Source organism: Oncorhynchus nerka, linkage group LG9b (genome assembly GCF_034236695.1).
Source record: "Oncorhynchus nerka isolate Pitt River linkage group LG9b, Oner_Uvic_2.0, whole genome shotgun sequence".
NCBI classification, from domain to species: domain Eukaryota; kingdom Metazoa; phylum Chordata; class Actinopteri; order Salmoniformes; family Salmonidae; genus Oncorhynchus; species Oncorhynchus nerka.
The window spans coordinates 21,263,488-21,335,576 of record NC_088424.1 but is presented as its reverse complement, the minus strand read 5'-3'; positions in this window follow the sequence as shown (position 1 = coordinate 21,335,576).

Below are 72,089 nucleotides of genomic sequence, written 5' to 3'. Positions count from 1 at the left end.
ACCTATGCATAGTCACTTTGCCCCCACCTACATGTACAGACAGATTACCTCAACTGGCCTGTACCTCTGTACACTGACTCGGTACCGGTGCCCCCTGTATATAGCCTCGTTATTGTTATTCTTATTGTGTTACTTTTTATTATTACTTTTTATTTTAGCCTACTTGGTAAATATGTTCTTCTTGAACTGCACTGTTGGTTAAGATCTTGTAAGTAAGCATTTCACTGTAAAGTCTACACTTGTTGTATTTGGCGCATGTGGCAAATAAAGTTTGACTTGATTTTGATATGTTGTGTGGTCCTCCCACTACTACCCAGGACACCGTGTTGTTCATTGGGCTACAGATGAAACAAGTTATGATGAACTTCACATAGTGGTGAAAGTGCACAGTGATGAGCTTGATGCTCCTTTCCATATTGAAGGTCTTATTCTGGTGACATGATGAATGATGCTTGACTGCCATTTGACAAATACAAATATTCTCTCTAGTGGTCCAAACCCGGGGCCCACCCTGGGTACACGTTTTGGTTTTTGCACGGCTGATTCATATAATCAAAGCTTGATGATCCGTTGGTTATTTGAATCAGCTGTGTAGTGCAAGGGCAAAAACCAAAACGTGCCCCCAGGAGGGAAACCCTGTTCTAGGGCAACATATCATGAATGAACAGAAGCTCCATGTATCTAATTATAGACAAGTTGACAAACAAATATCTTGCCAAATTGTTGTAAATTATATGCAGAAACATATCTAAATTAGGCCCCCCAAAAATCCTGCACCGCTTGTCAAAACATAATTCCACCGTCTCTGACTGTAGCCTACAGCGCACTTAGGGTCGCTGTTTAGAGTCGGGTGCAGGGCTCAGGTTTTCACTTTCTCACATATAGTCGGGCGGATGAGGATGGGTTATTAGCGAATGCTGGAGGGTGCGGGTGAACAAAAAGCTGACCTGTGCAACACTAACTCCCGCCCATGTAAACTTGCTGATTAGAAGCACCTGTGTAGATAGTTTCTGGTTGATAATACAATCAGGAAATAACATTGACCAAATTTGTTCACACTTTTTCAGTGATAGTTTCATCAGCTGTTGTACAATATGTTATAAAACACAGAAAAAACTGCATTTTGACTGCACTTGGCCTTTAAAAGGCAGAATCCTTCATTGAAATAACAAAGTGGTCGTGCCACTTGTGTTTTGGAGAAATGTAACCACGCTCAAATTCATAGACAGAGCTAACGAAGCATGGACTGAACTGTAGTTAAACGTTTTATTGCGGCTGTAGTGTTTGTTTATATTTACATTGTTTAAAGCATTGGAGTAAAAAAGGCTTGTATTTTGGATTCTGAATGGGGTATGACAGTTGAACTAAGCTCATGAGGCATTTCTAAGTTATATTCTTCAATAATTAACGGGTTTACAAAACATTAGGAACATTTCCATGACATGCTGTAGGCTACTGACCAGGTGAATCCCCCTGTTAAATCCACTTCAATCAGTGTAGATGAAGGGGAGGAGACAGGTTCATTCTTAAGAGTCTAAGTCGTTGGAGGGGTTCGAAGCTGACAAATGGAATTGTTTTAATTTGGTCATACCATGGATCATTTAGCTATTTGATTTAGAATTTTAGGACCCCTTGAGTTATCAAAAATATACTGTATATAAACAAATTATTTGACAGAAACAAAGAACTTTCTTTTGAAACTCACCAGTCTCTTCTTGTTCTGAGAAATGAAGGCATTTCCATGTGAGAAATTGCCAAGAAACTGAAGATCTCGTATAATGCTGTGTTAAGTACTACTCTCTTCACAAAACAGCACAAACGGGCACTAACCAGAATAGAAAGAGGAGTAGGAGGCCCCGGTGCACAAATGAGCAAGAGGACAAGTACATTAGTGTGTCTAGTTTGTAATTGTAATTGAACCCACAAATGCTGATGCTCCAGATACTCAAGTCGACGAATTGAGGCTGTTCTGACGGCAAAAGGGGGTGCAACTCAATATTAGGAAAGGGTTTGTAATGTTTTGTACACTCAGTGTATATCATTATGTCCAAAAATGGATGTATCAACTAAGGTTTCCACCATGTCATGTATTCTTTGTGTATTAATTCGTAGGCACAGTACTGTATTATATTCCCCCAGCTGTGTGATAGAGATGAAACGTTTGAGGAAGTCAAAGTTGGTCTTCCTCTCTTTGCATTCTTCACATCTTTACTATTCAAGTAGTGTGCATTATAAAGAAGATGCCTATTATTAGAGCGACATCAAAAAGGAATGAACAAGGCTCGCGGGGAAACCAACCTGTTGGACTGGTTTAGTCAACCTCTGCCTGTCTCTTGTTGAGCACTTGACTTTGAACACCACGAGACAAGTGAGAATATCTCACGTTGTGCCATATGCACATTGCTTTCTCTCATTTGTCTCCATGCACGTTGCCCCGATTGTCATTGAATCATATCGAGGGAAAAAGAGCTTCGTAAAATTCTTGGGAAATCTAAAATGTTTTCACAATTTTAAGGAGCACACATTGAAATGTGTTTAGAATATTTGAGGAAATTGAATGGATGTGAGAATGAGGATTCTGCAGATGAAGCATCCAGTTGGTGGACTCTGTAGAGTTTGGCCTGGAGTCTCTGGTAGACTTCATCAGGCCAAGGTTGCTATACTGTTGCTTAACAACAGTATAGCTTCCTCGCTCACAAACCCTCCTTGGTATTTAATCTGGCATCCAGAAGGGTCTCGTTCAAAGTATAGACGTGATGCATCACTGACCACAGATCAGATTCACTGTCACCACTTCTCCCCGTATCCTCTAGGTCGGCCGTGCTCTCTTTGATCAGGGACATGTTGTCCAAGCCTTGTCTACGAGGGGCGAGGGGAGGCGCCACAGGTCCAACCTGACCCCCGTGGAAGACTGAGCTTTCTGCAGGTCATCTACAAAGCCTCTCCTTCTTTAGCACATGGAGCTTTACCTGCAACCTGATCCTATCAAGCGGATGAATGTGTCTGACTGAAATGTTGTGATCATACGTAGTGGTAATGATAGATTATGAAAGATTAGACATCCGAATCCCAGGGTTACTGAGTCTGATCTTGGGAGGATATAATGAGTTCTCTGAACCTCACCAGGATCAACTGTGTGTGTCTGTAAATGGTTCAAAACTTCTTCACGGTCCACATGATCATGTGACACACTAATGCAGTTGGCCTGTCCAGGTTTTGTGGGTTGACACAGCAGCAGTCAGGTAATACCACACACACACACACACACACACACACACACACACACACACACACACACACACACACACACACACACACACACACACACACACACGACTATATCTGGATCTGTAAAAAAGCTGTGACTTTTCATTATAACAACTTGGATATCAAACAGTTCTCAACAGTAAGTCATTCTAGCACAGGAGGCTAGTGAGGGGAGGATGGCCCATAATGTCTGGAATGGAGTGGTATCAAACACATGAAAACCAAGTGTTTCAAACATTCCATTCAATGGCCTTCCAGCCATTATTATGAGCCCGTCCTCCCCAATTAAGGTGCCACTAGCCACCTGTGAGTTACAGTAATATTTTTTTATCTGTAGCTGGCTCATTTCTGCGAGAGAGAATGTGAGCAGTAAGTTATTTGGTATAAATGATTGGCACGCACAGCACACAGCTAATTACCTGCCAGAGGAACAGTGTTGCTTCCGTCCCTCTCCTTGACCCAACCTGGGCTCGAACCAGGGACCCTCTGAACACATCAACAGTGCCTCCCACAAAGCATCGTTAGCTATTGCTCCACGAAAGGGAAACAACTACTTCAAAGTCTCCGAGCAAGTGACATCACCAATTGAAACTCGTCTTAATTTGATCACCCTGTTGTTACAGCACAAAATGCAAACTTGTCACGTATTCATGGTTTAAAATGGCTTCTAAAGTTTGTAATTTCCACTTAAAGCTGTCAGACTTGATTTGCCTTAACTAAAAAGGGTATCAACCCCTACAAAAAAAATGTATTAACTATAATCCACCTTTCTTGTTGCTGCAGGATAATTTTTCTGCTGTGAAAAGATGATCAAATTTAGATCCTAGGCCTGTATAGCTTGTACAATCTATTCTACCGGTGTGACCTACAACTCAGCCATGCACCTGATGACTTCCACAACACTTTGTGATGAGTGAATGAAAGGTTGTGGGGTGAAGAGGTTTGACTGTTGACAAAGAGAGGGACAGGTGAACCACTTGACAGTAATCCTCCCATAGCAGAGCTCATCTATATGTGGAGTGATTAATGCATGTAGTTCTCTGCTGAACACTACAGAGGACCTACTGTACCTCATCAGTGACATCAATCTTAAAACACATGTACATAGGTGCTATTTTAAATTGACCAGCTTCTCGCAGCTGGAAAATAAGGGTGGGTTTAATTTGTGGAACGTTCCAACAGGAATCTGTTTCAATAACTTCGTAAATAATAAGGTTGCCAACAAACAACGCGTACAAAGTTGTATAGCAACATAATAAAATACAGGGTAGGGAGTGATCTATTTAATTATGTTTTTCACTCATGTTTATTCCGAAAAATGTCTACTCTGGTAGGCTATTGACAAACATTCAAAATAAGTTACGTGGTGAGTTGATGCCTATTCGGCAGCTAGTTAGCTAGGTGGCTTGATCGTGTTACTTTGTATGTGTCGTTTGTTGGCAACCTTGTACTTCAAAGGTTTTGGAACAGATTCCTGTTGGAACGTTCCACAAATTATACCCACCCGGAAAATAATCCTGCAGCAACAGGAAATGTGAATCATTATTTGGATTATAATTTATGAACATTTCAGTAGGAGTTGATACTGAAGTTTGGACATTACAAACTTCAGAAGACTTTTAAAACCATGCATTCACTACAATTTGCATTTCCTGCTGCACAGGAAAACTGTCTGTGACAACAGATTGATCAAATTAAAATAGCGCTCACATACATGGCCCCACTTATACAAAAAAGGTGCCATCTAGAACATAAATGGGTATTTTGGCTGTCCCCATAGGAGAACCATTTGAAAAACCTCTTTTGGTTCCAGGTAGATCCCATATGAGTTCCATATATAACCCTTTTCACAGAGGAACCTACATGGAACTCAAAAGAGTTCTACCTGGAACCAAAAAGTGTTCTCCTATGGGGACAGCCGAAGAACCATTTTGGAATATTTTTTTCTAAGAATGTATCATTACTTAATTGACATACCATCTCTATTCATGATCCTCTTCTCACAAGATGTTACATATTCTCCTGCCACGACCTCTACTTCTCATCCTGTGTCTCTCCTAACCTGCCCCCACTCCCCCAGTGCTCTCTCTCTCTCTCTCTCTGTATGTGGGTGTATGTGATTGTGTGAGTGGAGACAGGTGTGCTGGAGGCAGAGCGGATCCCCACCAGCTGCAACCTGTTCCATAATCAAGACCGACAAATACTCAGCTCTGCCACTTCCATGCTGCCAGATCGTAGCCTCTGTTCAGTCTGCATTTCAAGCCGTTTGTTCCTGCATAGAGCTTGTTATCCAGTTTTTCTCTAGCCTGACGCTGCTTTTCTCTATGCTACAGTTCCATCCACTCTCGTCTCTGTCTCCAGTCCCTCGTCTCATCCGTCCTGCTTCCTTGACCTGGACCCCTGCTCAACTGCTTCCTTGGATTCTGCTCTGGACCTGCTTACCTTGCCCCAGCCTCAGTTCCTGGTTCCCTGCTACCTACCCGAGCTTCCCCTGGCCTGCACCCCATCCCCCACTCCCCTGCATTTCAATAAATACCTTAGTTACCTCATCCCTGTCTCCTCGTCTGCAGTTGGGTTCACCTGCTCCGTCACCGCGTAACAGACACTGCGTATATGTACATGTCAGACCAGCCTGTATGTCAGACTACCAAGCTCTATAGAATGCATTTGTTACTTTGGTGCAGGGATGCATGAGAGTTAAGGTATCACATCCTGTTTGACTTTGGGAGAATGAAAAGATCAGAGTGAACCTTTGATACAAGCTGTTAGGTAAACAGTGTTATCTTCACAAACAGTTTTTGCATGCTTCTCAGGAAGTATGTTCTAACCTGAAAGAGCCAACCACTCAATGAGCTGTACTTTGTACAACTACAGACAGAGAATTGGTTGCACTTCAACATAGCTCGACATCACAAAGCATTTAATAAATAGTATAATCATTGATCCATTCTCCCACATTTGAAAATTTTAGTAACATTTCACACATTTTATTAGGATCCCCATTAGCTGTTGCAAAAGCAGCAGCTACTCTTCCTGGGGTCCACACATGAAACATAACACAGAACATCAATAGACAAGAACAGCTCAAAGACAGAACTTAAGGCACACGTTTCCTACATCAATGCATACACAAACTAGGTCCAATAGGGGAGAGGCGTTGTGCCACAAGGTGTTTGTTTTTTAAAATCAGGTTTGCTGTTTATTTGAGCAATATGAGATGGATGTTCCATGCAATTAGGGCTCTATATAATACTGTATGCTTTCTTGAATTTGTTCTGGATTTGGGAACTGTGAAAATATGTCTGGTGGGATAAGTGTATCAGAGCTGTGTAAATTGACTGAACAATTTGGGATTTTCAACACAATATTTATAAATAGTGATACAGTCAGTCAACTATTAGCCAAGAGAGACTGGCAAGCATAGTATTTATATCAGCCCTATGATTACAATTAAGAGCAAAACGTGCCGTTCTGTTCTGGGCCAGCTGCAGCTTAACTAGGTATTTCCTTGCAGCACTGGACCACACGACTGGACAATAATCAAGATTAGACAAAACTAGAGCCTGCAGAACGTGCTATTTGGAGTGTGGTGTCAAAAAAGCAGAGCATCTCTTTATTACGGACAGACTTTCCCCATCTTTACCACCATTGAATCTATATGTTTTGACCATGACAGTTTACAGTCTAAAGTAATGTCTAAAGTATTTTAGTCTCCTCAAATTGTTTGACAAAAGACCATTCATTACCAGATTCAGATGAGGTCTAGAACTCAGGGAATGATTTCTACCAAATACAATGCTCTTAGTTTTAGAAATGTTCAGGACCAGTTTATTACTGGCCACCCATTCCAAAACGGACTGCAACTCTTTAAGGGTTTCAGTGACTTTATTAGCTGTGGTTGCTGATGCATATATGGTTGAGTCATCAGCATACATGGACACACGTGCTTTGTTTAATGCCAGTGGCAGGTCATTGGTAAAAATAGAAAAGAGTAGAGGACCTAGTATGCTGCCCTGCGGTACACCACACTTTACATGGTTGACATTAGAGAAGCTTCCATTAAAGATAACCCTTTGAGTTCTATTAGATAGATTGCCATATGATGGATTCAGAGCTGAGGTTGAAAAGCCATAACACATTTTTTCAACAACAGGTTATGGTCAATAATATCAGACTGCACTGAAATCTAAAAGTACAGCTCCCACAATCTTCTTCTTATTTCTTTCAATCAATCATCAGGCATTTGTGCCAGTGCAGTACATGTTGAGTGCCCTTCTCTATAAGCATGCTGAAAGTCTGTTGTTAATTTGTTTACAGAGAAATAACATTGTATTTGGTCAAACACAATCTTTTGCAACAGTTTGCTAAGTGATGGCAGCTAGCTTATAGGTCTGCTGTTAGAACCAGTAAAGGCTGCTTTACAACTCTTGGGTAGCGAAAATACTTTAGCTTCGGTCCAGGCCTGAGGACAAAGACTTTCCTCTAGGCTCAGATTAAAGATATGACACATAGGAGTGGCTATAGATTCAGCTACCATCCTCAGTAGCTTTCCATCTAAGTTGTCAATGCCATGAGGTTTGTCATTATTGATCAATAGCAATACTTTTTCCACCTCTCCCACACTAACTTTACAAAATTCAAACTTGCACTGCTTTTCTTTCATTATGTTTTTTTATGCACGAATACAATTGCTCACTGTTCGTTGTTAGCATTTCCTGCCTAAGTTTTCCCACTTTGCCAAATAAATAATAATTGGCAACATCAAATGGTTTCATGGTGAATAAGCTATCTAATTCGATGAAATATGGAGTTTGAATTTGTCTTTCTGCCCATAATTTCATATAAAGTACTCAAGTTTTTCCCCATCATTCTTTATCTCATTGATCTTGGCTTCATAATACAGTTTCTTCATCTTATTGTTGAGTTTAGTCACATCATTTCTCAATTTGCAATAAGTTAGCCAGTCAGATGTGCAGCCAGACTTATTTGCCACTCATTTTGCCCCATCTCTTTCAACCATACACTTTTTCAATTCCTCATCAACCCATGGCGCCTTAACAGTTCTAACAGTCAGTTTCTTAACAGGTGCATGTTTATCAATAATTGGAAGAAGCAATTTAATAAATGAATCAAGTGCAGCGTCTGGATGCTCCTCATTAAACACATCAGACCAACAAATATTTGTAACATCATCCACATAAGAGTCACAGCAAAATCTTTTGTATTATCTGTTATACACAATTTTAGGCCCAGCTGTTGGAACTTTGGCTCTCCTGGATATAGCAGCTATATTGTGATCACTGCATCCAATAGGTACGGCTACAGCTCTAGAACATTTGTATGATGTTGTTCCTGTATGGTTTGTAAACACCCTGGTAAATTGATTAATAACCTGAACCAGATTACAGGCACTGGTTACTGTAAGAAGCTTCCTCTTCAGAGGACAGCTTGATGAAAACCAATCAATATTCAGGTCTCCAAGAAAGTAGACCTCTCTGTTTACATCATATACACTATCAAGCAGTTCACACATATTATTTAGATACTGACTGTTAGCACTTGGTGGCCTACAGCAACACCCGGTAAGAAAAGGCTTTAGATGTGCCAAAGATGTACCAACACTTAACATAAGATCTTCTCTAAGCATTAGATCATTCATAAGATGTTTAATATAGGTCCTTATAAACCATTTACTAATCATTAGGAACATTTTTTGGTGTGGGGTATTTATACTTTATAAATGTTTTGAGTGACCAATGTAATTACCCACAAAACTATGGACATGGTAGACATTCCAGCAGTACCTGATGCTCCTTAAGTTCTCAAAATGGCCTAGAACATATGTTTATATTATATTATTATACATATACTTATTTGAACAAAAAGCACACAATACAGGGGATGTTTAAGAAAATGTATTGAACATTTTATTCCAAAACAGTCACAATGCTGTAATAGCGTGATGTGTAACTTCAGACACTCTATGCTGAGTCAAATGTTTGTCTGAAAATGCTAACTTTAGCCTTTCTTGGCCGTGACTCTTCAACCAAAACCAAAGTGTGGATTGTGGTGTAATCTCGAGTTAACCCAGAACTAACATATTGCCTAATGTGGTCAGCTGCGTGATTCAATTCTGTTAGAAATTGTAGTAGTCCATATAACACATCCTGTGCTGTGTGCTCATTATTTTATCATTGACATGTTCTAGGCCAGTTGTTCCCAAACTTTTTATAGTCCCGTACCCCTTCAAACATTCAACCTCAAGCTGCGTACCCCCTCTAGCACCAGGGTCAGACCACTGTCAAATGTTGTTTTTGGCCATCATTGAAAGCCTGCCACACTATACAATATATTTATTAAAAATAAGAATCAGTGTGAGTTTGTCTCAATCAGACTTGTGGAAAGTGACAAAGAGCTCTTATAGGACCAGGGCACAAATAATATAATAATAATCAATAATTTTGCTCTTTATTTTGCCATCTTACATATAACACTTTATTAGTTCATCGAAAATTGTGAATAACTCACCACAGGTTAATGATAAGGGTGTGCTTGAAAGGATGCACATGACTCTGCAATGTTGGGTTTTATTGGAGAGAGTCTCAGCCTTAAAATCATTTTCCACACAGTTGTGCCTGTATTTAGTTTTCATGCTAGTGAGGGCCGAGAATCTACTCTTACTTAGGTACGTGGTTATAAAGGGCATCAGTGTTTTAACAGTATGATTTGCCAAGGCAGGATACTCTGACCACAGTCCAATCCAGAAATCTGGTAGTGGCTTCTGATTAAATTACATTTTCACAGATCCGCTTGTTGCAATTTCGATGAGGCTCACTTGTTCAGCTAAGTGGACTGGTGGCAGGGCATGAAAGGGATAACGAATCCTGTTGTTTGTGTCATCCGTTTCGGGAAAGTACCTGCGTAATTGCTCACCTAGCTCCCTCAGGTGCTTCGCTATATCACATTTGACATTGTCCGTATGCTTGAGTTAATTCGCACACAAAAAAATCATACAATGATGGAAAGACCTGTGTGTTGTCCTTGTTAATACAGACAGAGAAGAGCGCCAACTTCTTAATCATAGCCTCAATTTTGTTCCGCACATTGGATATAGTTGCAGAGTCCCTGTAATCCTATATTCAGATAATTCAGGTGAGAAAATACATCACCCAGATAGGCCAGTCGTATGAAAAACTCATCATCATGCAAGAGGTCAGACAAGTGAAAATTATTGTCAGTAAAGAAAACTTTAAGCTAGTCTCTCAAATAAAAAAAACGTGTGAATAGTTTGCCCCTTGATAACTAACGCACTTCTGTGTGTTGTAAAACCATTACATGGTCGCTGCCCATATAATTTCATAGTGCAGAAAATACACGAGAGTTCAGGGGCCTTGCTTTAACAAAGCTAACAATTTTCACTGTAGTGTCCAAAACGTCTTTCAAGCTGTCAGGCATTCCCTTGGCAGCAAGAGCCTCTTGGTGGAAGCTGTCCAATACTTTAAAAATATATGTCCTGCTTTCCAGAAGAGGACATCTTCTTTAATTGACCCCCCATAAACATAAAGGACATATAACAGGAGCTGTGCCAGGCCCGCCACATTTGTTGACTCATCCAGCTGTAACGCATAGAATTCACTGGCTTGTATGCGAAACAGTAATTGTTTCAAAACATCTCCTGCCATCACTGATGCGTCATGAAACAGTGCTTTTTGATGAAGCCATTGTCTGTATAGTTTTTTTTGGCCTTTTCCCCAAGCATTGTCCCAGCCATGTCCGCCACAGCAGGAAGAATGAAGTCCTCCACAATAGTATGGGGCTTGCCTGTCCTAGCCACTCAGTAGCTCACCATATAAGACGCTTCTATCCCCTTCTAATGAATGGTATCTGTTGCTTTTATACATGTCCTACTACTCGAAAGTTGTCTTAATTCTCGCTCAAAAAACTGATTATTTTTCAAATTGGCATGTTTTGTTTCTGAAAGTCTGCGGAAGAGTGAAGGTTTCATCGAGTTATGAGATAGTACTTTTGCACATATAACACACTGTGGCTGAGGAAAGGCACTACTCCCAATATAAGTGAACCCCAAATCAATGTAGTTCCCATCATATTTGCACCTCTTCGATGGTTCAACATCCCTGTCTGTTGTTCTGTGCTTTCCTGTGTAAGGGGGCAGTAGCTCTTCGGCTGCATCAGATTCACAACTGTCAGTGTCCATGCCAGTTGGGCAAACAACAAATGTAGAATTACTAATGCTAGCACTGGATGTGCTTATGGAAGCAGAACAACTTGTGTCATCGACAGGTGTAGTACTGCTGGTAGTAGCAGTACTACCAGTAGAGGCTGGTACGTGTCTCTACGGACGCGGGCCTTACTTTTTTTGAACCATTTATCCATTTTCGAGCAAACGGAATGAGCAGCAGCTACGTTTGGCTACATACGGACCGTTAGTGGAATTCCCGCAAGAGAGAGTAACAGTTAATGTGATTGGATGTTAATTATTTGACTAGGCTACCTGTATTTGACATTGTGTTGCTATTTCGCTGAACACTAGATGGTTTATATTTTTTGGGGCAGTGAAACGAGGCTGCTCATGTTTTAAATGTGAATAACAGTTTTATTTGGCGTAGCCCGACAGTATTGCGTACCCCAGTTTGGGAATACCTGTTCCATGCTTTTTGTGTGACCTTAAGGAGCATCAGGTACTGCTGGAATGTCTACCAATGATGTGGATCTTTTTGTGAGAAATCACACTGGTTACTATATTGTGTTGTCATCCTATCATAATCAAACAGTCCTGGTAATATCCTTGTAAAACCACCTCAAAAAGATAGGAAGAAAAAAACAAGTCAGACCGGTAACCAAATGGTCTTGTCTAGTTATATGGTAATGATTTAATGCCTCTGGTGCCCAGAACTCTTTTGTTGTTTTCATTATCCTTCTGGCTACCATCACATCTGTGGCATTGGAGAATAATGTTTGCTGAAGACAACCACTGAAGGGCCTCAAGGAAAACATTTGTCGGTGTAGGGGCCTCAAGGAAAGAAATGAGCCAATGTGTTAGAAATGCCCGAGCTGATTTCTGGTCCCAGTCCGTCCCTGGTGTCTCCCCCATCTGTTTACTATGGACTGTTGGAATTAATCAGTAGGCTTGATGTCTGACGGTAAATCAGGTTGCTATAGAAATGTTACCTTGAAGGCTGTCAAAATAAATTGGCAGTTCCCCAGGTTTGTGTAAACAAGACTTCACTAAATTCACTTTGAGTTTGTAGTAATTATGTGGTATTTTACTCTACCAAACCCATGAGAAGTACACAGTGCTTGGTGCTGCCTCTGATGGTTGTTGTCCTTTGTTTTCCCTCTTCCAGAGAAAAGGCATGTGCTAGGCAGGTATATGTCAACGTTCCGTGATTGATTTACCTCCAGAGGAAGTAGTTACTGTCACGGATATTTATCCTGTATCTCTATATCTACAAGTTAACTCTTGATTAAACAACTGACTGAAGAAAAAAAAAAGTGTTCCTTCCTCATATAATATTTTTTATCACTCTCTTATCCAGAGCGACTTACAGTAAAGTGCACATACATTTTCATTCGCACTCGACGGAATGGAGCAAGTGGCGCAGCGATCTAAGGCACTGCATCTCAGTGCAAGAGGCGTCACTACAGTCCCTGGTTCGAATCCAGGCTGTATCACATTCGGCCGTGATTGGGAGTCCCATAGAGCGGTGCACAATTGGCCCAGCTTCGTCCGGGTTTGGCCATCATTGTAAAGAATATTTTTTTCTAAACTGACTTGCCTAGTTAAATAAAGGTTAAATAAAAAATAAATAAGAAAAAATGAAAACCCTGGCATTACAGGTGCCATGCTCTACCAACTGAGCCACACAGGACCATGCTCTACCAACTGAGCCACACAGGACCACGCTCTACCTACCAACTGAGCCACACAGGACCACGCTCTACCAACTGAGCCACACAGGACCATGCTCTACCAACTGAGCCACACAGGACCACGCTCTACCAACTGAGCCACACAGGACCAGGACCAGGACCATGCTCTACCTACCAACTGAGCCACACAGGACCACGCTCTACCAACTGAGCCACACAGGACCACGCTCTACCAACTGAGCCACACAGGACCACGCTCTACCTACCAACTGAGCCACACAGGACCACGCTACCTACCAACTGAGCCACACAGGACCATGCTCTACCAACTGAGCCACACAGGACCACGCTCTACCAACTGAGCCACACAGGACCACGCTCTACCTACCAACTGAGCCACACAGGACCACGCTCTACCAACTGAGCCACACAGGACCACGCTCTACCAACTGAGCCACACAGGACCATGCTCTACCAACTGAGCCACACAGGACCATGCTCTACCAACTGAGCCACACAGGACCATGCTCTACCAACTGAGCCACACAGGACCATGCTCTACCAACTGAGCCACACAGGACCATGCTCTACCAACTGAGCCACACAGGACCATGCTCTACCAACTGAGCCACACCAGGACCACCATGCTCTACCAACTGCCACACAGGCCACACAGGCCACACAGGACCATGCTACCTACCAACTGAGCCACACAGGACCATGCCTACCAACTGAGCCACACAGGACCATGCTCTACCAACTGAGCCACACAGGACCATGCTCTACCAACTGAGCCAACTGGGACCATGCCAACTGACAGGACCATGCTCTACCAACTGAGCCACACAGGACCATGCTACCAACTGAGCCACCAGGACCATGCTCTACCAACTGAGCCACACAGGACCATGCTCTACCAACTGAGCCACACAGGACCATGCTCTACCAACTGAGCCACACAGGACCATGCTCTACCAACTGAGCCCGTGGGACCATGCTCTACCAACTGAGCCAGGACCATGCTCTACCAACTGAGCCACACAGGACCCTACCAACTGAGCCACACAGGACCAGCCACACAGGACCATGCTCTACCTACCAACTGAGCCACACAGGACCATGCTCTACCAACTGAGCCACACAGGACCATGCTCTACCAACTGAGGGACCATGCTCTACCAACTGAGCCACATGCTCTACCAACTGGGACCATGCTCTACCAACTGAGCCACGTGGGACCATGCTCTACCAACTGAGGGACCATGCTCTACCAACTGAGCCACACAGGACCATGCTCTACCAACTGAGCCACACAGGACCATGCTCTACCAACTGAGCCACACAGGACCATGCTCTACCAACTGAGCCACACAGGACCATGCTCTACCTACCAACTGAGCCACACAGGACCATGCTCTACCTACCAACTGAGCCACACAGGACCATGCTCTACCAACTGAGCCACACAGGACCATGCTCTACCAACTGAGCCACGTGGGACCATGCTCTACCAACTGAGCCACGTGGGACCATGCTCTACCAACTGAGCCACGTGGGACCATGCTCTACCAACTGAGCCACGTGGGACCATGCTCTACCAACTGAGCCACACAGGACCATGCTCTACCAACTGAGCCACACAGGACCATGCTCTACCAACTGAGCCACACAGGACCATGCTCTACCAACTGAGCCACACAGGACCATGCTCTACCAACTGAGCCACACAGGACCATGCTCTACCAACTCACAGGACCATGCTCTACCAACTGAGCCACACAGGACCATGCTCTACCAACTGAGCCACACAGGACCATGCTCTACCTACCAACTGAGCCACACAGGACCATGCTCTACCAACTGAGCCACACAGGACCATGCTCTACCAACTGAGCCACGTGGGACCATGCTCTACCAACTGAGCCACACAGGACCAGCCTACCAACTGAGGGCCATGCTCTACCAACTGAGCACACAGGACCAGCCAGACAGGACCAACTGAGCCACACAGGACCATGCTCTACCAATCTACCAACTGAGCCAGACAGGACCATGCTCTACCAATTGAGTCACACAGGACCATGCTCTACCAACAGCCACACAGGACCATGCTCTACCTACCAACTGAGCCACACAGGACCATGCTCTACCTACCAACTGAGCCACACAGGACCATGCTCTACCAACTGAGCCACACAGGACCATGCTCTACCAACCAACCATGCTCTACCAACTGAGCCACGTGGGACCATGCTCTACCAACCAACCTGAGCCACGTGGGACCATGCTCTACCAACTGACCAGCCACCAACTGGGACCATGCTCTACCAACTGAGCCACGTGGGACCATGCTCTACCAACTGAGCCCACAGGACCATGCTCTACCAACTGAGCCACGTGGGACCATGCTCTACCAACTGAGCCACGTGGGACCATGCTCTACCAACTGAGCCACGTGGGACCATGCTCTACCAACTGAGCCACGTGGGACCATGCTCTACCAACTGAGCCACACAGGACCATGCTCTACCCAACTGACCATGCTCTACCACACAGGCCACACAGGACCATGCTCTACCAACTGAGCCACACAGGACCATGCTCTACCAACTGAGCCACACAGGACCATGCTCTACCAACTGAGCCACGTGGGACCATGCTCTACCAACTGAGCCACGTGGGACCATGCTCTACCAACTGAGCCACACAGGACCATGCTCTACCAACTGAGCCACACAGGACCATGCTCTACCAACTGAGCCACACAGGACCATGCTCTACCAACTGAGCCACGTGGGACCATGCTCTACCAACTGAGCCACGTGGGACCATGCTCTACCAACTGAGCCACGTGGGGCCATGCTCTACCAACTGAGCCACACAGGACCATGCTCTACCTACCAACTGAGCCACACAGGACCATGCTCTACCTACCAACTGAGCCACACAGGACCATGCTCTACCTACCAACTGAGCCACACAGGACCATGCTCTGAGCCACGTGGGGCCATGCTCTACCAACTGACACAGGACCATGCCACATGCTCTACCAGGACCATGCTCTACCAACTGAGCCACACAGGACCATGCTCTACCAACTGAGCCACGTGGGACCATGCTCTACCAACTGAGCCACACAGGACCATGCTCTACCAACTGAGCCACACAGGACCATGCTCTACCTACCAACTGAGCCACGTGGGACCAGTCAAACTCACTATGTTCTCTATCCCCTCCTCATATTCCTAGATGTCCTTATCGCCTGATGTTGGCAGGTATGTCCCATCCACAAATTGAATGACAGTGACAGCGAGATGCAAGAGTAATGTCGGCAGTTTGTTAGAAATTATTTATTATGTTTTGTCCCTGGGGACGTGTCGTCACGTCTGCAGGTTCTTATCACCATCATGTTGTTTATGAGATATTGGATAAGTCAGGGGCAATAATGACAGAATGGTATCCACTGCAGCCGCCACCGAGACTCCTTCTGACGGAATCCACACACATAGAACCGTGCAGAGAGAGTGAGAGCGAGAAAGAGAGAGAGAACAGCAGGACAAAAAACATGGGGCGTACGTTGAAAAAGAACCATAGATGGATATCAAAGCTTAACGCAAACAAATGTACTTATCAGAATCTCTGAGTCATACACACTGTTTGTATCGTTTTCATTTTGATGTGTATAGTCATTTGTCAGGCATGCGTGTATTATGTACCATTCTTTGCCTAGCTGAATATAACTTTCAAGGGTCAGTGGCGACAGGAAGAATAAATGTTAGTATTTTGCAGAGAGAGAGAGAGAGAGAGAGAGAGAGAGAGAGAGAGACTTAGATATTAGATACAATGGTGCCACTGTTGCAATGGCATCTAAATAGAAAATCACCAATGTAAATTGCCATCCCATCTCAGTGCTTTGAAGTTGTGCAATAGCGAAACCTTGAATTTCCTCTTGATTTTGGAAGCAGCCCGTTGTTTTGTAGTGTCCCAGGAGGCCTTCTGATACGTGCCGTGGCCCATGCCCCAGCCACTCTGGAGAGACGCTATATTCCTCCTGGCCCTCTTGCTCTCTCATTCTTTCTTCTTCCTCATTTCTCTCCTTCTCAAACTTACAGTATTCACTACTAAGTATGCACACGCACACACATACACACACAAGCTGTCGTGCACCAAATATAGCTTGACTTGTTTGCCGAACTCGGTAAGGGAGTCAAGTAAATGAGTAACATGGTGATAACATGTCATTACAATTTCTGTCAATAGAGAGTAATTCCAACTCACAAAGCACATTGGGTCAACCTTTACATGACAGTGTGCTTATTACTATGTAACTATTTCTGTAAAGATTTCAGGTTGAACCAGGATGTGGACATGAAGCTAGGGTTAGGGTTATGTCTAGGGTTTGGGTTGAGCCAGGGTGTAGAAACGTTTGTGTGTCATACGCACATCCTAAGGTGCTGGGCAAATTAATTGTTTCAAATTGTTTCCACACCCACCATGCGTCATGTGGGGATGTGAGCACTCACTCTGTTTGACCTGAGGAAGATCCTTGTGGATAGAAACATTGTCAATAAAGGTGGTATTTGGAGCATATTCAGTGTGCGGCTTTTCTGTTCTTTTTGACACGTGGTGTGGACATGAAGCTAGGGTTAGGGTCATAGCTAGGGTTATAGCTAGGGTTAGGGTCATAGCTAGGGTTAGGGTCATAGCTAGGGTTAGGTTTATAGCTAGGGTTAGGGTTGAGCTGGAATGTGGACATGAAGCTAGGATTAGGACTAACACTACCATAGTCAGTATTTTTCAAACTGCGAGTCACTTGTCTAATGCCAGATCAGTGGCTTAGCCAATTAGACGGTGCAAACTTTTGTCAGATTTAGAGCATATCTGTCTCTATGTTTTAGTGTGTATACGTTAGGGTTGCTAATAATCAGGTTTCATCTACTGTATGTCTTGAGGGCAAAGGTTTACAGTACAGTGTAATCCAAAACTATCAGTCTGAAAGGAGAAACGCCCACTTCTATCAATCAATGTTGATGTTTGTTACTGCAGATTAGATTGGAAATTGCATAATAACTACATCCTGGGCCAATTTAATATTATTTAATTGGTTCTTCCCCTGGTCACAGCCCATTATGTAAGACCAGGTGATTTGTTGTAACTGTACACTCTGTATGGTGTGATGATGTGACGTACAGTGCCTTCTATGGCGTTGAGATCTGGAGACTGGCTAGGCCACTCCAGGACCTTGAAATGTTTCTTACGAAGCCACTCCTTCATTGCCCGGGCTGTGTGTTTGGGATCATTGTCATGCTGAAAGACCCAGCCACGTTTCATCTTCAATGCCCTTGCTGATGGTAGGCTTTGTTACTTTGGTCCCAGCTCTCTGCAGGTCATTCACTAGGTCCCCCCGTGTGGTTCTGGGATTTTTTCTCACCGTTCTTGTGATCATTTTGACCCCACGGGGTGAGATTCTTACGTGGAGCCCCAGATCGAGGGAGATTATCAGTGGTCTTGTATGTCTTCCATTTCCTAATAATTGCTCCCACAGTTGATTTCTTCAAACCAAGCTGCTTACCTATTGCAGATTCAGTCTTGCCAACCTGGTGCAGGTCTACAATTTTGTTTCTGGTGTCCTTTGACAGCTCTTTGGTCTTGGCCATAGTGGAGTTTGGAGTGTGACTGTTTGAGGTTGTTGACAGGTGTCTTTTATACTGATAACAAGTTCAAACAGGTGCCATTAATAAAGGTAACGAGTGGAGGACAGAGGATCCTCTTAAAGAACAAGTTACAGGTCTGTGAGAGCCAGAAATCTTGCTTGTTTGTAGGTGACCAAATACTTATTTTCCACCATAATTTGCAAATAAATTCATTAAAAATCCTACAATGTGATTTTCTGGATTTTTCTTCTCATTTTGTCTGTCATAGTTGAAGTGTACCTATGATGAAAATTACAGGCCTCTCTCATCTTTTTAAGTGGGAGAACTTGCACAATTGGTGGCTGACTAAATACTTTTTTGCCCCACTGTATATGGATGAGCAATGACCGAGCGGCATAGGCTAAGATGTAATAGATAGTATAAAATAGAGTTTATACATATGAGATGAGTAGTTTAAGATATGTAAACATTATTAAAGTGGCATTATTAAAGTGACTAGTGTTCCATTTATTACAGTGGCCAATGATTTCAACTCTGGATGTAGGCAGCAGCCTCTCAGTGTTAGTGATTGCTGTTAAACAGTCTGATGGCCTTGAGATAGAAGCTGTTTTTCAGTCTCTCGGTCCCAGCTTTGATGCACCTGTACTGACCTCGCTTTCTGAATGGTAGTGGGGTGAACAGGCAGTGGCTCGGGTGGTTGATGTCCTTGATGATCTTTTTGGCCTTCCTGTGACATCGGGTGCTGTAGGTGTCCTGGACGGCAGGTAGTTTGCCCCTGGTGATGCGTTGTGCAGACCGCACCACCCTCTGGAGAGCCCAGTGGTTGTGGGCAGTGCAGTTGCTGTACCAGGCGGTGATACAGCCCGACAGGATGCTCTCAATTGTGCATCTGTAAAAGTCATGTTTCTTTACAGTCAACATTGAATAATCAATTGTGATAATCAGAAATAATTTAAACATTTGCAAATGTATCTCTAGTAAAGTTTGAAAGAGATTGTCTTATCACTGAAGTTGCATTGGCAAACAGCTTTCTGATCTCGCTTCAGTAAGAGGCCCATATGAGGAATGGTGTAACTGAAAAAGCATTACAATCTACCCCAGTCAGTCTGGATCACAGTTCTCAGGTGATTGATGTTCTAATGTGTGAATAAGTGTTGGGTTTCTTAATCTTCTATTTACAGTCCAAGTTCAGTTTGCCGAGGGGGGAATGAAGTGGTGATTCAGAGGCTGATTGTGGCAGGTTTGCACAGCTGTGAACCAGTGCATGTTGTAGTAGTCATGCAGAGGCTTTCTCCCTTCTGGTTGGTGTAGTTTGGGCGCACGATATGCACTGATATGGAATAGACTGTTGAATTTCTTTACCTGGTCAATAGATTCATTGATTGGTAGGCTACTTAAACAATAGTGCTATCATTAACAAAAACTGTATGAAAACTTAACGTTAGATTTTGAAAAGGGGGCATTTTCATTTCTGCTTATTTTTTTTGACAGAAGATACAACTGTCAATCTTTCCTCATAGAAATGACTGATCTGGAGATATCAGGGGAACCAGTTTGTGAGAATGGCATAGGAGTTAATGACTCATGGCGAGCTCCACCCTCCTCTCCAACCTCTGCACTGTGGTTATCTGCCACCTGGCCAACCAATAAAAGGACGTTAATGTAGAGGTGTGTATGGGTGCTGAACATTAAGGGTGGGGACCTTAGAAGACAGTTTAGGTTTCCTTAGAGTGAGTCATCATCGTGTCGATGAGATGAAAGCAAGCGAGCGAAAAATTCCACAATTGTTTTCTGTGTAAGTGTGACCACAATTGTTTATGCATTAATGGCTGCAGCAGTTAATGAACTGACAATCAATTAAATCACAAGAGGAGAATCCCCATACACAGTACCAGGCTGTGGGATTGTCTGTTCATAATCAACCCCGTGAACCTGGCTGCTTTTCTTATGAAACAAGGACTGTCAGACTCTTAAACATTCCCACATTCACATAATCCAGTGCATGTATATACATGTATTAATACTAACTATTAAATGACTAATGGTATATGCATTTAGTGCCCATCCTCTTATCAGTCATCAAAGAGAACCACACCTCAGCATTGTGCCAAATACAGAGACCAAAAGAACTGCCATAAAGCTTGCTTGACTCCAACCTTGCAAGTACACAATGCTAACTCCTATTTATTCTACATTCTAATTCAGTTAATGTATGTGAAATGGACTCTTTCATGTGCTGGCCCGATGACATAGGACTACCTGTGATTTATGTGCTCTCTACACCATACAGGTAGATCTCCAAAGATATCACAGGAAAATACATAAGCAACCCTGTCTGTGTCTCTCTCGTTCTATCTGTCTCTGTCAAAGGGGCTCATACCAGGTGCTCCATCTACCTTTCCAATCAAATCCAAATCAGATCAAATTGTATTTGTCAATACAGTGAAATGCTTACTTACAAGCCCTTAACCAACAATGCAGTTAAGAAAATATTTACGAAATAAAATTAATGTAATGTGTATTGTTAGAATATTTTGTGGTAGGCCACGGTTTGTGCTATTTGAATGGTTGCTATCTACTAGGGAAAATCCAATCTCTGTATCAATCCAAAGTACCTCTAACAAAAAGTGTTTGTCTCTGTTTGAACAGAATAACCCATGACCACTGAGTGTCTGAATTGGATCCTCTTTATCTGTTTTTTGGGGGCAATGGATCTAGGAGTGTACACAGATGTACTGTATACAGATAGAGGAATTGAGGGCAATTCAGATATGGCGTCTCAACAGTACTGGGCATAGTCAACCAAGTCCTACATACAGGCCAATCACCTTTCGCGTACTAAGCATGACCGTAAAACGTGTGTCACTATGTGCATATTAATGTTACAGCGCCAATCACTCCTCATGGCCAGTGAACAGGGTTAACTCTCCTAGCCTCCTGACGGATCTGTTTGATGACTGAGGAGGTGGAGGAAGTGTTGGATGATCATGTTCTTGCCTGTAGTAGTTCATGCGCTCCTAATGGGCCAGCGACTAATGGTCTCCAGAACAGAGGCATTTCCTCTCATGCCTGCCGCTAGGGGACCAGCCAGGTCCCCTTCCGTTAGCCTGCATGTCTCCATCAGTTAACCTCAGATCTTTAACTATGTAACGCACGGCAACAGGGGGCTACTTTGTGGTCGCATCTACTCTACCTCTGAATCAAGAGTTTGTAGGCCACACAAATGGAACAGAAAACAAGGGATTTCCCCACTTTTTCACCTCCCCTGTTGATGCAAAAAGGAGGGATGTGAAAATATATGTAAATAAAAAAATAAAAGCAGTATTTCCTCCTAGGACATGGAATGCTTTTGCAAAGTGAAATGGCATGACGTATGTCTTCAGAATGGACAGTACTAGTGCAGGACTACAGCTTCAGATACCAATACGATGAAATGGGAGAGGCTTTTTCTTGCAAAGTGTGGAGCGACTCGCCATGATGACTATAGAAACACAAGGGCCGCCCGTTGCCATCTCAGCCAAGACCTTGGAACTCTGTTAACTCATTAATAAATCCCCTGATCCTCGTGCGAATACAGCTTCCTCGCCTATCCTGTCTGCACTTAATAATCTGAGTTGAGTGTCTGAGTTTCAGCTTGGCTGCCAAAAGAGGGCCAGCCCTGTTAATGACATCAAAGGTATGGTTCAGCCTGACTTCAGAGTCATACGAAACATACTTCACATATTTCTGTGCACCTCCAAGACCTATGATACCCATTGGCAATTTTAGCATGTAAATCTTATAATAAATAATAAATATGTGGGATGCATGCCAGCAAAGCCACAACACAACACTAAACAATGCATTAAATGCACTATACCACGGCTACACCTGGCCATCAGCAGAGCCTTGTCTGGCAGTGAAACAGTTCATTCAGCCGATTTACTGCATTTTTAAAAACATAGCTGATATGGCTGACTTGCTTAAATGAAAATATGGCATAAGGTGACGACAAGCGGATTAGAGGCAATCCATAATTTCGATTAAGACATTAATGAGCGAGCTAGGATGGGCGTAGTCAATATAACTATTTGTTCATCACTTTTGAAATGTACAGCGACAGAATTCAGAATATGGGCCGTTCTTACAGTGTTCTCCCTGTACACCAAGTCAGAACCGTAGGATAAATAAAAGGGGCCTATAAGCAGACAATGAAAGCTCTTACAATATTCAATGATTACATTTCTCAAAAACAGGAAATAGGTTACATGTGCACATGCACCACCAAATCAGAACAGTAGGCGAAATTATGAGGGGGAAAAGGACCAAATTATTAGGGTGAGGCACATGGGCTACTAACAGCTTACGACACAACATACACTTAGTATTACTTTCTTAGCTACACTATACATATCTCCCTGGCATCTCACATCATTTATGCAGCAGCATACAGGACATGTTTGGACTCACCTTGTTGTGCTGTGCTCACTTGAACAGGTGAGCACAGCGGCGTCCTCCGTGGGCAAATTTTGTCCGAGTTGGATGAAAGTTCAAAACGTATTTCCCAGTCATGACTTTAGACAGAAACAAAATAGGGAGGTTCATCAAGGTGGAATGGTGGGCGAAATCGGAATCTAGCAATCAACAGGTTGCGTATTCGAGTCTCGTCTCTGTAGTCTCTGTAGCATTTTAGCTAACTCTTCCCCTAACCATTATTCTTGTGAAGACAGATGCTGGAGTAGAGAAGCAGGTACGGGGAGTCAACAATTAATAAGGAACAAACATTGAACAAGACAGGAACAGCATCAGCACACAGGTAACACAACAACATATGAAAATGTATCCTGAAGTGGGGAACAGAGCTTGGGAACAGACAGATATAGGGGAGGTAATGACACAGGTGATTGAGTCCAGGTGAGTCCAATAATCGCTGATGCGCGTAACGGGGGAAGGCAGGTGTGCATAATGATGGTGGCAGGAGTGCGTAATGCTGGGGAGCCTGGCGCCTTCGAACGCCAGGGAGGGGGAGTGGGAGCAGGCGTGACAATTCTAAACTTAACCCAATTCACCTAACCTGCTTTCTAAATTCACCTAACCTTTGCCATTCTAGATCCCCTAACCACCAAAATTCTCCCGTATGCAAGGGGAAAAAAACTATCTACAGTAGTGGCCAGTGGCTTCGCTAGCATGTTAGTAGTATGACTCTTTTGGCTCTTCCCTGTATTTTCATAGCTGGCTGACGAGGTGTATTCTGGATGGCAGGCAGGGGAAGACGGGATGCCCTGCCTGCCTTGTCTCCACGTCACCAGCTGCCTGGGTCAGGTCTGTAGACAGAGAGAGGGGCAAGGTAGTCCTGGCCAGGCTTACAGTACCTGGCTCTGGTTCTGGCAAAGAAGCTGAGTAGCAGTAAAGACTATCACACCAGAGAGCACTTCCCCCATCAACACTACAATAACTCACCACTGCTGCCTGATACACCCCAGCCTAGGCCAGGCCAGAGCAACTATCACCTCCTGGGACACATTGTAATAGAGGCATAGAGTATAAATGCTGATGAAAGTAAGCTGTTTGATAATGCCCTTTTAATGTGTTTGATTTAAAAAATAAAATGTTCATCCCAGCACTTTATCCAGACCGTATGTAGACCAGGGGATCCCTGAAGGTGTCAGCAACAGCAGTGCGGCCCACGATAGGCAGATAAAGATCAGGATCAGTCCATGTCTGCACTCATCAGCTGCAGGGTAGTGGCTACACAGTCAGGGCCTGGGGCTGCTATGGTGGGGGAGAAGTACCTCCACTATCAAATCAACTGTATGTGAGTCTGGTCAAACTGCATTCTTACCCCCCTGCAGTAAAGGTCTTATATAATGTAACTAAGCTACAGTAACAATGTAATGTATGTTATATTTGAGCTGTAGTGTTGAGGGAAGCCACTGCCTTGGTCCTCTAACCACTGCCCTGTTAACACAACCTCCATTTTAGTGTCAAAGGCAGAATATGTCTCCTTTAAAATAAAAGTTTAAATTATATCAATCGTTTGCACAATCCAACAAGATACATACAGTGTAATATAGCCTTATGTGGCCTATTCTATACAGAAAACATAAAAACATCAATATTACATGGATTTATTCTATAGAACAAACAATTGAAGTGTCAGCTATAATGAACTCCTATCTCATAATACCGCCTAGGTCAGTGTTTCCCCACTCCAGTCCTAGACGACCCCCGACAGCACCCATTCTTGCTGTTGTCCAGGACACACTCACCTGATTCAACTCATTGAGGGCTTGATTATCAGTTGAATCAGGTGTGCTTGTCCGGGGGCTACAACAAAAAGTTGTGCTGTTGGGGGAACTTGAGGACTGGAGTTGGAAAACACTGGCCTAGGCTATAATAAGAGTTAACCCCCTGCTATGGGAGCCATGATTCTTATCCAGTCTATCAGCTTCCCAAAGCACCCAGCATCCTGCATGCCCTCACAGTACTGACAGTGGTAATAACAGTCCTGTGCAGCACCCAGGCAGGTGAGTTGAGGCAGCCAGCATCCTGCATGCCCTCACAGTACTGACAGTGGTAATAACAGTCCTGTGCAGCAGCCAGGCAGGTGAGTTGAGGCAGCCAGCATCCTGCATGCCCTCACAGTACTGACAGTGGTAATAACAGTCCTGTGCAGCAGCCAGGCAGGTGAGTTGAGGCAGCCAGCATCCTGCATGCCCTCACAGTACTGACAGTGGTAATAACAGTCCTGTGCAGCAGCCAGGCAGGTGAGTTGAGGCAGCCAGCATCCTGCATGCCCTCACAGTACTGACAGTGGTAATAACAGTCCTGTGCAGCAGCCAGGCAGGTGAGTTGAGGCAGCCAGCTTTGGTCTCGTGGTCTCGCCTCCGAGTCTTGTCTGTCAATCTGCCTGACCCTTAGCTTACACTCCTGCGATAACTAGTCCTATTGCTAAGTGCGGTCTAAGCCATTCCTATATGATATCACGTTACATCCCTACATTTGCTTACCTCTTGTGTTGCACACATTTAATTAAAAATGTAATTCTATCTCACAATCAATGACCACTGTGTAATCCCTCCAGCAGTGAAGTGTAGGCCTTTGACTATGTGGGGCTATCTTACTAGACTCCCTACTTAAATCTAATATAGCACTAATAGAGTCCTGCAGATGGCAATATTGAGACATGACCTGAGGGCCTACTTGTTTTCTTTCTCCAATCAAATAAAAAAAGCACAATAGACACTCTAAAAAATATCAAAATCTTTGAGAAATAGCATCTACTCACAGAAAGCTTCATCTCAATGTCTTTTGTAATTTTAGACTTTTTTAATATATTCCATTCTCCTTTCTCTTTTTTATATTATCGCTATATTCCTACTAATATTTCTTTATCTTATTAAGTTTTTGCAAGTGTATTTTCAGTCTTTTAATAATAATATGATTTCATTTGTAGAGCGCATTTCCAATGCTCAACGTACATGTGAAGCTTGTTGGTGCTTTGCTTATGTGCACAAATCATTTGACTGCTGCAGTTTGAGATAATTTATTCCCTTTCATTTATGAAAAGAAGCTGATACTGGCCTGGATATTTGAGCTTAATTAAATTATTTTATATTATGGTGTTTCTATTTCAAGAAATACTAAAATACATTTTACAGTAGCCTATGTATTGCTAATCTAAAACATCCGTTAATACATTTGAAGTCCTTCAAAATAAAAACTATATATCCTAATGTTATAAAGTACTGTGGGTGGGGTAGGGTAAAAAATGTCAACCAAATAGCCCTAATTAAACAAATAGTGATAAAGGAAATGAAGAAAATGCTAGGCAGAGCATGCCCAGAGCTTGTGGCAGAGCATGCCCAGAGCTTGTGGCAGAGCATGCCCAGAGCTTGTGGCAGAGCATGCCCAGAGCTTGTGGCAGAGCATGCCCAGAGCTTGTGGCAGAGCATGCCCAGAGCTTGTGGCAGAGCGGTACCAGAGCGAAATTGGAGCGGGAGAGAAGGACGACACCATTTTTAAAATCTGCTCGAATTATGCTCTGCTCCTCGCTCCACACTCGCCCACTTATATACTCTGGCATTCAAAAGCAGCCCTGCTTTAGGCTATCAAAAAGCTGTCAATGAATAATCATATCAATGGATGGAATCCATTAATGAATGGCTGCAGCAACCATTACACGGTCTGACAAGCTGCATAACAAATGAGGACTAATTAGAAAAAATAACAATTAAGTCGTTCAAATGAGATAAGTCATTCAAACAACTTATAAGTCGTTCTAACGAGATACTATATAATTGGCACAGCATCGTCAGGGTTAGGGGAGGGTTTGGCCGGGGTAGGCTGTCATTGTAAATAAGAATTTGTTCTTAACTGGCTTGCCTAGTTAAATAAAGAATATAATTTATATAATAATAAAGAATATAATAAAATATATATTAAAAAAAAAGATAATTCCAAGAGTGTACTTAGTTGTTTTAGTTTTTGCCTTGAGCTTCAGGGCTTCTGTACACCGTTAGTTCTCCTTTGTTATTACAATGCAACAAGTGGTCTTTATCTCAGATAAAGACATACAACACTATACGTCCTCCCAGACGCTATTGCACAAACGAGTAAGACGTATGACACTATACATCCTCTAATGACACTATACATCCTCTAACGACCGCTATTCCATTCATAATGTAACGTAATGTAACATATCATACTAAATGGAGTGTCACAGAATTACATGCAGAATAATACGAACTGTCTTGAGACGACATTGCAAGGTTTGTCTTGGTGGACATTCAAGGCAAACAAGCTGAGCTGCTGTACTTCAAATCAAATCAAATTTGTATTAGTTGCATGCACTGAATACAACAGGTGAAATGCTTACTTACAAGACCCTTACCAACAATGCATAAAAAAATAAGAAAAAGAATAAGAAATAAAAGGAACAAGTAATTAAAGAGCAGCAGTAAAATAACAATAAGCAAGATTATCTACAGGGGGTACCGGTACAGAGTCAATGTGCGGGAGCACATTACATCGAGGTAATTGAGGTAATACTGTATATACATATAGGTAGAGTTATTTAAGTGACTATGCATAGATAAAAACAGAGAGTAGCAGCGGCATAAAAGGGGGGGGGGGGCGGGAGGGCAATGTAAATAGTCTGGGTAGCCATTTGATTAGATGTTCAGGAGTCTTATGGCTTGAGGGTAGAAGCTGTTTAGAAGCCTCTTGGAACTAGACCTGGCGCTCCGGTACCGCTTTCCATGCTGTAGCAGAGAGAACCATCTATGACTAGGGTGGCTGGAGTCTTTGACCATTTTAAGGCCTTCCTCTGACACCGCCTGGTATAGAGGTCCTTGATGGCAGGAAGCTTGGCCCCAGTGATGTACTGGGCCGTACGCACTACCCTCTGTAGTGCCTTGCAGACGGAGGCCGAGCAGTTGCCATACAAGGCAGTGATGCAACAGTCAGGATGCTCTCGATGTTGCAGCTGTAGAACCTACAGGACATGGTTACGGCTTGAGGCTAATGGGCTAAGGGATGGTTCAGGTTGCTGGGAAATGTACTGTATCAACATGCTCCTCCAACTCGCTCTGGTACTGCTGTTTTACTTTGTCTATAAAGTATAATTTATTACTATGGAGAGCACATAGATAATGTCCATGTTTATGCCTTTCTTCCTCTGCTGCAGCCTCTTCACCCTTATGTGTATGGGAGGGGTTTGGTACCACAGAAGGCACATTTATGACTTGTAAGGATTAATAAAGTATTCTTATTCTTCCTTATTAAGTAAACTGATTACACAGTGATGCAGTTAATGTTATTAGGGAATTGGGCCTAAGTGGTAGCAAATATGTATGCACAGTCAGTTTTAGTCAGAGTGTGAATGTTTCCCCTTGATATTGAACCTTTCTGAGATTGCTTATCTTTATGATGCCGAGTAATTTCTCTCTGGCCCATAGCCATGTTAATGGAGTCTCTTAATGATACATTTTGGTATGTTGTGATGTAAGGTAAGGCTGGGGGCTTACAGGCTGAGGGGTGTAAATTAAGGGTCAGGCTCGAGGGTTAACATTTTCTTTTTTTTAAAGACATCCGTCGTATTCGGCTTTTGACACTAAAATGGAGGTTATGTTAACAGGGCAGTGGTTAGAGGACTAAGGCAGTGGCTTCCCTCAAAACTACAGCTCAAATATAACATACATTACATTGTTACTGTAGCTTAGTTACAGTTTATAAGACCTTTACTGCAGGGGGGTAAGAATGCAGTTTGACCAGACTTACATACTGTCAGAGTCTATCTTGAAGATAGCGAAGGAGTCAGGCGCAGGACACAGGTAAGAGTAACAAACACTGATTTACTCAATCCAAAAAACATAACAAAAATCCCGTTCCAAACAAGGACAAAACAGAACTCAATTCCGACACACCGGAATAAACGAAAGACAATCACGCACAAAACAGAAAGGGAAACCAGAGGGAATATAATTATGAGATGGGAACCAGGTGTGTAAACAGACAAAACAAAAGGAAAAACGAAACATGGATCGGTGGCGGCTAGAAAACCGGTGACGTCGACCGCCGAACGCCGCCCGAACAAGGAGAGGGAACAACTTCGGTGGAAGTCATGACAGTACCCCCACCCCCCTTGATGCTCTACCCCAGCCACGCGCCGACACCGGCCTCGGGGACGACCCGGGGGATGAGACGCAGGGCGATCCGGATGGAGTCTGTGAAATTCCTGGAGTAGCGATGGGTCCAGGATGTCCCCCACCGGTACCCAGCATCTCTCCTCCGGGCCGTACCCCTCCCACTCCACGAGGTACTGAAGGCCTCTCGCCCGACGCCTTGAGTCCATGATGGCTCGCACTGTATACGCCGGGGCCCCCTCGATGTCCAGAGGAGGCGGAGGAACCTCCCGCACCTCAGACTCCTGGAGTGGACCAGCCACCACCGGCCTGAGGAGAGACACATGGAACGAGGGGTTAATATGGTAATCAGGGGGAGCTGTAACCTATAGCAAACCTCGTTCAGTCTCCTCAGGACTTTGAATGGCCCCACAAACCGCGGACCCAGCTTCCGGCAGGGCAGGTGAAGGGGCAGGTTTTGGGTCAAGAGCCAGACCCGATCCCCCGGTGCATACACTGGGGCCTCACTGCGGTGGCGGTCGGCACTCTTGCAGACGCACATGGACAGTGTCCCATGTCTCCTCCGAGTGCCGAAACCATTCATCCACCGCAGGAGCCTCGATCTGGCTCTGATGCCATGGTGCCAGGACGGCTGGTAACCTAGCACACACTGAAAAGGTGACAGGTTAGTGAAGGAGTGGCGGAGGGAGTTTTGAGCCATCTCTGCCCAGGGGAGAAACACCGCCCACTCCCCTGGCCGGTCCTGGCAATAGGACCGCAGAAACCTACCCACGTCCTGGTTGACTCTTTCTACCTGCCCGTTGCTCTCGGGGTGAAAACCTGAGGTAAGGCTGACCAAGACCCCCAGGCGCTCCATAAATGCCTTCCAGACTTTAGACGTGAATTGGGGACCCCCATCAGAAACTATATCCTCAGGCACCCCGTAGTGCCGGAATACGTGGGTGAATATTGCCTCCGCAGTCTGTAGAGCCGTAGGGAGACCGGGCAAAGGAAGGACACGGCAGGACTTAGAAAACCGATCCACAACGACTAGGATCGTGGTGTTACCCCGTGAGGGTGGAAGATCCGTCAGGAAATCCACAGAGAGGTGTGACTTCGGTCATTGTGGAAGGGGAAGGGGTTGTAATTTCCCCCTGGGCAGGTGTCTAGGTGCCTTGCACTGTGCGCACACCGAACAGGAGGACACATAAACCCTCTCGTCCTTGGCTAACGTGGGCCATGAGTACTTCCCAGCAAGACAGCGCACTGTCCGACCGATGCCAGGATGACCAGAGGAGGGTGAAGTGTGGACCCAACAGATCAAACGATCGCGGACATCGAACGGAACATACTTACGCCCAACCGGACACTGGGTAGGAATGGGCTCTGAAAGTGACGCCCGTTCACCTCCCACACCACTGGTGCCACCAGGCAAGAAGCTGGAATAATGGGAGCGGGATCTGCGGACCACTCCTCTGTGTCATACATCCGGGACAGTGCGTCTGCCTTAACGTTCTGGGAACCTGGCCTGTAGGAGAGGGTGAAAGAAAAGCGGGTGAAAAACATGGCCCACCTTGCCTGACGAGGGTTCAGTCTCCTCGCGGCTCGAATGTACTCCAGATGGTGGTCAGTCCAAATGAGAAAAGGGTGTCTGGCCCCCTCAAGCCAATGTCTCCACGCTTTCAGAGCCTTGACAACAGCCAACAACTCCCGGCCCCCCACATCATAGTTTCGCTCTGCCGGGTTGAGCTTCTTCGAAAAGAATGCACAGGGGGGAGCTTTAGTGGTGTACCCGAGCGCTGAGACAGCACAGCCCCTATCCCTGCCTCGGACGCGTCCACCTCAACTATGAACGCTAAGGAGGGATCAGGATGAGCCAGCACGGGAGCCGAGGTAAACGGAGCCTTCAGGTGACCAAAAGCCCTGTCCGTGTTTTACCGTGATCTTACTTCAACTTCGATAATCAATACACGGGAGCAAACCTCCATCCTTCTTCTTCTTCACAAAAAATAAACTTGAGGAGACAGGTGAGATGGAAGGCTGAATGTATCCATATCCGGTGACATATGTATCCTCCTGTGACAGAGGATACACGTGACTCCTGGGAAGTGCAGCTTCTACCGAGAGATCTATCGCACAATCCCCCTGTTGATGGGGTGGTAATTGAGTCGCCTTTTTACAGAAGGCGAGTGCCAAATCGTCATATTCGGGGGGATTGTACATGGTAGAGACCTGGTTTGGACTTTCCACGTAGCGGCACCTAAGGAAACACCTACACAGCTCCCTGAGCACTGACGGGACCATCCCTTGAGAGCCCTCTTGCGAAGCCAACCAGTGACTCTCCTGCGTTATCATAGTGAGCGGAGCTGTGACCTCCCTAATTAGCCCCGACCCAGGAGGACGACTGTCTAAGGCATGTATAGGGAAGGGAACATCAACAGACGCAATAGGGATCCCTAATCTCATAGCAAAGGAATGGTCAATAAAGTTCCCAGCTGCGCCTGAATCTACTAGCGCCTTATGCTGGGAACGTGGGGAAAACTCAGGAAATTCTATCGACAACCACATGTGTGCAACAGGGAGCTCTGGGTGAGTGGTGTGCCTACTCACCTGGGATGACCCACCAGCACTCCGCCTGCTACCTCTTCCTCCTGGGGAATCCCCCCAGCACCGACCAGCAGTGTGCCCTCTACGGCCACAGTTGGTGCAGGGAATGGTCCCCCCTCTGGTCCCCCTCGTTGCAGCGCCTCCCAACTCCATAGGCGTTGGATCAGGAGCGCTGGGGGATGGAACTGACGGACCCCCGATTAGGACGTCCGCGGGAGGCCAACAGGTTATCCAACCGGATCGATAGGTCCACCAGCTGGTCCAGTGTCAGGGTGGTGTCCCTGCAGGCTAGCTTCCGACGAAACTCCTCTCGTAAGCCCGCTCATTCCATCGCGCGCTGGCCGCCAGAGTTCGCTCCTCATCCCCTGACGTAGATGAAATAGGCGTTCCCCCGCCGCTCTCCCCCAGGGGGATGATCGAATACCGCCCGGAAACGGCGGGCAACTCCTCATAGTCATCCAACGTCTGACCTTCCTTGCCCCAGATGGCGTTGGCCCATTCCAGGGCTTTACTGGTCAGACAGGAGATGAGGGCGCTCACTCTCTCGCATCCCGAAGGGGCTGGCCGGACAGATGCCAGGTAGAGCTCCAGCAGGAGTAGGAACCCCTGACACCCGGCAGCTGTCCCAACATACGCCGTCGGGAGCGAGAGCTGAATCCCACCGGATCCTGATGACGGAGAGGTGGACATCACGGTAGGTAGTGGTGGAACCTGAGGAGACGACACAGGGTTCACGTGAAAACCCTTCTCTCCCATCGGTCCATGGTTTGCAGCACGCCATGGCCCAGACTCTGCAGCACGGTCGAGTGCTGCTGAACACGCTCCTCCATTTGAAGCGGAGGGCTAGCTGCACCTGCTGACTCTATGTATATGGTGCGTGATTCTGTCAGAGTCTATCTAGAAGATAGCGAAGGAGTCAGGCGCAGGACACAGGTAAGAGTAACAAACACTGATTTACTCAATCCAGAAAACGTAACAAAAATCCCGTTCCAAACAAGGACAAAACAGGACTCAAAATCCGACACACCGGAATAAACTAAAGACAATCTTGCACAAAACAGAAAGGGAAACCAGAGGGTTAAATAAGGAACATAATTATGAGATGGGAACCACGTGTGTGAACAGACAAAACAAAAGGAAAAATGAAACATGGATAGGTGGCGGTTAGAAAGCCGGTGACGTTGACCGCCGAACGAAGCCCAAACAAGGAGAGGGAACAACTTCGGTGGAAGTCGTGACACATACAGTTTGATAGTGGAGGTACTTCTCCCCCACCATAGCAGCCCCAGGCCCTGACTGTGTAGCCACTACCCTGCAGCTGATGAGTGCAGACATGGACTGATCCTGATCTTTATCTGCCTATCGTAGGCCGCACTGCTGTTGCTGACACCTTCAGGGATCCCCTGGTCTGTCTTATCCTCTGCCTCCATACAACATCTTTAGTGGCCCCATTGGCTGTCTAAGGGACACCTACACCGTACCTCTGTTTAGAAGGTTCAATCCAATCAAAGCGTTGACATGGGTTTGTGTATCACGTCAGGCCATGGTTACATGGTGAGGATATACAGGTCCATTGTAAAATATATATCTGCTCTACATACGGGCTGGATAAAGTGCTGGGATTAACATTTTATTGTTAAATCAAACACATTAAAAGGGCATTATCAAACTGCTTACTATCATCAGCATTTATACTCCATGCCTCTATTACAATGTGTCCCAGGAGGTGATAGTTGCTCTGGCCTGGCCTAGGCTGGGGTGTATCAGGCAGCAGTGATGAGTTATTGTAGTGTTGATGGGGGAAGTGCTCTCTGGTGTGATAGGCTTTACTGCTACTCAGCTTCTACAACCAGAGCCAGGTACTGTAAGCCTGGCCAGGATTACCTTGCCCCTCTCTCTCTCTCTCTGTCTACAGACCTGACCCAGGCAGCTGGTGACGTGGAGACAGGGCATGCAGGGCATCCCGTCTTCCCCTGCCTGCCATCCAGAATACACCTCGGCCTGAAACAACCACCGTCAGCCAGCTGTGAAAATACAGGGAAGAGCCAAAAAAAGGAACATGAGTTTAGTCTTTGGATCACCTTTGATTAGTTATACTACTGACATGCTAGCGAAGCCTCGAAATTACATGTTATTGGAATTTTATAGGATGTAAAACCTACTGACCACTAGATAGACAGTCTATTGTATTGTGGTTAGGTGTTTTAATTTTTAAATGGTTAAGACGTTGTGCTCTATTTACTAGGGCTTGTTCATCTTAATAAAAAGCTTGTGACTGTGCCTAACACCCATGCTTTCAGCATCCCTCTTATCTCAAGCCTATTTGAGACAGCTCACGATAGACATTTGAGATGTTCACTGTCCGACTCCTAAGCTTAGCACTTAACGTCGGGGACCCAGCCCTTTTATGTATACAATGCTGAACTCTTTGAACCTCTTTGTGCCATTTTAGCACATCCTTCTTTCACAGTGGGATTATTGGGAGTATTTGGTGTTGCTTTTTGCTGTTTCGGTTACTATTGAAGAGTTGACACTATACCTCCTTGTCATTTGCATAGGACTGGTGTGGTGGGGAGGGTTAAGGGAAGGGTTGAGGTTTTCAGAGCCTCTCTTCCGGTTACGGGTTGCTCTCCTTTGCCTTCTATAGAAACTTCACTTGTGTAAAGGGAGCTCAGTTGCCAAATCCCAACTAACACATCAAATATTAGTATCCATGTTGTGATCGGGTTGTAATTGACGCCTAATAGACAGCAACATATCTCTAAACACATTTTAAATCAACAAAATTGATTTGGGAATGTTTAATAAAATCAACATTCTAGGAGAAAAAGAAACGCACACCTATTGAGGCGAGGTGCTGGCTAGCGGAGTAGAAAACTTGAAAATTAAAGAGAGTCGCACACTCTAGGAGCTCAGATGCAAAAATGTAATTACCAACGTTTCGACAGCCAAGCTGTCTTCATCAGGGTATAATCACAAACACTGCGTGCGGGATGACTTGTTTATACAGTGTCAAAAGACACAGGTGTCTGTAATCATGGCCAAGAGTGGCCTAATATCATTGGTTACTTATCAAATATAAAAAATGGCATACAAAGAACAGCATGCAAACAACAAATGGATAGCATACTATCATAAATTAATTTTCCACTACACAAGCTTACAAACAATTACAATGGCAAAGTCACAATAATCACAAAAATGGCTTCAGATCAAAGTCTACGTTGAGACCGAAGGGAGCAAGGGTCTTTAAGTTAAAGATCCAGGCAGCCTCTTGTTTTAACTATAAATTATCAAGGTCACCCCCTCTCCTAGGGAGGGGGTGATAAATTAAATTAATAAAATCAACATGAAATATTACAATAGTAATCATAATTTACATATTTCTACATCTTAACAAGCACAATTTATTGATTACACTTGACTTGCCTGAGTTTCCTCCAGACCTTATACAAGGTTAGTTTCGATATCAAAATAGTACATGAATTTAAATCATACCATGAATCATTATTCATTGCAATATGCAGTACAAGACATAACAGGCATAGATCAAGTAGTTGGAATCCAGTTTTACGTGTTTGGATTTGAAGCAAGGCACCAGTGGTGTTTGATAATCTCCCCTGCTGTGCCCTCTTTAGCTCCTGGCAGAGAGGCCCAAAGGCAGGGCTGGCCTGCGATTGTAGCCCCCCATGGAGCCTGAATGAGGGCCTGCGTTCCTTCAATTACCTGCCCAGACCCATGAAACAAGGGTTTACAGCTCCAATCCAATTGAATCCCCGGGCAATAAAGGCCGGCAAGACAGACAGCTAGCAGGTAGTAATGGCCGCTTAAATTGCAACAACATTCTTCCGACTCCTGTTCCAGCAGACCATCACAGGGATGCCTGCTGGCACACTGTTGGGAAGCCCACAGAGCAGACAAGTGGCATCAGTCCCCAACCCAGCGGCCATCAAACATTAGGCTTCAATCAACCTCCTGGTCAGATGTTGCTTGATAGTAGCAGTAGGCCTGCCTGAGAACTATTAGTCCTACCATGCTCCATAAAGTTCATGCAGGCCTACTGCTACTGTATGTAGAGTAAGTCAAAAATCATGTTACATAACAAGAATTAATTCAATGGTAGTGATGAGTGTGCATTATATCCACTTTATATCAAGACGCATAAACGGTGAAGCTTAAGGGACTAGCAATTGATGACACATCCAACAATTTGTCAATGTCAAAGTGTGTTGAGTGATTAACCATATAAAACTCAGATATGTTATATTGTTTCATTGGGCTTAACTCTTATGACTCAGCCACCAACTAGCTCACCTGTAGTCAGTAGCCAGCCGCACCCTAATCAAGGCCTCAGATAGGGCACAGTCTACACAGCAAGCCTACAGTTAACCTACAAACTCAGCATGAACTTGCACAAGACTGATCTGTGTGATGGCTTGCCATTGAAGAACTTGTTCAAACCAATGACACCAATTTTCACCAGTTCTCTCACACCTGTCCAACATGATCTATTGTGATTTAAGTCTCATATATAGTCAATTTGTATTATAATGCATTGTTAAATGTGTCAATAATGCATGTTATTTTGTATCCTATTTCAGAATAGGTCTTAGGAAAGTACATGGTATTCTGAAACACCTGATCCATGTTTGGCCCTTGCGAATGTTTACGTCACTAGCTGTTCCCTGAAGAACAATGTACTGGTGGTGGAATCAAAGAGACATTTCTGCTGTTCTTTTGGCTGTAAACTCAGTGTTGTTTTTGGCCTCAATCTTTACATCTGATCCACTGGTACACTGGCCATTCCTTTATTTCGGTACTTTAAACACAGTATGTATCCTAACTGGCACTCTATTCCCTTTATAGTGCACAACTTTTGACCCTGACCCATAGCAACCTATAAAGGGAATCGGTTGCCATTTGGGACAACCACAGTTTCACATTTGAAGCTCAGTCATGGAAACATTTCCACTCTGCCAGGAATCTGTGACTACTGTAATTAACGGAATTATTTTCCTCTGAACTCTTATCACAAGCGTAAACCTTTACCCAATGTGTGCATATCATTTGACAGCATGTTATTTAAAGGAGAAATACTAAGTTATTTTAGTGTCCCTGGAGAAATATCCGAGATGTGTGTATGGTTATGGAGTAATTATAACAATAAACTGGAACGCTCGACAGTTAACATTGAGCAGTTAGACAACATCAGTTTGTGTTTGTAACACGTTACATTCTGTAATCACTAAACAAGTTTTGATTGACAGACAAACACATTTCTAAACATGTTAATCAACTTAACTGATTGAGGAATGTCTAATTAAATCAAAATGAAACTAAAATAGTTGTCGATTTACATATTTCTGGAAAACTGACAAATGTGCAAGCTATAACAATCACAATTGATTGATTACACTTCACTTACCAGAATTGTCTTCAGACCCATCAAGACATTATATAATGTTAGCTTTGATATAAGAAATAGTACATTCAATTACACTAAGCAACATGCATTTCTCACAAGTTTCAATTTAGACAGGTATAAAAGTGTGTTGCAGTGGTGCGGAGCATCTGGAGAGAGACTGGCATGAGAGACTCACCTGTGTGTCTGCTGAGGCATCCCGGCAGGTCTGAGGGTCTGCAGGGGTCTGTGCTGTAGTAAGGGACCCTGTAGAGAGGGGAGGAGGGCTCCTTATGACCCCCAGCAGGCAGCGCCACTCCCTGCCTCAAACTCTGCTCTGCCCCAGGCCTACACCACCACACTGCACTGCAGGGGACATGTCCACTAGCCAGACCCATACACCTGTGGGCAGGTAGCTAGGCCCCAACCCCCGGCCACTCCAAAAAAACTCTGGCCTGTAATTTACTCAGCACCTAAATGCCAGATACGCCCTGGTCGCTGAAGGCAATGGTGATCGCTCATGTTAGATTGACTTTATATTAAATGTATATCCACAACCGTTTGATTCAACCACATTTGTCAACTTCACAGTACTGTACTTTATATAGTAAGGGTCCTATTTGGTGATGCATAAATGTACTGTAGGTACAGTAGTACCACACAGCACACCATTTTTGAAGTAATTGGTTCATAATGTAAGTAGACCTCATTTCAATATGAATAGCCATCTAAATCAATTGGGGTTGTAACAGTGCAGACATTTTATTGATGCTATGTAGTATTTAAACATCTGTAAACTAGACTGCAATGGAATTCCAATTTAGATTAGAGCCACTCAAACTGTCCATTGACCCTCAGAGAGAGAGACTGATCTGGACAGGTCTCTGAGCTCTACAGGGAGTCCTGGGATGGGAGGAGCCTGGACACATCAGGCTTAGCAAGGGGCAGCCTTTGAAAATGGCAGGTAGATGAGGACCACGCCAAAGAAGAAAGCTGTAATTTTCCTGCAGCTCGGATGAGATTCCTATTTTAGTCTTCCCGGGAACCAACACTGTCAACCAAAGATGCTGTTGGGCAGGGGAGTCAAACTTATCTTCCCCATGGGCCACATTCAATGTTCAATGAGGTCCCGAGGGCCACACTTCAAACATATTTCCTCAGAGTCACAATTTGCTAACAAACATTCTCTATCCATCGCTTTTGGAATTTATGCTCCTTGACAGTCCTGCTTTCTTTACGATGACTGTTAGCAAGCTGGACAGAGTTAAAAGACTATAAATGACTGTTAGCAAGCTGTAGGTCCATTATCACTTCTAAACCGTTTCGGTTTTAGTCATTTAAATGTCGACAGAGTTTTTCCTGACAAAACAATTACTTTACCCGTGGGGCAGATTGAAAAGGCGGCCCGTGGGCCTTGAGTTTGACATGTGCTTTATAGAGTGTATTTGGGTGTTTGCTGTCGATTGGGGAATCGGAAAGAAATGTGCACAGACACCCACTTGGGTACGTGACAACAGTACATTTACATAAAGAAATAATTACAAATAAAGCTATGTTGGTATAGCCTGTAAGTCTGCCTAAATTGAAAGATTTAAAAAGAACATGACAGAAGGCGTTATTTAGAGACCTGACAGCCCCAAAAAGCCTCAATGCTGGTAAGAAGCACAAGCACATTCCAGAAGGATGCTTATAATTCAGTATGACGTCTTCCTGTCCATCTCCGTTCACCCACACAACCGTACCAAAGCATCCAGAATTTCAGTAGAAATCTGATAGTATCTGTAAAAATGTCCTATAATGCCACAAAATCAGTACCAGTGTAAGGTAGAGGTGCCGAGATCCAGTCTCACCTGCAGTCTGATTCACCTTAATACAGTGTGCTAACTATGTATCGACTGATTTGACTGACTTTTGGAAAATGTCAACTCTTCACTTTCATTTGTTTGAACTTCATTTTACTGCCTATCAACAAAAAAGTTATTTATTTTTATGCACCATGCCATTATGTATTCTATTCTGACAATGAAACTGGAAACATGGCTGTTTATGGATTGTTTCAGAGTATAGGCCTTATCACCAGAGAGCAGTATGTCTATTCTGGAGCTCAGTGTGCGTGTGCAGGCTAACCTATGGCAGGTGTAATAACCACAGTTCAGTGGTAGGCACTTAACCAGATGGAAAGGTGAGCTGACCCCTTCCATGACCACACAAATAGAGGGGCTTCCTGTTTCCAAAAGGGCTGGAGAGAGTACTGCAGTATGAAGGTAGCAGACTTCACTTTCCATAGCTCCCCCAGACCACTGGAAATATTTGATTCAACATACAGTTTCGTCAGAAAGTTTTCATACCCCTTGACTTATTCCACATTTTGTGACGTTGATCCTGCCAGTATCATATGCTCATATGTCTTAAAGATTAAGCAATGCAAGTCTAAGTACACACGGCCGGTACAGTGAAACTGCAAATGGCTCATTTCATCATAAGACTTAAATGGAATTCAAAATAGATTAAATTGATTTTCTTCTCACACATCTACACAATACTCCACTTCATCATTATGAACACGTTTAGCAAATTTATTGAAAATTAAATCTCATTTACATAAGTACTCACACCCCTGAGTCAATACTTTGTAGAAGCACCTTTGGCAGTGATTACAGCTGTGGGTCTTTCTGGGTAAGTCTCTAAACTTTCTACACCTGGATTGTGAAACCTTTGCCCATTATTATTTTCTAAATGTTTCAAGCTCTGTCAAATTCACAAGCATTTCACTACACCTGCAATAACATCTGCTAAACAGGTGTATGAAACCAATAAAACAATTTGATTTGAAGTTGGTTGTTGATCATTGCTAGACAACTCTTTTCAGGTCTTGCCATAGTAAATTTAAGCCAAAACTGTAACGCGGCCACTCAGGAACAGTCACTGTCTTCTTGGTAAGCAACTCCAGTGACGATTTGGCCTTGTGTTTTTGGTTATTTTCCTGCTGAAAGGTGAATTTTTCTCCAAGTTTCTGGTGGAGAGCAGACTGAACCAGGTTTTCCGCTAGGATTTTGCCTGTGCTTAGCGCCATTCCGTTTCTTTATCCTGAAAATCTCCCCAGTCCTTAACGATTACACCACTATGCTTTAAAACGATTAAATATAAGGATAATCCTCCTCTTTTCAGGATAAAGAAACGGAATGGCGCTAAGCACAGGCAAAATCCTAGCGGAAAACCTGGTTCAGTACTGTGAACCATCAGATCCTCCTCTCCACCCTCTCCGAGTTGGGCATCTCCGGCGCGGCCCACGCTTGGATTGCGTCCTACCTGACAGGTCGCTCCTACCAGGTGGCGTGGCGAGAATCCGTCTCCTCACCACGTGCTCTCACCACTGGTGTCCCCCAGGGCTCTGTTCTAGGCCCTCTCCTATTCTCGCTATACACCAAGTCACTTGGCTCTGTCATAACCTCACATGGTCTCTCCTATCATTGCTATGCAGACGACACACAATTAATCTTCTCCTTTCCCCCTTCTGACGACCAGGTGGCGAATCGCATCTCTGCATGTCTGGCAGACATATCAGTGTGGATGACGGATCATCACCTCAAGCTGAACCTCGGCAAGACGGAGCTGCTCTTCCTCCCGGGAAGGACTGCCCGTTCCATGATCTCGCCATCACGGTTGACAACTCCATTGTGTCCTCGTCCCAGAGCGCTAAGAACCTTGGCGTGATCCTGGACAACACCCTGTCGTTCTCAAATAACATCAAGGCGGTGGCCCGTTCCTGTAGGTTCATGCTCTACAACATCCGCAGAGTACGACCCTGCCTCACACAGGAAGCGGCGCAGGTCCTAATCCAGGCACTTGTCATCTCCCGTCTGGATTACTGCAACTCGCTGTTGGCTGGGCTCCCTGCCTGTGCCATTAAACCCCTACAACTCATCCAGAACGCCGCAGCCCGTCTGGTGTTCAACCTTCCCAAGTTCTCTCACGTCACCCCGCTCCTCCGCTCTCTCCACTGGCTTCCAGTTGAAGCTCGCATCCGCTACAAGACCATGGTGCTTGCCTACGGAGCTGTGAGGGGAACGGCACCTCACTACCTCCAGGCTCTGATCAGGCCCTACACCCAAACAAGGGCACTGCGTTCATCCACCTCTGGCCTGCTCGCCTCCCTACCACTGAGGAAGTACAGTTCCCGCTCAGCCCAGTCAAAACTGTTCGCTGCTCTGGCCCCCCAATGGTGGAACAAACTCCCTCACGACGCCAGGACAGCGGAGTCAATCACCACCTTCCGGAGACACCTGAAACCCCACCTCTTTAAGGAATACCTAGGATAGGATAAAGTAATCCTTCTCCCCCCCCCCCCTTAAAAGACCTAGATGCACTATTGTAAAGTGGCTGTTCCACTGGATGTCATAAGGTGAAAGCACCAATTTGTAAGTCGCTCTGGATAAGAGCGTCTGCTAAATGACTTAAATGTAAATGTAAATGTAAAACATGGAGTGTGGTACTCAGTGTGTTGTATTTGCTCCAAACATAAACTTTTTGTCATGAATACAAAGTTATTGTTTTGACACATTTTTTTACAGTATTACTTTCGTGCCTCGTTGCAAACAGGATGCACGTTTGGAATATTTTTTATCTGTACAGGCTTCCTTTTCACTCTGCTAATTAGGATAGTATTGTGGAGTAACTACAATATTGTTTATCAATTCTCAGTTCTCCCATCACACCCATTATACTCTGTTTTAATGTCACCATTGGCCTCTGAGAAATCCCTGAGCGGTTTCCATCTTCTCCAGCAACTGAGTTCAGAAGGATGTCTGTATCTTTGTAGTGACTGGGTCTATTGATACACCATCCGAAATGGAAAACCTCTGGTCTTCGTGGTTACAGATAATTGTGCGCGTGGGGTACAGAGATGAGGCAGTTCAAAAATCATGTTAAACACTATTGCACACAGATTGAGTCCTTGTAACTTATTATTTAACTTGTTTAGAACATTTTTACTCCTGAACTTGTTTAGGCTTGACTTAATCACTACTTGTATTTGTGAGTGATATTGACATGTTGAATGCGCCAAGCTGTCTGAACTACTGGCATACTGCTCAGACACCCATTCACCCCACAAGACGACCAGAGGTCTCTTCACTGGAGCTCTTGAGCACCGAGCCTGCCCAACCTTACCTGGTTGAATGCTCCCAGTCGCCCTGCCAGTGCCCGCACTGGGTTATGCAGGCGAACCGGGGACACCATGCGCAAGGCTGGTGCCATGTAAGCCGGCCCAAGGAGACGCACTGGAGACCAGATGCGTAGAGCCAGCTTCATGGCACTTGGCTCGATGCCCACTCTAGCCCGGCCGATACGCGGAGCTGGTATGTACCGCACCGGGCTATGCACCCGCACTGGGGACACCGTGCGCTTCACAGCATAACACGGTGCCTGCCCGGTCTCTCTAGCCCCCCAGTAAGCACAGGAAGTTGGCGCAGGTCTCCTACCTGGCTTCGCCACACTTCCGTGTGCCCCCCCAAGACATTTTTGGGGCTGACTCTCGGGCTTCCATCCACGCCTCCGTGCTGCCTCCTCATACCAGCGCCTCTCCGCCTTCGCCGCCTCCAGCTCTTCTTTGGGGCGGCGATATTCTCCAGGCTGTGCCCAGGGTCCCTTTCCATCCAACTCATCCTCCCATGTCCAGTACTCCTCGCGCTGCTCCTGCTGCCGCTGCCTGTCACCACGCCGCTTGGTCCTGTTGTGGTGGGTGATTCTGTAACGGGATTCTTGTGTCGAAGGAGAGGCGGACCAAAACGCAGTGTGGTTATTGTGATACATCTTTAATAAAGATGAAAATAGAACAATATACAAAAACAAGAAATGTGAAAAACCGAAAACAGCCCTATCTGGTGTAACAAACACAAAGACAGGAACAAACACTGACACAGGAGACAATCACCCACAAAACCCAACACCAAACAGGCTACCTAAATATGGTTCCCAATCAGAGACAATGACTAACACCTGCCTCTGATTGAGAACCATATCAGGCCAAACACAGAAACAGACAAACTAGACATACAACATAGAATGCCCACTCAGATCACACCCTGACCAAACAAAACATAGAAACATACAAAGCAAACTATGGTCAGGGTGTGACAAGAAGGACACCCGAGAGGCTTCTGACCTCCTCTTTCTCCTGGACTGAACTTAATTGGCTGCACCTGATGTGCTTATCAAGGCTTCCTGGAAGAGCCCTTGACCCGGTTGGTGCTGCCACCTGGGGGATGGAGTGTAGAAGTGCATCTTGGATACTGTGCTGCCTACCTGTGTGCTAACACTACACTAACCTCCATATCCTAACACCTCCCCCAACAAGAAAATAAAAACAAATAATTGTTACCAATATCTATGACAAAACTATGAAACTTGACTACAGGAACCCTCAACTGTAAGACAGTCATTCTCAAAATCTAGAAACCAGTCAAAAACCAAAACCATAAAATTCACTGCTCTGCACTAATTTCTTCCTGCCAAAAGTCTGACTTGAACAAACCAGGGAACAACCGGTGACCCCTCTGGTTCTAAACTGAGAGACCCACTCATTTCCTAGACGCGTGGTCACAAGCACCAAGCTCCATCTGATGTAAGCAACGAGGAGAGACTTAGAACACCCTCCACTTGGGACAAGTGAATATCAAATCAAAGTTTGTCACGTGCGCCGAATACAACAGGTGTAGTAGACCTTACAGTGAAATACTTACTTACAGGCTCTAACCAACAGTGCAATTTCTAAGTAAACTTATTTTTTTTTAATAAAAAGTTTAGGTGAACAATAGGTAAGTAAAGAAATAGTAGCGGGGCCATAACAGTAGCGAGGCCATAACAGTAGCGGGGCCATAACAGTAGCGGGGCCATAACAGTAGCGAGGCCATAACAGTAGCGAGGCCATAACAGTAGCGAGGCCATAACAGTAGCGAGGCCATAACAGTAGCGGGGCCATAACAGTAGCGGGGCCATAACAGTAGCGGGGCCAAAACAGTAGCGGGCCATAACAGTAGCGGGGCCATAACAGTAGCGGGGCCATAACAGTAGCGAGGCCATAACAGTAGCGGGGCCATAACAGTAGCGGGGCCATAACAGTAGCGGGGCCATAACAGTAGCGGGGCCATAACGGTAGCGGGGCCATAACAGTAGCGAGGCCATAACAGTAGCGGGGCCATAACGGTAGCGAGGCCATAACAGTAGCGAGGCCATAACAGTAGCGGGGCCATAACAGTAGCGGGGCCATAACAGTAGCGAGGCTATATACAGGCACCGGTTAGTCGAGCTGATTGAGGTAATATGTACATGTAGATATGGTTAAAGTGACTATGCATATGATAAACAGAGAGTAGCAGTAGCGTAAAAGAGGGGTTGGCGGGTGGTGGAGGGCGGGTGGCAGGACACAATGCAGATAGCCCAGTTAGCCAATGTATGAGGGCACTGGTTGGTCGGTCAAATTGAGGTAGTATGTAGATGAATGTATAGTTAAAGTGACTATGCATATATGATAAACCGAGAGTAGCAGCAGCATAAAAGAGGGGTTGGGGGGCACAATGCAAATAGTCCGGGTAGCCATTTGATTACCTGGTAAAAACGGTTGAGAAGCCTATTTGTCTTAGACCTAGCACTCCGGTACTGCTTGCCATGCGGTAGTAGAGAGAACAGTCTATGACTGGGGTGGTGTAGAGGTCCTGGATAGCAGGCAGCTTAGCCTCAGTGTTGTACTGGGCTGTACACACTACCCTCTGTAGTGCCTTGCGGTCAGAGGCCAAGCAATTGCGGACATATTCAATCAATCCCTATACCAGTCTGCTGTTCCCACATGCTTCAAGAGGGCCACCATTGTTCCTGTTCCCAAGAAAGCTAAGGTAACTGAGCTAAACGACTACCGCCCCGTAGCACTCACTTCCGTCATCATGAAGTGCTTTGAGAGACTAGTCAAGGACCATATCACCTCCACCCTACCTGACACCCTAGACCCACTCCAATTTGCTTACCGCCCAAATAGGTCCACAGACGATGCAATCTCAACCACACTGCACACTGCCCTAACCCATCTGGACAAGAGGAATACCTATGTGAGAATGCTGTTCATCGACTACAGCTCGGCATTCAACACCATAGTACCCTCCAAGCTCGTCATCCAAGCTCGTCTCGACCCCGCCCTGTGCAACTGGGTACTGGACTTCCTGACGGGCCGCCCCCAGGTGGTGAGGGTAGGCAACAACATCTCCTCCCCGCTGATCCTCAACACGGGGGCCCCACAAGGGTGCGTTCTGAGCCCTCTCCTGTACTCCCTGTTCACCCACGACTGCGTGGCCACGCACGCCTCCAACTCAATCATCAAGTTTGCGGACGACACAACAGTGGTAGGCTTGATTACCAACAACGACGAGACGGCCTACAGGGAGGAGGTGAGGGCCCTCGGAGTGTGGTGTCAGGAAAATAACCTCACACTCAACGTCAACAAAACTAAAGAGATGATTGTGGACTTCAGGAAACAGCAGAGGGAACACCCCCCTATCCACATCGATGGAACAGTAGTGGAGAGGGTAGCAAGTTTTAAGTTCCTCGGCATACACATCACAGACAAACTGAATTGGTCCACTCACACAGACAGCATCGTGAAGAAGGCGCAGCAGCGCCTCTTCAACCTCAGGAGGCTGAAGAAATTCGGCTTGTCACCAAAAGCACTCACAAACTTCTACAGATGCACAATCGAGAGCATCCTGGCGGGCTGTATCACCGCCTGGTACGGCAACTGCTCCGCCCTCAACCGTAAGGCTCTCCAGAGGGTAGTGAGGTCTGCACAACGCATCACCGGGGGAAAACTACCTGCCCTCCAGGACACCTACACCACCCGATGTTACAGGAAGGCCATAAAGATCATCAAGGACATCAACCACCCGAGCCACTGCCTGTTCACCCCGCTATCATCCAGAAGGCGAGGTCAGTACAGGTGCATCAAAGCTGGGACCGAGAGACTGAAAAACAGCTTCTATCTCAAGGCCATCAGACTGTTAAACAGCCACCACTAACATTGAGTGGCTGCTGCCAACACACTTACATTGACACTGACTCAACTCCAGCCACTTTAATAATGGGAATTGATGGGAAATGATGTAAATATATCACTAGCCACTTTAAACAATGCTACCTTATATAATGTTACTTACCCTACATTATTCATCTCATATGCATACGTATATACTGTACACTATATCATTGACTGCATCCTTATGTAATACATGTATCACTAGCCACTTTGTTTACTTTGTTTACATACTCATCTCATATGTATATACTGTACTCGATACCATCTACTGTATGCTGCCCTGTACCATCACTCATTCATATATCCTTATGTAAAAATTCTTTATCCCCTTACACTGTGTATAAGACAGTAGTTTTGGAATTGTTAGTTAGATTACTTGTTGGTTATTACTGCATTGTCGGAACTAGAAGCACAAGCATTTCGCTACACTTGCATTAACATCTGCTAACCATGTGTATGTGACAAATAAAATTGGATATGATTTGATTTGATTTGCCATACCAGGCAGTGATGCAACCAGTCAGGATGCTCTTGATGTTGCAGCTGTGGAAACTTTTGAGGATCTGAGGACCCATTCCAAATCGTTTCAGTTTCCTAAGGGGGAATTGGCCCTCTTCACGACAGTCTTGGTGTGTTTGGACCATTCTAGTTTGTTGGTGATGTGGACACCAGGAACTTGAAGCGCTCAACCTGCTCCACTACAGCCCCGTCGATGAGAATGAGGGCGTGCTCGTTCCTCCTTTTCCTGTAGTCCAAAATCATCTCCTTCGTCTTGTTTATGTTGAGGGATAGGTTGTTATTCTGGCACCACCCGGCCAGGTCTCTGACCTCCTCCCTATAGGCTGTCTCGCCGTTGATCAGGCCTACCACTGTTGTGTCATCTGCAAATGTAATGATGGTGTTGGAGTCGTGCCTGGCCACGCAGTTGTGGGTGAACAGGGAGTACAGGAGGGGACTGAGCACGCACCCATGAGGAACTCCAGTGTTGAGCATCAGCGTGGCAGATGTGTTGCTACCTACCCTCACCACCTGGGGCGGCCCGTCAGGAAGTCCAGGATCCAGTTGCAGAGGGAGGTGTTTAGTCCCAGGATCTTTAGCTTAGTAATGAGTTTCGAGGGCACTGTGGTGTTGAATGCTGCGCTGCAGTCCATGAATAGCATTCTCACGTAGGTGTTTATTTTGTCCAGGTGTGAAAAGGCAGTGTGGAGTGCAATAGAGATTGTGGATCTGTTGGGGCGGTATGTAAATTGGAGTGGGCCTAGGGTTTCTGGGATAATGGTGTTGATGTGAGCCATTACCAGCCTTTCAAAGCACTTCATGGCTACGTACGTAAGTGCTACAGGTCTGTAGTCATTTAGGCAGGTTGCCTTCGTGCCTTCATGTTCTCGGGCACAGGGAGAACAGGAAGGCAACCTGAAACATGTTGGTATTACAGACTCAATCAGGGACATGTTGAAAATGTCAGTGAAGACACCTGCCAGTTGGTCAGCACATGCCCAGAGAACACATCCTGGTAATCAGTCTGGCCCCGCTGCCTTGTGAATTTTGGCCTGTTTAAAGGTCTTACTCACATCGGCTACGGAGAGCGTGATCACAGTCGTCCGGAAAAGCTGATGCTCTCATGTATGCCTCAGTGTTGCTTGCCTCGAAGCGAGCATAAAAGTGATTTAGCTCATCTGGTAGGCTCGTGTCACTGGGCAGCTCACGGCTGTACTTCCCTTTTATGTCTGTAATAGTTTGCAAGCCCTGCCACATAAGACGAGCGTCAGGGACGGAGTAGTTCGATTCAATCTTAACTCTGTATTGACGCTTTGCCTGTTTGATGGTTCGTCGGAGGGCATAGCAGGATTTCTTATAAGCTTCCGGGTTAGAGTACCGCACCTTGAAAGCGGCAGCTCTACCCTTTAGCTCAGTGCGAATGTTGCCTGTAATCCTTGGCTTCTGGTTGGGGTATGTACGTACAGTCACTGTGGGGACGACGTCCTCGTTGCACTTATTGATAAAGCCAGGGACTAATGTGGTGTATTCCTCAAAGCCATTGGAAGAATCCCGGAACATGTTCCAGTCTGTGATAGCAAAACTGTCTTGTAGTTTAGCATCTGCTTCATCTGACCACTTTTTTATAGACCGAGTCACTGGTGCTTCCTGCATTAATTTTTGCTTGTAAGCAGGAATCAGGAGGATAGAATTGTGGTCGGATTTAGCAAATGGAGGGTGAGGGAGAGCTTTGCAAGTGTCTCTGTTTGTGGAAAACAGGTGCTCTAGAATTTTTTTCCCTCTGGTTGCACGTTTAACATGTTGATAGAAATGAGGTAAAACTGATTTAAGTTTCCCTGCATTAAAGTCTCCGGCCACAAGGAGTGCCGCCTCCGGGTGAGCGTTTTCCTGTTTGCTTATTTCCTTATACAACTGAGTGTGGTCTTAGTGCCAGCATCTGTCTGTGGTGGTAAATTAACAGCCATGAAAAGTATAGCTGAAAACTCTCTAGGCGAGTAGTGTGGTCTGCATTTTATCATAAGATACTCTACTTCAGGCGAACAAAATCTAGAGACTTCCTTAGATTTCGTGCACCAACTGTTGTTTACAAATATGCACAGACTGCCCCCCCCCCATCATACCGGAGTGTGCTGTGAAGTGAACATGGACTACAACTTCAGCAAACTCACTAGCAACACCATCCACATTCCCAAATGCCTCTTTTCTCCAGCACTGAGCACTCACTGGAGGGGAACTGTTAGCTATATCCTCTACACTTTCCAACACCTTAACAGGAGACTCACTAGGCCTACATGCTGCAGGAACTGTCAACAGCTCCTTAACAATAGGAAGTGACAACACTGGTGGATCTGGCTTTTCCACCAAACTCACTTCTTCATCACAAGACACAGCCGTGTCAACCTGCAAAACCCAGACCCGGCCTTCCAGCGTATCCCCATGAACATCATAACATGACAGTGAAGAATTTCCTCTCTCGCACAGCTTAGCGAGAAATGTGTCAGCTAAATCAACACCTGACACCAAAACAACCTCATGGGCAGCCTGCGGAAGAACCACAACCGCTACTGTGGCAAAGAATGTGTCTGCTAAATGAACCAAAGAATCATTGACAACAACTGAATCCAACAGATCACTTGGGGGAACCAAATCATTACTCAAACCACAAAGAGAACTTAGTTGCTCAGTGTCACTCAACAACAAAGAAAGTCTCCCCCGAATTGACAACTGAATCAACTTCATCCTCAACCTGCAGAGGGCAAATTCCATCACATATCTCTGCCCAGAAGGTCTCAGCTAGAGATGCACAAGAATCACCTTCTTCACTAGGGAGATCAATTTCCTGGGAATCACTCTACTTTGGCAAATAATGTTTCCTCCAAGTCCCCACACAAATCATCCTCTTCCATATCTGGTTTTCCATCAGCACTTTTCTGAACGAGTAACTTCAAACTGAGGATACGTCAAAACTCTGCTTGAGAGACTTTTCCCCCTGACACACCCGACTTCACACTGGGGTTACATCACTTGGGGAAACTAGCTCATCACTTTGATCACTGGTGGAAACTGGTTTAGTGACAAGACTGTCTGAACGACTGGCAACAAACGTTCTCCCCTCTATGCAGTTTCATTCATCTGCCGTTTCAGCAGTACTATCTCCTGTTATAGCCTTGCCATTTCCAAGTCTTCCTCCTGACTGCTATCCACCCAAACAGGAGACAAGGACTCACTCCACTTCTTGCATAATGGCACTGCAACGTCTAACTTGTTCAACTCATCTGTTATTTCAGCCTCCAGCAATTCCGCCACCTGACATAACTGATCCTTCATTAGCTTGAGAAAACCTTAACTATCCACCACACACCACTGGCTCAAACACCCCCATAGTCAACATCAGTATGATAAAGAGAGACAATAAATCAACTGAGAAGTCACAGCCACTAGAAGTCACAGCCATTAGCTCACAGCCTCAAAACAGACATTTTCAAAGACCCAGAGATTACCACTCAAAACAGGCAAAACCAAAACCAGCACGCCATGCACAAACGCTACAAACCATAGCCACAGTTAGCCACTAGCTCACCACTAACCAACCCAGGCATGCACTCGCTCCAACCCCCAGAGATAACCACACCAACTAGGCAAAAATCAGCACACCATGCACAAAAGCTACAAACCATAACCAAAGTTAGCCACTAGCACTAACACATGTGCAACAGAGTCCTCCAGACTCCAAAGTGTGAAATCTAATCCAGCAAACAGCTCCAACAAAAGCTACCAAAACCTTAGCCAAAAACAGAACACAAAATGTTATGGCCCACAAGCCAAACATCTCTTCAGCCCTACGACTAACAGCTGCAAGATATTGACTACCTTCAAGGGCACGGCCATATCAAACGATTCTGTTGGCCAAAACCGTCAGCTATCTTGCTAGAAAGCAACCTGACACTCACACTAGCACTTCTGCAAGCCTCACCTAGTATGCTAGCTCGACACAAACATCTGCTACATCCTCAACAAATGCACCAAAACCAAACCGGTTCAAAACCACCCAGACTAGAACCATAAATGATACCATATGTTACAAATCCGATTTATTAGCCTGTTAATATTGCTACACTTGCTAAGTCTAGGGGTCATAGGCCCTAGTTAACTGGCCTATAACCTGATTTGATGTGTACATTAATATGAAAAGTAAACGTATGTGCCTAGGTGTTGAATGTATGTACCCAGGAGACAGCTACCTTACCTTATATCCAGGGACAGTTCCATCTTGACCGCTTGGTCGGTCAGTCCATGCGGATTATTATTTGTTCAAATGGTGACGAAATAAATACCAAACTAAAAAGGGATGCCGAACTAAAGGTGTTAACACAAAGAAAGAAACAAAAAGCTGCCTGAAAGGCTTATGGTCTGACAATCACCTTAATTGGATGCACCTGATGTGCTCTTCAAGGCTTCCTGGCAAAGCCCATCCCTTGACCCGGTTGGTGCTGCCACCTGGGGGATGGAGTGTGGAATTGTGTGTTGCCTGCCTGTGTGCTAACACTTTACTACTCCCTTATCATAACACTAAGCCTATATTGTAATACTGATACAACGAGGCACACTGTACCCAGTTGTGCCAATATTATAAGGCCTGCTCAGAATTACAATACCAGATAAGCCACAATGTTTATAAATGATGATGAGGCTACGCAATAATCTTGTAATAGCAGGGATTTTCAAGGAAAATAAATTGTTTGTCACGAAGCCTCTGGTTTTTAATCAGATAAAAATGCGACTTGTATGTATCATCAGCAGTGACTCGTGATGGCCCACAGACCTATGGAATGTTCTCCTGACCCTTCAAAGCTAAATCCTCGCTGCCCAGAGCTTTAGAATTCCACCACTTCCTTCCGAACGGAACGTCAACTGGAGACATGCTGTTTGATCTCTGCTGCTCCCCTGAGAATAGTGTTCCTTTAAAGACAATGATACTTATTGAGGGAGAGAGAAAGAGAGAGAGAGAGAGTTGGTGAAGCAGCTACAATTACACAGAACACAATGTGTCAAGAACTGGGAGGAAAGGATCCCCCATCTTTGGAGAAGTGTCACTCTGTGAAAGTGACAGCTGAGATGAGTAAAAGTTAAAAGGGATGTATGTTAGGAGAAGGCAATACCTCTGAGCAGCACCATAACAAATTGCTCCATGTCTTCAGGGGACTGTTGTTGTTCTGAGGTCAAAAATCAATGCTATTTATCAAGAGTTTGTGGAGCTAGTTACACCAGGTGTACAGACTTGGATTCCCAAGTGTCTTTCATACTTTCAAACAACATATCCATGAGCCATATAGTCATGGCATAGGGCCACTTGAATTTTTGTAAATGAATATGGTGTATTCTACCTCTGGGTCAAGTACATGGTAAGAGAAGCAGAGTTGGCCCAGAACAGGAAAATAGTTGTGTTTTCTATTGTAGTGTTGCCAGAGGAAATATCTTTAAACGTATTTAAAACAGACAAAAAGTGCAAAAAGGGAATTAATTGATTACCCATTCAGGGAGAAATAAGACATTGCCAACAAACAAGGATATGGTAAATATTCTAGTCTCTGTGGCACTGTCTCATTCATTCAAGAGGAGATTCATAGCCTGTGTAAAAAGCCACAGGCCATGGAGGTAAGGAAACTATCCTCAGAGGGAAGAAGACCCTGTAAGGGTAAGTGTAATGTGAGGAAATCTTTTTTTCTCACAACCTCAGAAACCAGCCTTACCTGGTTATCCTGCCTCAAAGCCCCTGGAGCAGTCCTTAAACCCCCATCTCCACTCCCTTCAGTCCCACAACATAGTCAAATCCTCTCAGCTCCTGTTACCAAATTGAATAAGTTACAAAACAAAAATAGTGAAAGAGAGGAGAGGACTTGCATTACAGTTTGTGTGTCCTTGTGTTCTCTGTTAATTACTGTTTGTTTTGTAGGGGCTATATGGTTTCAGGCACCAGGGAACTCAGGCTGCTCAGCTCATAGAAAAGTCCTCTGTCACAGTGCCTTGGGGTGGTGGCGATAGGTGTCACATTGAAGCAAGGCACCAACCGTACTGTGGCTGAGTGGGCCTCCAGGGACAAATACACCAGGTCGGAGTACAGTAGCCTTAAGCAGGTAGCTCTGCTTCCTGGTATTAGATATGCTGCTCTGAAAAGAGATGGGGTCATTGGGGATTGGAGTATATTATCATGACATGGGGCAGACAGAAACCCAAGAGCAGCTGTAGAGACATAGAATGCATCCCAAATGGCACACTATTCTCTATGTAGTGCACTACTTTTGACCAGAGTTCTATGGACCCTTGCCAAAAGTAGTGCACTACATAGGAGAATAGCTAGTCATTTGAGACTCGCATTTGGGACCCGGCCATTGTCAGGAGAGAACATAAAGTCATGATGGGTTACTGCCTCGTTCATCTCTTTCACACAGAGCATAGCAACAAAACAATATATAATCTCTTTCTGTTTCAGCTGAGTGTGTTAGCTATATGCTGCATTTGGGTAGAAGACATTGCATTACCTGACTTCTGGGTCTAGCTGTCTGTTACCATCATGTGATCACTCTCATTTTGAGATGAATCCCCATAACAGAGGCAGAGTTGCTCCTGGCCTTAGACCATAATTATTAACCAGGCACTATAGTTGCTGAATGCCAGAGAGCTTTTATTTAAACTCGCCAGAAGCCCCTGCATGTCAGGCTTTCAACTCAGTGTCAAGTTTTACAATCTCATACAAGCACCTGACAATACAAGCTGAAGCTACACAACCGCTGTGTTTTCTGTACTAAAGATTTGTATCGTGAATTGAATAAGAGTTTCTGAATGGCGATGAAAGCGGTTCATTGTGTGTATTTGATGTGACGATGACTGCTGTTTTGATAAGGCCATGCTCAGGAACGTAGCTTAGACAAGATCTAATACGTTTTAAATGGGGAATGAATCATCATCATTTAAGGAAAGAGACGGAAAAGATAGTTTGCAGAAAGGTCAGAATTGTTTATCTATTTTGAAATGTTTTATTCTAACCCTAAGCACACAATAGAAATGGATAAAAACCAAACTGAACACAACATGCCAGGATGACTCATCTCAGATATCATTGGAGGGAGGTTTTTGCCTTTTCTTTTATTCTGATATCTGACATTTTCTTGCACCACCCAAAGATCACTGTGGTTTGTGACTTCGGTGTTCTTCTCCTCGTCCAGATGCAGATTTCACTGCTTTACTGAAAGGATTCCTTCCAATCTGTAATGGACATGCCTTGACCTCCTAATGCAAAGCCTTTGTCAGCTGCTTCAGCGAGTTACAACATTTTACATAGCTCTAACTGTTGTCCATCGCCCTCGAAAGAGAATCTCCAAGAAACAGCCTCACAGGATGTGGACCTTTTAGGGCAGAACATTCATCTCTGGCGTCTGCCAGAAAAAAATACTCCATGTTTTTGCCAGTGGCTGTGAACATCGACATTGGGCTCTTTATCTCACCCTCGTCCCCATCAGCTTTAATTGGATAATTAGATGTTGGTTTTTCTCTTCATGTGGTCATGGTGAGATTTTATCATGGGCGCCATTTCTGGAGGAGGACCTGTGGAAAATGACAATCTGCTTTCTGCCGTGCCATCGATTACGTTGGCGAATTGTGTGGTCTGTAGTCTGGTATGGGAACTGGCATAGTGTCACTGAGTCTGTGTTTGTTTAGGGGCTTGGTTCTTGGTCCCAGTTGTGTCATAAGGCGGTCAGAACACATTTTCAAATCACTGGGGACAGCAAGGACTGATAGGGTTTGGAGCAAGGCAGGAACGGGGTAGACCTGGCTAGATTGCTGGCTGCCTACTGTTGTTCCCCAAACAAATTCATGGTTCAGCAGGAAATGTAGATCAAAGTACTGGGCCCTTTTTTCTCTATCGACAATAACAATTCCCATCAATTCCCATCACCACCAGCCACAAGTTGAAATGGGTCCTATGTGTAGCTGGTGTAGAGAGTCAGGCGCAGGACAGCAGATATGAGTAATCAACGTACTTTTACTCAAAATGTAAAATATACAAAGTAATAAATACACGCACACCATGACAGGCCGAAAATACAATAAACAATCACTCACAACAAAAAAACATGGGGGAACAGAGGGTTAAATAATGAACAAGTAATTGTGGGATTGAAATCAGGTGTGTAAAACAAAGACAAAACAAATGGAAAATGAAAAGTGGATCAGCGGTGGCTAGAAGGCCAGTGACGTTGACCGCCGAACGCTGCACGAGAGGGAGCGACTTCGGCGGAAGTCGTGACACAAGTGTGGAAATTGTTTGTGAGACTGTTCAATATGATCCGGTTAGATATTACTCTAAACCAGTGGTTCACAACCAGGGGTACTAGGACCCCTGGGGTACTTGGTCTACCCATAGGGGGTACTTGAGAAGACTCATGAGACCATAGGCCTACTGATAAAATGCACATGTACCTCAGGGGTATTCCGGGCAGAGCAAATTTCAGTTGGTGGTACAGTAACCAAAAAAGGTTGATAACTATTACTAGTGAAGATGAGTCATGAACTTTTCAGTAAATTAAGAACATGTTCAAACAAAATGGATTAAATGTACACATGGTATACCCTTTACCAGAAATGATGCAACTTGGACATTTTTAAAATTTATTTTACCTTCATTTACTAGGCAAGTCAGTTAAGAACAAATTCTTATTTCCAATGACAGCCTAGGAACAATGGGTTAACTGCCTGTTCAGAACAACAGATTTGTACCTTGTCAGCTCAGGGATATGAACTTGCAACCTTTCGGTTACTAGTCCAACGCTCTAACCACCAGGCTACCCTGCCGCCTCATCCTCAGGCATCAAAGTTTTGCACACTTCCCATTGTACACACACGTCAATTCAATGTGTACTCCACGTTGGTTCAACGTAATTTAATTGAAATGACTTGGAAACAACATTGAGTCAACCAGTGTGTGCCCAGTGGATTTCCAATATGTTCTGTGGATATATTTCCAGAATGTGGGTATACTTCCAGAAAGTGCATTTCTCAATGGACAAGTCTCCACATGTTCAATCTCAAACTCCCTTTCTCAACATCAAATAAGACCAATAAGAAATTCAGTTTCAAACCTCCCTGCTAATAACAGAACATTTTCAGTTTCCCCATCCCCACTCAGACCAATCCCAGACAGTCCTAGCAAAATTCTTGCTTGAGAAATTTCCCTTTGCTAAGATTATATTTTTGTTCCTTTTTGACCATTTACATTTTTCTTAAATCACAGTAAGGTACTTAAATGTTACCCTGAAACGATTTGATATTGAGATAAATATGGCTGCATTGGACCTTTAATACATGTGGTTCTGAGAGATCCTATTTTCAATCAAATGAAAAACAAGAAATGCATGTGCTCAACTCACCAGCCTATAACTAATCTCTGCTCCAACCTAGAATGACATTAAAGTTGTGGAAAATGTTAAAACTATAGCATGGTAATAAGCAGTTTTGTACATTGACAGTTGTGCTCCATTTTGGCCTGATCTCTACCTCCCTTTAAGAAGGAAATGTCATTGTGCAGTGCACGTCTTCCCCACATATTTAGAGTTGAAGAAGTTAAGCCAGGATTTTAGTATTTTCTGGCAAGACGTACAGACAACTATCTGATTGCTCCTAATTGTTGTTCTGCATTCTCTTGTCATCTGTCCAATGTTGTCCAACTCCAGAGATGTCTGGCACGCTGATGGGCCCAAGGCATCTTCTGAGTGGCATCTAGTAATAAATGCAGATATGTCTGAGGTGAAGAACTTTTTGTGACCTGATCCTTACCCCAGTCAGTGTTGTCTTTTGAATAACTGTTTTGGTGAGATAAACTATATGGTATGTAACCACATGGATCTTGAGATGTATCAGCATGCTATGATAAACAGGATGTCCATGTTAGTGAATGATTTTGTTGCTGACCGTTTTTTCTGCGATGATTCAAATGGTCAAAGTGGAGGACCAATTTAGAATCTAAACTGTCACAAACGACATTCTACCAAGAGACAAGATAAACCACATAACTTCAAAAACATGATTCAAATAAATGATCATCATGTTGTGCTAGATTGGTTATGACCCATTTTAGGTTTCCCTGTAAGAAGGCTATGTAACAAGCCATTGGAACCACAGAGACGGAGCGAACTGTGACGTAAATGACCTATTGTCTCCCTAGTCTCAGTATTGTCTTCCTAGGAAATACAGCTTGATATTAGAATAACACCTTGTACAGATGTAGGATCTTAATTTGATCACTCTTTTGTTGCTGAAAATTGCAGGAAATGCAAACTTGTAGTGTATTTTAGGGTTTAAAAGGCTTCTAAAGTTTTCCACTTTAAAATGTCGGACTTGATTTGCCCTACAAAAAATATCCATCAGTTATAATCCTCATAATATTTCACATTTCTTGTTATTGCAGGATTATTTCCCTGCTGTAGCAAACTGGTTCAAATGAAGATCCTAAATCTGTAGCTAGCCGGAGTGTGTGGCTGGTCCTGTAATCACTCGTTCACAGGCCGGTCGGGCCAAAGGCAGGTGGAGATAGCATTTCAGCACCAACGGAAACTCAAGAGGGACTGCGTGATAAGGGGTTAGGACCCTTCTACTCAGGCTCCAGGCCTACAGATGTAGGATCTTAATTTGATCACTCTTTTGTTTCTGAGAATTTTCCTGCACAGTAGGAAATGCAAACTTGTAGTGTATTTGAGTTTTAAAAACACTTCTAAATTTGATAATTTCCACTTTGAAATGTCTGACTTGATTTGCCCTAGTGAAAAATGTATCAAACTCTACAAAAAACGTCCATTCATTTTAATCCACATAATAATTCATATTTCCTGTTTCTGCATGATTATGTTCCTGCTGTAGTAAACTGGCTCAAACTAAGATATTACTAAGATGTTACAGGAAGGCCATAAAGATCATCAAGGACATCAACCACCCGAACCACTGCCTGTTCACCCCGCTATCATCCAGAAGGCGAGGTCAGTACAGGTGCATCAAAGCTGGGACCGAGAGACTGAAAAACAGCTTCTATCTCAAGGCCATCAGACTGTTAAACAGCCACCACTAACACTGAGTGGCTGCTGCCAACACACTGTCATTGACACTGACCCAACTCCAGCCACTTTAATAATGGGAATTGATGGGAAATGATGTAAATATATCACTAGCCACTTTAAACAATGCTACCTTATATAATGTTACTTACCCTACATTATTCATCTCATATGCATATGTATATACTGTACTCTAGATCATCGACTGCATTCTTATGTCACTAGCCACTTTAACTATGCCACTTTGTTTACTTTGTCTACATACTCATCTCATATGTATATACTGTACTCGATACCATCTACTGTATGCTGCTCTGTACCATCACTCATTCATATATCCTTATGTACATATTCCTTATCCCCTTACACTGTGTATAAGACAGTAGTTTTGGAATTGTTAGTTAGATTACTTGTTGGTTATCACTGCATTGTCGGAACTAGAAGCACAAGCATTTCGCTACACTCGCATTAACATCTGCTAACCATGTGTATGTGACAAATAAAATTTGATTTGATTTGATTTGATACATCTGTAGGTGATAGGCAGAATGAATTCTCAAAATTAATGTACTTTTGCTTTTCACTTGCTCTTTATAGACGAATGTGAAACAAACTATGGTGGAGAGATCTACCATAAGAGTGGCTTGATAACCAGCAGCTGCTGTATAGATTCATTGAATTTGTTGAAGACAGTATTTCCTTGATTCCAACAATTATTCCCCTCCCCATTTCACTCATCCCTATCCCCCAAGCAACTGTGTTTAAACTTCAGGTGTGGGGAGGGGATGCCTATGCATAATGATGGACAACCACTAGTGTCCATCATTATGGTCTCTTTAAAAAAATCTATGATTAATGTTATCCACTCCTGACCAGCATGTCCTAACTTCTGCATTTATGCTACATTCAAAGTGGCAGACCAAATCTGATATTTTTTCCACTAATTGGTCAGATCAGCTCTGATCTTTTTCAGAGCTGATCTGACAGGCAGTGTTGTGGACTTCGAGTCGGACTCAAGTCACAAATTTGATGACTTGATACTAGAGGTCAACCGATTATGATTTTTCAACGCCGATACCGATACCGATTATTGGAGGACCAAACATCGGTGTCCAAAAATACCTATTTCCGGATGTTATGAAAACTTGAAATCGGCCCTGATTAATCGGCCATTCCGATTAATCGGTTGACCTCTACTTGATACTCGACTTGATAGAAAAGAAAATAACTTGAGACTTGATTTGGACTTGAAATGATCTGTCCAGGTATTGTAATGTTTTGCCACTCATTTTGTGGTACCTTTGCCTACGTGGATTATGCTACCCGCAGCCAGAGACATGTTTATAGTGCACATGAACGTTCGCAAGAATCCTGAGGTAGAGGTTCTGTTATTTAATTCAATTTATGGTTTCTTTTGTTCATATTTCCCAGGTTATGTCGGAGTTCTGTGTCCTATGTCTCTGTCATTTTTGTTGTGTGCAATAGGAACGTGCGTGCCTCAGTGTGCACAGAAGTAGGCTACGTGGCCTGCACTATACGCTTTAGAGTCAGAACGTTGAATAAGATACAATTATTGTTCCATGTATGCATGGTGTTGAAGTATCATGAATAATAATTAAGTCTCATTAAGACAAATGATCAATGTATCAATGGATATGGAAATTGCCTTTTACATTGTAGAACCAGTTTATTGGTTGTAATTGCCAATTGGGGAATTGTATGGTCCTTGGGGCCATGTGCTTATATTATGTAAGCCTACCTGTTTGAGCTCCTGTTAGACAGATTCCATTTGGTTTCTCAAGGGGAGGCTGTACAGTCTTGCCATCTATCTGTGTCCATTCAGATAGGACAGGTCTAGCTTGATACAGAGGCTATTTCTTTTGGGCTCTTGCTATGTACAGTATATTTGGTAAATGTATATATTTTGTATATTGTGTTGTCACCATTGGATCACCAAGAATTGTACGTAAATGTACACTCTGAGCATGTCAACCTGCCTTGCCTTCTGCTGATGTCATGCCCTTACGACTGATACAAGGCCCCTATTTTACAATGACACAAACTAATCAAAATGTGTTGTAGACAAAATAATGAAAAGGGCTGTCTGGTAGTCTCAATAAATAGACAAAGATTTGCACTTGAACAAGTCGCTGCATGTATAGTTTTTTTTATTGCTTGACTTGAGACTTGACTTGAAAACTTGTGATTCGACTCAACTTGACTTGCTCTTAGAATGTATGACTTGTACTTGATTCAGGTCTTGACTTGTTCTACTTGGGACTCGACTTGAGACTCAAACCTTGTGACTTCAGACTTGCTTGTGACTCAAACAATAGTGACTTGTTCCCCATCTCTGAAGATTAGTCAGAAGACCAATTAGTGGCCTCCCGAGTGGCGCAGTGGTCTAAGGCACTGCATCACAGTGCTAGCTGCTTCAATAGATATCCCTGGTTCGAGTCCAGGCTCTGTCGCAGCCAGCCACGAGCCATGGGGTGGCGCACAATTGGCCCAGCATTGTCTGGGTTAGGGGAGGGTTTGGCAGGCAGGGATGTTCTTGTGCCAGGTGTACGGTGTTTCCTCTGACACATTGGTGCGACTGGCTTCCGGGTTAAGTGGGCATTGTGTCAAGAAGCAGTGCGGCTTGGCTGGGTTGTGCAGCGATGGGATAGGACTGTATAACTACCAATTGGGGAGAAAAAGGGGTAAATAAATCTGCATTTGTAGTGAACTTTGCTCAGTGGTCACAGAGATAGATAAGCCATGTGATACTATCCTTAGCAGAGATCTTCTGTATAAAGTGATGTAGTATGGCAAAAAAAGCCTCTAAGCTGTTCTATGAGTGGTCTAAGGCAAGTTTTACATTTCAAGCATTTTCAAGTACAACGTTAACAACAATGGTTTTGGGAAACAGCTTGGAAATTTAACGATGCTCCTATGAAGCTTTGAACTATTTCTCTAAAATGTTATGCACAAATTTGTTTACATCCCTGTTAGTAAGCATTTCTCCTTTGCCAAGATAATCCATCCACCTGACAGGTGTAGCAAATCAAGAAGCTTATTAAAATGTGCAGTTTTGTCACACAACACAATGCCAAAGATGTCGAACGTTTTGAGGGAGTGTGCAATTGGCATGCTGACTGCAGGAATGTCCACCAGAGCTGTTACCAGAGAATTTAATGTTAATTTCTCAAACCTCCAGCGTCATTTTAGGGAATTTGGCAGTACATTTAACCGGCCTCAACTTCCGCAGACCACTTGCAACCACGCCAGCCCAGGACCTCCACATCAGGCTTCTTCACCTGCGGGATCGTCCCGAGATCAGCCATCCAGACAGCTGATGAAACTGTGGGTTTGCACAACCAAATAATTTCAGCACAAACTATCAGAAACCATCTCGGGAAGCTCATCTGTGTGCTCGCCATCCTCACCAGGGTCTTGACCTGACTGCAGTTCAGAGTCGTAACTGACTTCAGTGGGTAAACGCTCACCTTCGATTCCACAGACCACAATCAATAGCCTGATCTACTCTATGCGAAGGAGATATGTCACGTTGCATGAGGCAAATGGTGGTCACACCAGATACTGACTGGTTTTATGATCCATGCCCCTACCTTTTTTAAGGTATCTGGGACCTTTTTTAAGGTATCTGGGACCACAGATATGATATATGCATGTCTGTATTCCCAGTCATGTGAAATCCATAGATTAGGGAATAACACAATTATTTCAATTTGACTGATTTCCTTTTATGAACTGTAACTCAGTAAAATCTTTGAAATTGTTGCATGTTGCGTTTATATTTTTGTTCAGTGTAAATATTGGTTCTGTCACTTGAATCAACAGATTATCAATAGGTTCACATCACATTGTCACATGGCCGTGTTACATCAATCTTACCTCAGGTGACATGGCTTGACCCTTACCTGGGAGATGCCAGTCATATTTTATGGATAAGGACATAATTACAGCTGTGAGCAGCACTGGAATTCTGTTAATCTAGCCCTGGGCCAGGCCTGTCCTTTTCCCCATTCCAATCAAGGCTTTCATTAATTGGTCCTAATGGTAGGCCGGTGACCTCTGTGTTCCCGTGGAGCTTGATTGGCCTCTTTTAAGAAGTTTTCCCCTTTAATCCTGATTTTGGTTAGATTGCAATTGCACCATGAAAAATGTTATAATGTGAATTAGTTGTAGCCTAATCATTTGTTATATTATAATGTGTGTTTTGTATTCTGTTTGGTACGGGTCATGTTTTATATTCATTTCCACAGATGATATGTAGTAATAAATCATTTTAATTACATGCAAATAGTAAATAGGACATTTTAAAAAATGGAATACTCATGCAGAGTTCTTTCATTAATCATTGTCTCATGCAGCTTATCAGCAGTTACCATGTACAGCTAAGTAACTTCATTCTGTACCAAAGTAGTTATCAAGTACTTGCATGGCATGAAGGCTCCTGAATGCTGTCACGTCCTGTTTAGTTCTGTAAGAAAACATTAGCAAAAAGTGAATTAAGACATAAGGGAAATCATTTTACAAGGCTTTATTCAAAATGCTGCCATAAATCATTTCTAACCAATGCCAGCTCTAATTCCTGGTTTGAATATGAGGGGAGGAGCTTGTGAGTGAGCACTTGCACTTTCAAAGGCCTGGAGACATTCAGGGCTAAATCTCATAATAGGTTCAACAACAGTCTCATCTTCCTGTCAGCATTTCAAAGGCCAGCAGATTGAATTTACAGTAGACTTGGTGAAAAGGGGGGGCATTAGATAATGACATTATGAAACATCTTACCTCAGCAGAGCCATGCACAAGATTCAAACAATTCTATAACGTCAAACAATTTGCTACAGATGGCCAAATTCGTAGATTATAGAATGCCAACTCTATAATTTACATTTTTGCTAATAAGTATTTGCATGCAGCTTTAAAAAATAAAAAAAAGAAAGCTTTACATGGACGCTAAACGTTGTCGAAAGTGTTCCACAGGGATGTTGGGCCATGGTGACTCCGATGTTCCCCACAGTTGTGTCAAGTTGGCTAGACGTCTTTTGGGTGGTGGACCATTCTTGATATACACAAGAAACTGTTGAGAGTGAAAGAGTGTCCAGCAGAGTTGCAGTTCCTGCACATTCACGCTCTGAATGGCACACATACACAATCCATGTCTCAATTGTCTAAAGGCTAAAACATGTTTTTAACCTGTCTCCAGCCCTTCATCTACAATGATTGAAATGGATTTAACAAGTGACATCAATAAGGGATCATAGCTTTCACCTGGATTCACCTGGTCAGTCTATGTCATGGAAAGAGCTGTTTTATGTTCTTAATGTTTTGTAAAGCAATCAATACAAAAGTCCACAATTTCCCTTCTGTTTGCCATCACCCGGTAGCCACTCAAGTCTGTGTATATCTGTATATATTTTCTACTGATACGTCTCTATTGCGCTCGACATACGAATTCACTTGAGAGTGTTGACAACTGTCACTCCTCTTCACCAGGTTGAATGAGTCATGTGCATTCCAATGGGCCTGTAGAAAACAGCTCGTATCACAGTGCTGTGTTTATTCACCTGAGTTGGCTCTTACAGCTAGTTCTGTACCTGACAGCCTACTCAGCCATGTCACATGCCTCTGTCTTTATCATCACAGCGACATTGGGCCAATAGATTTAGGACCGGGTGTCAGGTTTTAATATCAAAATCCACATGGGTGTGAACATTGCCAGGCCTTTCCTATGGGAGTCTTACCCCAGTACTTACTTAATGACTTACTTACTTACTCACTTAATCCTCTTCGTTCCCAGATGAACATAGGGCCTGTACTAAAGTTTTCCAATGTTGCCCTTCTTGGGCATCTTTCTTTGCCTCAGGCCATGACAAGCGGATCTTCTCGGTCTGGATGCCAGCTCCGGGTCATTGTTGGACACCCTCTTCTTTGCTCGTGGATTCCAATCAAGGTCATGTTTTGCAATATTCTCCGGACCATATGACCAACCCATCTCCATTTCTGCTCTTGGATGATGCTCGAGATGGGCTTCTGGTTGGTTCTTCCACAGGTCTATATTATAGATGTGCTCAGGCCACCATATGCTCAAGATTTTTCTGAGGCAGAAGTTGACAAAGACCTGTAACTTGTGTTCCAGGCTCTTGATCAGTCTTCATGTCTCTGCACCATAGAGTAGTATAAACATGATGTTGGATTGAAAAAGGCAGAGTTTGTTTTGAGTGAGATGTTTTTCCAAGCTTGAGTGTTAGCCTTTCCTATTCTTGTTTTTATGTCCTTATCTGATCCTCCACTTTTAGTTATAATACTGCATAGGTCATGTGGTCCCCTATCTTCTATGCCTTCTGTTCCTCCAGGAGGTTTGGGGTTACCTATTATCAGTTTGGTTTTTCCTCCATTGATGTCCAGGCATGTGCTCGAGGCGACAGTGCGCCTATCCATTTTCGCCTGCATGTGTTGTGATGTGTGTGACAACAGTGCTACATCATCTGCATAGTCTAGGTCCTCCAGCTTGGAAGTTAAAGACCACTGGATTCCCTGTGGTTGGCTGATGGTTGTTCATTACCCAGTCCATGACCAGGGAGAATATTATTTGGGAGAGAAGACATCCTTGTCTTATTCCCGTGCACACTGAGATTGGTACGGAGCAGGTTGCATTGTGTGTGACATGGCAGGTTGTGTTGTTGTATTTTTCAGTATTTTCCATACGTGACCCACCACCTCGATTCAGTTCTATGTAGCAAAATAATTTGAAATGTTATTTTTAACATTGGAAGTGTAACGGATTTCCTCCTCTTCGTCTGAGGAGGAGTAAGGATCGGACCAAAGCGCAGCGTGGTAAGTGTTCATGATGATTTGAATTAAAGAAAGCACTGAACACTGAATCAAAACAATAAACGATGACGTGAATTTACAAAACCGAAACAGTACCGTGTGGCCCAAACACACACACGGAAACAAACACCCACAAACCAAAAGTGAAACCCAGGCTACCTAAGTATGATTCTCAATCAGAGACAACTAATGACACCTGCCTCTGATTGAGAACCATACTAGGCCGAACACAAAAACCAACATAGAAAAACAAACATAGACTGCCCACCCCAACTCAAGCCCTGACCATACTAAAACATAGAATAAAATAACAGAACTATGGTCAGAACATGACAGGATGAAAGTAGACTCCTATCTAGAAAATGGTATATCATACACTGCAGTTGAGGAACAATGAGAAAGTAATTCTGCTTTGAAAGTTGATAAACTTGTAACTCCACTTTTGAGAAAATGCATGTGAATGTTTTGGTACACCTACTGGAGATGTCTTCTTTATCTACACACATTCAGTATTGTTCACACCCTCTTAAGCCTCAGCCCCACCCATCTCTTTAAGGATTCACAGTTCAGTAAACTACCAAAGATTTCAAAACAAAAAGTGGTGAAAGTAGTAGCAAAAAGTAGTAGTAAAAATAAACTTGATCTAGTCCTTGGCCTATATCCCAAACTAACTTTGGTGCAGGTGATTTTGTTCTTCACATCACCGTCTCTGGTAAACACACACTATATAAAATAAAATATATGTTTATTTGTCACATGAACAGGATACAGAAGGTGTAAACGGTACAGTGAAAAGGTTACTTGCTTAGTGGAGTCTTTTGTTTAGACATGTAGCTAGCTAGCTAAACAATTAACCATAATCAAATCAAATCAGATGTATCTGTCCCTTTAATGCCGTGTTCAAAACAACGGGGAACTCCCCCTCAAAAAAACTCAGACCAGGAAAAATTGATTTGAACAGTCATCCAACTTGAAATTCCAACTTGGGAACTCATGCCTTTCTAGAGCTCCTACACAGATCATACACATAACGTTAGCTATCAAGCCAGCCAGTTTAACAGTATGCTTTAACTTGCAATGAAAACGACTTGTTGACTAAATCAGAAAGGTATAATATCTGAAAATGTAGCTAGACTCTTACACGGATGGATGAACATGGATGAACGCTTCTCCCTCTGTCATGGATGCCATGGTTGCCCTTCGTTTGAAGATGTAATCCAGAGACAGGAGTTTTATTCAACAGTTTTCTTTCTCCGCATTTGGCAAACATCCCTCTGCTTCCACCGGGCACTGATTTCAAAACTCTGTCAACTCTGTCAAATGTATTCCCCACCATTGTAATCAGAAGACTACAATGTCTGGTTCAATGAAAATGTTTTTACCGAAATCAGGGATTTCTTAATTGTCTGATTCATTTTCAGAGTCAGAAAGTCAGCATGGCATGAACATCCTCCAGAACATAGTCCATCACAACATTTTCCCACTGAGCTTTGTCGACAGTACTATTAACTTCACTTCTTCACTTCTTCATGATAACTTTCAAAAAAGCTGCAGTAGACAGGATTATCCACACATACTTAGCAGCTCATGTTACAGACAGAAGCATGCTACAAGGCAGACCAATCCAAACTCATCTCTCAGCATGATCAGCCTATCCATTATCTTAGCCACGGTTCTTGTATTTTCAGTGGCTAAACCAACTAGGCTCATTATTTAACACTTTTATTTGTATTTACAGATGGCATACAAGTTTGTTATTAAGGCACATGAAAGTTTACCTGTTCGAGAAGGCATTTATGCCCCAAAATTTATTTTGATCATAAAAAAAAATATATGTTCAAATGGCTCTCCTGTGAAGTAGTGACATTTTATTTGTTATTTATTTCACCTTTATTTAACCAGGTAGGCCAGTTGAGAACAATTTCTCATTTACAACTGCAACCCGGTCAAGATAAAGCAAAGCAGTGCGACAAAAACAACAACACAGAGTTACACATGGGACGTGCGACATTTCTTGAAACGGGTCGCATATGGTTGGTCAGTCTACCGTGTCGAATGCCTTTATGAAGTCCATGAAATTAATGTAAAGTGGACATTGCCTTTCCAGGGACTGTTCACGTAGTCGGTTGAAGTTCCGAACAAGTCCTGGATCCAGGATGTCCCAGGCAGGCACCCACGCCCGCTCCTCGAGTCCATAGTCCTCACAGTCCACTAGGTACTGCAGGGTGCCTCGAACCCGACAAGCCTCCAACAAACGTCGGACAGTGTAGGCTGGGCGACCATCAACAAGTTGAGGGGGCGGAGTGGCAGGTGTGGGGGGAGAGAAGGGACTGGTCCTTACCGGTTTGAGATGGGAGACATGGAAGGATGGACAGACCCTCATAGATCTGGGAAGCTGGAGATGATAGGTGACTGGGTTGATGTGACTCAGGATCCTGAATGGTCCTAAAAACTAAGAGTCTCTGAGTGGTTCACCCCAACCTGCAGTAGAATGGGCTTGGTCTGATAGTCCACCTGGCTGGAGCCGATAGGGCGTCCATCGAGGGCTTGCATCTGCAGAGGGATGGGACATTTCATGCAGAGGATTTGTAATCCTCTGGCGAAGTCTTGGTCAATGCAATTATCCGCGGCTCCGGAGTCCATGAAGGCTTGAATGTGGTGCTGACGGTTGTCCCAATGTGGGGTTGCGGGTAGTGTCAGACAGTGTAGCTGGGGTGTAACTGCACAGCTCGTCAGGGTCTCCTCTTGTCCTGGCAAGCCCCGGTGTTTCCCGTCAACTCTGGGCATGTAGAACGGAGATGGCCGAGACCCCCTGCAGTAGAAGCAGCAGCCGTTGTGCATGCATCTGTCACGTTCCTGTGGGCTCAGACATGTGCATCCCAGCTGCCTGGGCTCCTCAATGCTAAATAAAACCATGAATTTGTTTCCAGTTTGTTCCCTCCCCAACCACATTGGCTTCTATCCTGTAGGGTGCTCATTTGAGTGTCTGAACAAAATAAATACTGTATACAAAATCTGCTATTTTCAAATGCAATGTTAAAAAGCTATGTTCAGTGAATGGTCACATCTTTTGAGATTCTTGTGAATAATAGAAAGCCAATGACACACACGTGATAAAATAGACATCCCACTTGGATGTGAGAGTCTTTGTTGTGGATAAGGGCCTTTCTTTGTCCCATGACACTCAGCATGACAATGGCAACCCAAGTGACAACTGAGTATACACATTGGTTTCAGGGGGAACCGTATCAAATTAGTGAGGTGTTTGTCGACAAGGGCATGTAGAGTGTTTATACTTACACCTGGTAGTCATTAGAATGGTCATGAGTATCACTGCAATAAACCCCACTGACTGTGCAAACCTATTGGACATATATCTGTCTCAACATCCCTTCAATACTGACAATGGAATGGAAATGATAAGGGTAATGCAGATGAAGAACATAGATATTTGAAATATATTCAAAATGCCTCATTCATGTCTCTACAACCAGAGTGTTTGATATGAAGATGTGAAGGAATCAGTAAGTAAGTTTAACATAAGTTAATATCCATGTTGCTCTCAGCTCAATTGGCTAAGGGAATTATTTTGGGTGACAATGCCAGAAAGTCTATGTCCAATGAGCAAAGCATTAGCATGTGGTACACTATCCACAGAGGTTTAAGTTCAGTCAGGTCAAGTGTGAATGGGTAACACAGAGAGAACAACCGAACTGGCAGCTATCCTGGAATCTCTCAGATGTCTGCCTATTAGCTGCCCAAAGGCTTCCATGGCAACCTGCAGGATTATATGATGGACCTGTTCCACCTGTTTGGTCCAGGACTAGAGCCACAGGTCTGCTCTGATGATCTACCCAGGATTATTCTGTCAACTGTCAATATGAGTTTGTTTAACCCAGCTAGAGAGAGCCATTCCTTGTGTACTTAGGGGGATGTACAGAATGAAGTGCAAGGATATTAAATAATGTCTCTAGCCAAAGTTAATTGATTGTATCCAGACAACTGCACAACAATAATCTCTCAGCAGTCCATTTTTGATGACTTATTGCACACTGATACTAGCTACACATTAGCTGATATGAAATGAAATGTACCTTCTTACTACCACTTGTAACAAATCTTTTTTTTTATATATAAGAAAGACAGAATATCTCACCAGTAAAGCTGATGTGTGTATTATTGCTGAATAGAATCCTATCATTACAAGTGGGTTGTTTTTTTGAGAACAACTGAAAACAGATCCCTTTTTCAGTACTGTAACATAAGGTACAATAACTTGACAATAACTGAACCATCACAACAACCACCTCAGTTGTCAAGTAGTAGCTGTATTTCAAGCATAATGATATTTTAGAACTATCCATGACAACAACACGAGTTGGCACTTTCTTGTTGTGCTGTGAGTGTTTCGTTAGGAATGCAAGGCTGCCTGATGTTTGGTTCTTTGACACAAAAGCAGTGTTTTTATATCAGATTGGTGTGCAGTTCAAAGAGCTCCAATACTGTTATACTGTATGTGAACCCTAAGAAAGTGTTAACCTTCATACCTTGAAGAAAACCAAAGCAAAGCAATCAGGCGATATTCAAATGGGTTGGATGGATGTCAGATGATGCAATGTTTAGATTGATGTCATTTATTTCTCTTTTTGATGAAGGCTCTTTGAAAACCTTAGACAAATCAGTGTCGACCTGGTGTGAATGAGAGGTCAAGGGGTGATGCACTGCATGAAAGTCTCTACTATTTAATCTGACTTCAGCATTTATATTATGTCAGCGGCTGTAGACTGAGTAATGACAATGACTTTAAATGGGAACTGGTCTTGAAAGGTGAAAGAGACAATCAGGTCCAAAGAGACAATACTTTTAGACTCTATTTTTCACATTCTTTACTAAAGAAGTCAGCCCCAATGAACTGAAACAAGACGCCAAGTCTGCAGGCGTCATGAGTGTTTTTTCAAGGTGTATTTCTAATGGAAAATGTAACCACCTGAAATCAGTGCAGTCTTGTCATGGAGTCAAGAGACCTAAGCAGCCAAAGAAAATATTCAGAGGCTTTCAAAGACCCATGCGGCCACAGTGTGTGATTTTCACAGCGCTTATTTGTATTTGTTGTGTCTTTGTTGCAGCCCACACGATTCACATGCATGCACCTTTGGTTGGAATAACATTACACTATCCAGGCACTTGTCTATGTAAAACGTGCTGTTATGAATATAACTACTATTCACTGAAGGAGGGAATGAGGTATAACATACTATGGGGAGTCAACAACCAATCCTATTCCCCTGTAGCAAACTGAAATCACACCCCCGGAAGCCCCGGCTTCCTGGCTATAATACCGGGGCTCGCATACATCTTCTCAATTCAGTACCACTCTACAGCGAGCCCTGACAGAGCAGGACCAAAATATGTTAAACCTCATTCCCTCCTTCAGGGAACAGTAGTTAAATTCATAACTGTACATTCCCTTTCAGTCAGTCACTCTGTATAAATTACTATGGGGACATACAATCATGCCCCAAGCCGGCTCAGAGGGTACCAAACTAGGAGGCGATCGGCAGCCCAAACGCACACAGGTTCCACCGTCTTCAAAAAGGGGTTACAGAAGCCCAAGAAGCCTGAAATGTCAAAGCCCCATATAGGGAACCAGAACTGCTACAACTTGTCTATTCGCACTTACACACTGCCACTGCATCCCAAGTCCATAGACCCCACGGTTCCAAGAACAATACTTACCTTGCGAGCCTGAAATGTCAGAACTTGTACAAAGGAACCGCAAGTCCAAAACAACAGAGCACGTGTCGTGACTTGGTAAAGTGCACACACGCTCTGCATAGCATCGACCAGAGTCGATGAGCCACGGCAGTCCAAGGCTCAAACCCACAGGGGTCTTTGGTGACCCTGATCAAATGCGCACGCTGCTGCCCATCAAGGCAGCCCAAGGCTCAAAACCACAGGGAAACTGTGGTAACCCGGACAAAACACACTGACAATGGCTGTCCAAGTCCATAGACCTTACTAGTTCCAAAAAGGCTCACACAGAGACCCAAGGAGTCTGGAATGTCAGAGCTCACGCAAGCAGGGCACCTGCTGTGACATGATAATGCTTATTCGTGCACCGCCTCATCAACGTATTACGGCGGCCCAAGGATCAAACCCACATGGAAAGTGTGGTGACCCGGCAAAATGCGCAATCTGCATGCTGCCGGACACCAAGGAAGCCCAAGGCTCAATCCCACAGGGGAACTGCGGTAACTCGTGTGGCTCAGTTGGTAGAGCATGGTGCTTGCAACGCCAGGGCTGTGGGTTTGATTCCCACAGGGGACCAGTATGAAAAAAAGTATGAAAATGTATGCACTCACTATTGTAAGTTGTTCTGGATAAGAGCGCCTACTAAAATGTAAATGTAATCCAGATAAATGTACACGCTGCCTAACACCCGGACCCAGCCATAAGAACACAGCCATAAGAACACTATGAGCCACACTGGGAGCAGTTACATCCATGTGATTAAACCTCACAAAGGTCTGTAGGGAACCCAATCTCGCTGCAGCACAGATATCACAAATCTTCATGCCCCCGAACAATTCCCAAGAAGCCGTCACATCCCTAGTGGAGTGAGCACGTACACTGCTAGATGTCCTCTGCTGTCATATATCAGGGAGATATATTACAAAGAGAAAGATGCTGCTTAGAAAGCACCCTACCCTGAGCTGGATTAGCTAAACAGACTAAAAGCTGGTACCAAACACAGATGTACTTGGTCCTACCATACAGTATGTGTGTAAACTGCACACTGGACACAGGCCATGCAATCTCTGTCGTTCACTGGAAGCAAACAGATGTGGTGAGAAAGGAAACAGCTCCAAAGTCAGGGACCTTCAAGACATAGGCATAACCTTTGGGGCAAAAGCTTCTTTAGGATGGTACATCAATGTGGAGTTGCCAGGAGCCAACTCCAAACAAGAAAGGTGCACTGTGTGGTGATCCCCAATGCGCTTGACTGATGCAAAGGCCATGAGCAGGGTCGTTTTGTAGAAAAGGACCTTCAGGTCCACAGACTCCGATGGAGTCTCAAACGGAGGCTCACACAGAGCGTCCAGGACCAAAAGCAGGTCCCAGGTCGGTGCCAGATGCTTATAC